At 38.4% G+C, this 72,089-nt stretch overlaps 1 protein-coding gene across 3 annotated transcripts; it reads left to right on the top strand.

Annotated features, from left to right (window-relative positions):
- Positions 1–43,438: 43,438 nt before the first annotated feature.
- LOC104230696 (probable E3 ubiquitin-protein ligase RHC1A) lies at positions 43,439–45,614 on the top strand. 3 transcript variants are annotated; one of them, XM_070156118.1, is made up of 3 exons: positions 43,439–43,715; positions 43,921–44,009; positions 44,509–45,614. In XM_070156118.1, exon 3 carries the CDS (start codon positions 44,528–44,530, stop codon positions 45,422–45,424), a length of 897 nt encoding a protein of 298 aa, XP_070012219.1. In that variant the 5' UTR covers positions 43,439–43,715; positions 43,921–44,009; positions 44,509–44,527; the 3' UTR covers positions 45,425–45,614. The 3 variants fall into 3 exon arrangements, with proteins under 3 accessions (XP_070012219.1, XP_009781863.1, XP_009781861.1); XM_009783561.2 differs by lacking the exon at positions 43,921–44,009 and having other exon boundaries at positions 43,440–43,715; XM_009783559.2 differs by lacking the exon at positions 43,921–44,009 and having other exon boundaries at positions 43,441–43,715; positions 44,464–45,614.
- Positions 45,615–72,089: the final 26,475 nt, after the last annotated feature.

Raw genomic sequence — 72,089 nt, 5'->3', positions numbered from 1 at the left:
GAGATAAGCGATCGATTCATGGCCAGTTTGGGACATCATCTGATAAATGAGTGTACCACCTCTTCTTTGAATCTGATTATGGAGACTGATCATATTCAGGCTTATGGACAGAACATAAAAGACCCCAAGAGGCTACAACATGTTGCACAAGAAAATGATTAGGGCCAGTCTAAGAGGGCCTGGTCCACCTGAGATACAATAGAGTTTTGAGGCGAGTTTAGGTCCCCATTCTCTGGCAGCCACCTAACTCGATGGCTAACATGCTATAGCAATCATAGGGCCAACATCGATAATGGACCACCTATTCTAGTCAGGGCCGTAACTTTTGAGGGTATGGTTCGCAGAATGGAGCAGATACTAGTAGGATGAGAACCCCAATGCCACATTGTGGTCGATGTGGTAGAGACCATTTTGGGAAATACCTCCAAGGTTCATACTGGTATTATTCTTGTGAGCAGTCCGGGTCACAACATGCGCATTTTTCCAGTGAGAAATATGGGTGGCATGACATTGTTAATGGGATCAGTAATAGGTTATTCATTGACGACATGCCCTCATGCACAGGATGTGCAACTGCCAATGGGAAGCGGTAGAGGTAGATTTGGAATGTCTAGCCCTAATGGGCAACATCAGAATCGTATCTATGCATTGTTAGTCGCCTGAATTTAGAGTCTTAACCAAACATGGTCGCATGTATACTATCCGTGTTCTCGCTTAATATGTATGCTCTAATAGATCCAGGTTCAACTTTGTCTTACATTTCCCCATTCGATGCTAGTAAATGTGATAAGAAACCAGAATTTTTATGTAACAAATTGAAGTGTCCATGCCCGTGGGAAACTTTATGGTGGTTAGGTGGGTGTATCGAGGTTTGGATGTGATGATTCATGATTTCTATACTTTGGCTTAACTGAATGATTTAGACATGATAGAATTTGATATTATTATAGGTATGGATTGGATAGCCAATTGTTGTGCTACGGTGGATTGATGTAAGAAAGTTGTTTGCTACAACCTTTTGGGAGAGCGTGTTATCGAATAGAAGGACGGCATTGCAACGCCAACACGGAAGTTATTTCTTACATTAAGGCCCGAAAGATGGTCAGGAAATGATGTTTCTATCATTTGGTGTGGGTGCAAGATGCGGCAGCGGATCCTCCCACCCTTCAGCAGGTACCGGTCATTAGCGAATTTCTCGATGTGTTACCTGATGAGCTACCAAGTGTCCCACCAAAGAGGAATATTGAGTTTGCTTTCGATGTGCCACCAGACACACAACTGATATATATTCCCTCGTACATGATGGCTCCTACTGAGCTGAAGGACCTCCTTGATAAGGGATACATTCAACTCATTGCTTCCCCATGGAGAGCCTCAGTATTATTTGTTCAAAAGAATGATGGTTCGTTGAGAATGTGTATCCATTACCGACAAATAAATACGGTAGCCATCAAGCACAAGCACCTGCTTCCAAGGATCTATGATTTGTTCGATCAATTGCAAGGTGCTAAGTATTTCTCGAAGATCGATCTCTGGTCTGGGTATCATCAGTTGAGGATCAAGGATGGAGATGTTCTGATGACAGCATTTCATACTAGATATGGCCATTACAAGTTTCTTATTATGTCCTTTGTGTTGATACTCAATTTTTCCCTCATATTTTTAAAATATATATATACACGTTCAAAATAGTACGTTTGCATCATTATTTAGTTTACAAACCTATACAAGCATTTTCTAAAATTTTCCAAAATTTTTAAGCCTCCAAATTGATTTCTTTTAGATTTTTTTATATAAATATCTAAAATTATCCTTCAAAATATTTTGTGATGACTTAACTATCTAAAATAATTATTTTTGAACCTATAATATATGTTTCAAATATTTTATATCATTACATATGATTACATTAATAGTTTTTAAACTATTTGCAAAATTTTGTAGTAATAACCAATATTCACTAACAAAAGATCTTTATTTATATTATTTGTGTCAAAATAGCATTTTATATTTTTATGATACTAAGTTATTATTTGTAATCATTTTGGTGCATCAATAGTATTTATTTTTTTATTAAGCATTTTTATAAATTATCTTTGATAAATTTTGTGTATTTAAAAAGTAGCCCAGCTTTAAGCTAATTTTCGGACAAAATTGGCCCAAAACCCTTGGCCCAATCCCCTGGCCAAAGACCAAACGACCCCTTAATTATAACCCGGTCAGGACCCGTTCTGCGACTCGCCCCGCTTCTCCTCTAATACCGGCCGTTGATCTCAAATGATCAACGGCCTATAGCAATCCACCCCTCTTAATTAACCAAACTCGCCCCAAACCCTATCATTTTCTTTAATCCGGCGCCCCTAAATCCTCTCTACTCTATCTTCTTCTCCGAGAAACCCTAGCCGCTGTATCTCTAAACCTCTCCAAATCCGGCTCTAAAATGGAATCAATCATTGATTCACTTACCTACTTTGTGATATTCTGTTATTATGCACATGTTTATGGCATCACTTAGTTCTTGCCCTATTTTTGGCAAGAACTACTTCAAGACGGGTCGATTTACTTTGATTCTGTGAAGATCTAGACAATCTTTCGTCTTTATACATGTTATATTGAACGATCCTTGTATTTTTGGTCTGATTCAAGTTGTCAATCTCAACTAGGGTTTGAGATTTTCCTTTATTTCTTACTGGTTCTTGATTGATACTTTTCCTTTTCCATATTTGACTATTCTTTTTCGTATTTCTGTTTAATCTTCCATATTTCCTACCTTATTTTAGCCCTAAATCCTACTCTAAATGATTTTTGGTATGATATTTTCCTTATTCTCTGTTTAATCTTCTGTATCCCTTTATTTTTAGTATTATTTATTATTCCCTGTTGATTTACTGAACTCCTTTGTTGATGCCCTAAAATCGATTCTAATATATTGTTTCCTTTCTCGTGTATTGATGATTTTCCTTGCTTGGGTGTTTAATTTTTACTACTATATAAACCCCTCCACATTCCCATTTAAGACAGACTTGAATCGTTAAAAAAATTCACAATAACTGAAGTTACTGATCCCTTTTCTTTAATTCTCTTGTTCTATACTCTAGTTCTTGGCCGGCTGAAAGTCAAGGCAGCCGAAATTTTAGGTTCTTGCTCTTCGTTGATATTCAGAATATTATGGACTTTTGTTCTTTCTTGTTTTTCGCCTAACTGGTGAGTTACTGGACTTCGTAATTTTATTCCTATGTACTTGAGATTTGCATATGTCTACGCTCCTAAAGTTTGCTTAATGTGTTCTTCCGGGTTGTCTTATGTGCAATTCCGTTTGCTTTACTTCAATTTTTAGGTCTCTTTAGCTTTTAGCTTCGTATTATTGATAGTTTGAAGCATGCCTAAACCTGATTCAATTAAACTAGATAGTTTTCGAGCCTGAGTAGCCAATATGTTACGAATAACTGTGAGCACGTGATTTTTGACATATATGAATTACTCCCATAAAATACAAGAAAATAACTTTTCCAATTTTTGCGATTTTATAGGATTCTTTGTAGAATTTTATTAATTTTTTGCATTTCTGTGCACGTTTACTTTTGGTAAAATCATGAAAATGCCAAAAATACCATACATTGCATTTAGGTGTCATTTTCATATTTTTAGGAATAATTAGATAATTATTTGTTGCAGTAAAAAATGAAAATCACAAAAAATGATTTACTTTTGCATTTTTAACCTTTTAATTTTAAATTAGTAATTTTCTTCTTTTTAGGAGTAATTAATTTTTGCAAATATTATAATAGATAATTAGTTCAATTTTGTAAATTAATTTAGTTTAAGAGTCCAATCTAGGTTTTTATTAATTGAAAAGAAAAAGAAAACATTTGAAAAAAGAAAAAAGAAGAGAAGGAAAATCAAAAAGGCTGTTAGGACCAATTCATTAAAGCCCAAGCGAATTTCCCCCTTAACCCGTCAATTCTAGGCCCAAACCCGATCCCTACCCGGTCCAAACCCTTCAGTCTCTGAGACAATTAAAACGATGTAGTACTAAGGCAATACTACGTCGTTTTGAGTTCAAGTGTCTAAAAAGAGATCATGGCCCTTCATCTTCTTTCATCTAACAGCCATGAAGGCTTCATCACATTTACATAAAATTGTCCAAACGCCCTAAAATTAACCTAGAACCCCTGTTTCATCTTCTTTCCTGCATATCATCTCTCACCACCGCCCGTCACCCATCGAATTTCGCCATCGACGACGGTGGATCTCCAAAATCCACCAAAAAATTTACCATACAACCTCCTTTGCCCCCCCCCCCCAAATTCCAAATCCACCATTGATTTCTTCCCAAAATTACCTAATCCCTTCGAATTTCAAATCTGAGAGGGCAGAAAATCCAATATGTTTTCCCTTCTCTGATTCTTCCCTCACTTGGCATCTCCTTGATAATAACACGCATGAATCAACTGGCTATTTGGCTAATTTCAATTCATTTCATGGAAACCAACTCCTAGTCAAGCAACCAACACTCCAAGCTTCTGCTTCATTTTCCTCTTGGAAGGTGTTGAGGATTGTGATGTCGAACACTAGCCGTTAAAGAAATTCCGGCTAGTGCTCATGTTACAATTCTCACCATTCGCCTAAACTTTTTACTGGTCATCGATTTCTTTGAGTCATCGATTACTTTGGTAGACCCTGGTATATTTATATCCTTCCTATTTTATTTTTTTTATTTTTTCTTTTTATTGTTGTTCTTCATCTTAGTTTGGTTTAAGTCATATTAATTGATAATTGATTAAATCGGAAATAATAGCTTAGTAATACGATTAATTATTCATGATAATGCATTAAAATCTGTTGATTTTTCTTTTCCTTTTATTTCTTTTCCTATTTTTGTTTGTTTTTTGGAAGTTTCGTTGTCTGTATTAGTTCAGAACTTTGTGGATTTAGGCTTCTTGTGAAATTGTGTTGGTTTTAGATTAGAAATTGGGCCTAGTAGTACAGAAGCCAGAAGAAAATGGGGAAGGGTTCAAGCATGTTGGGGTCTAGCCCAATTAGTGGTACTTTCTAAAAAAGGTTAATAACATGAGTTGGAAGGTAATTAGGGGATTTGTATAGAGAGAATCTTTTAAAAACTGCCTAGGAAAGTTCAAGCAATGTGAGATTGGGGTGGATTAACAAACAAGTTGTAATTTCAGGGTTTAAAATTAAAAAAAGAAAAAGAAAATTGGGGAATGGGTAATGTTAAAATCGATTCTGTTGCCCTAGGGTCTTTCTATAAAAGGTTTGTTTCCTTCATTGTCAATGCAGAGATTAGAATACAAAAAAATTTGAAACGACTGAGAGATATACTCTGAAAACACTCAAGTTTTCGACATTCTTTTGGGTGGAAAATTGCTTGAAATTGCCCATTTGATTTTCATTGTTGGAAAAGTTTAAAAGCTTCAAAGAATCTCTACTTTGTCTGGGGGTTTTAAAGGGTTTGAAAGGTGCTGAATTTGCTGGTTGATAATTGATGTTACTTTTGTTTAAGAGTTGTTGTTATTGCTCTTTCCTTGCTGAAAGTTCTGTGTTTATTTCTTGATGTTCCAGGTATGCCTTGGATCTCGAAGTGACATGTTGAAATCTGCAATGAGAATGTTGATGACACAGTATTTTTTTGTTGAATTCTATTCTAGATTATTCAATTATGTAGTTATTTAGCTCTTTTATATGTTTATGTGTTCATTTATGTTATTGCTATTGAAGCTCATTTGTAAGTTGGACAAGTACTTTATTGGTTTATGAATTGGTGGAAGCCTTGTGGGACATTTTTAGTTTTGCTTAAGTCCGTTGAACTCAGTATGGTGTTTGGGAACTTTGCTTGAATTGTTAAGTTATATGTATGGGTTTGAATGGTAATCCCTAGTTGGATTTCAATATCATCTAAATTTAGAATAATACATGGTTGATTCATAGTTACCATGTAAATAACAATTTACATATGTAAGCTTAATGATTTTTTTTTTTTTAAAAAAAAGAAGAACCATGTTCTTTCTGTCTTCATTAAAGGTAGATTACATGACTTAGGTAACCATGTATTTGATGCCCAAAAGAAAAATGGTGGTGTTTTAGTAGGCTTATGAATTGAAGAGTTATTTTTGGAGTTGCTGGGCTTGACGCAGGCCCAAGACAGTCAGTCCGTGGCCTTATGGTGTCGCTCTTTTGTGGGCTCGATTCAGGGTCCAATAGTCAGTATTTTCTTGTTTCTTGAATGATGTTTGGTTCAATAAGAAAAGGATTTCGACAGAAAGTTCAATTTGAAAATGTTAATTCAATTTCTGATTTCATTAAGCCTGTAGTTGATCTGTGTAACACGACTTTGCATGGCTTTTCTTGAAATTCTGGGAGTTGGGCTCAATGCTAGCCTAGTCGAGGAAATGACTCAGTCGTTTGGGCTGTCCTTTTACCTGCTCATTCTCTTGGGCTAAGTGTCAGCCCAAGTTCCCAATGCTTGCCTTTAATTGCCTTGTTAACTATGTAACAATTTGTCTCATGCAAGTATTAATGCTCTTTAGGTTTAATTAAGTGCCTAATAGATTGAGGTGTGCCATTTTTAACTATATCACCCATGGCCCTCATGGGACTAAATCAAGAAATCACTTTAAGAGAAAATTTGAGGCGTACCATAAGCAAATTAAATCATCTATGGCCCTCATTAGTGTTATAATTTAGATAATAAAAATGAATCTCGTAGTTTGCTTTAGGCGCGTAATTGAATTATTACAACTACGGGTACGGTTTCCGTGATGTGGTTGTGATAAAATATACAAATCTTTTCTTTTAAAATAATTTGAGGTGTGTCATACACAAATAAAATCCATAACGTATTCACATAAATACAAAATTAGTATAGAAATGGCCTGGACTTTCGTAGTTTGCTTTAGGCGCATTGCTTAAATAGTTGTCATAGCTACGGGTACGATTCCCCTGACGTGGTCCTGACATTTAATTTCTAAAAATATGGGGGTACATTTATGTGACTCGGCCATAATTTAATCTTTAATAAAATAAACATGTTGTAGATCTTGGTACGGTTCCCATGACACGATTTGCGATGTGTAATCAAAGTAATTAGTTGTATAACAATTGGATTATTAAAAGAAGTTTAAAAGGAATAAAATGCACATAGGTTTAAAAATATTTTAAAATTGAATAAATAGTCCAATAATAATAGTTGAGCTATCGTGCTAGAACTACGAAACCCGGGATTATCTAACACCTTCTCTCGCGTTAACAGAATTCCTTACCTGGATTTCTGTGTTCGCGGACTGTAAAACAGAGTCAATCTTTCCTCGATTCGGGATTCAAAACCAGTGACTTGGGACACCATAAATTATTCCAAGTGGCGACTCTGAATTTCAAATAATAATCTCGTTTCGATTGTCACTTAAATTTAAAAAAACTCCCTTATACCCCTTCCTGGGTAGAAAAAGGAGGTGTGATAATAACTACTGTTTGGGATCTTTACACTTGTTAGCATCTTTTGGTATTTAATTTTGCCTTAGGCTATCAATCTAATCATTTGAACATGCTTTACCTACATAATTTTGTGCTCTCTATTTTGTTAGCTAGTTAATTGTATTCAAAGCATGAATGTTTACACTAATTGTACGGCACAAGTCTATTTTCCTATCCTATTCTGCATTTATGTGGTGATAGCTTGCCTATATAGCATGCTTTGATCCTGTTCTCTATAAATATGCCCTTTAGCATGTTTTGACTCCTCCATTCACTAGTAGTTGTAATCTACTTTTTATTATGTCTAAATGTTGTTCTACTACCAAATTAGTATCACTATTTCATAACATTAGGAAATAACTGGACTTTTTTCTTTTATTATGAATAAGTGTATTTCATCAATCCTGCAAACTTGTTCTCCCTTTTAACTCAGCTAATGAATGACTACTTATGTACTAAGTGTTGAACTTGTTATCTGAATTTTTGCTAAGTTTATTCTTAAAGCCTAAAGCCTGTTCGATTATCTGCTCTATGGCTACTGGGTTTTGGCTATTTTGTGTTGGATTGACTATGACTTCTGGGATGTGGTGAAACCTGTATTATACGAAATTGAAGGCCTGGCTGGGTTGGGTATAATTTGGGCTTGTCTTAGGCCCACTATAGTTATTATGTAACTTTGTAATTTATTTCATTCATTGGTCCTGTAATAATGTTGTAATAATAATTGGGGTGTTAGTAAAAATTGGGTAAATGGGTCTATTCTAATGTTTGCATGAAACGCGTAGAGATCCTGCCTATATGTGTTTAATTTGTTCAACATGTTCTACTCCTACGTGTTGTTAGATAACCTGCCTATAGGACATGAGTGTGTAATTCGTTCAACATATTCTGCTCCTATGTGTTTTATTAGATATCATGCCTATAGGAAATAAAATGACCAATCTTTTAATTGCAGCATATTCATTAGATATTATGATCATAGGATTATATTAGCTTATGTTATACTGATCTTCATCTAGAAATCATGCCTATAGGATTTTAATTGGTTAATTTGTTGTTGTTATAATACTGCTCACCTAGAAGACATGGCTATAAAGACTAAGTATAAAAAAGTCAATTTCAATTACTAATCGTTAGAAATCCAGCCTATAGGATATTATCACTCGCTTTAAAGTGTTAATATTAAGCTTTCAAACATTGTTTCATTGTTTAGCTCTGCCACTATTAGAAACCATGCCTATAAGATCAAACTGAGTAATTCTAAGTATTTCCAACGGTCATCTGCCAACTACTGCATAAATCACCTACATATCATGTCTATAGGTTTAATCACGTATAATTTGTAATTTCAGTAATCAGCATGCAATACCAGATTCCCCTAAACTATATAGTTATTTATAATTCATGTCTATAAGATGGCCCCTTGCATCTATAACTGCCTGCAAGAGGTCACATAGAAACCATGTCTATATGGATTAATGGTTTTAATTTAGCTCAATTCTGAAACTGTCTACTGCTTAATATGAGAATTTATTCGCGTGCATTTATTTCTAAGTGTGGAGGCTAACTTGAGCACTTAATTGCCTTTACATGAAGTCCAACTTGTTTTGTATGTCGCCTAGTTTTATCATTTTTGAGTAGCCTAAGTTAAGTCTAAAACTATCCAAAATAGAGGTCTAAACGCCTCCTGGACCATAGGCATGGGACGGGTAGTGCACGGATACGACATGATTTAGAATCAATTGGTGCGCTCTAGGAAACAAACTTAAAGATAGCAATCGGGTAGCAGGAGATGATAGTCTATGCCCGCTGAATAATACGAGTAACATCCCATCTTGAGGGAGTTACGAATTATTATTTATGTTGTACGGAGTGATCCTTTAGGCTAAAAACATAGGACCTCTCATCTTGTCATTAAATCGATTATTGGTGTTTATTCAAGCACTTTTGATAATAACTTCCCAAACTGCTTGTCTTTCTCTCTATTTATTTGACTAATTGAGATAATTTGAGTTCGGCTATGACCCATAGTTATGGACCTCGAAGAGTGCCTAACACCTTCTCTTCGAGGTAATTTGAGCCCTTACCCGATCTTTGGTGACTCAAATTGGTTAAACAAGAGTTATTTGCAGATAGGTGACCTAATGCACCTCAAACCCGTAAGGTGGTGACTCTCTCTTTCAACACCTTCCTTAAAAGAGTTGTCACATGTCGAAACCCGATTTTGCGATAAAAAGGGGGCGACAACATGGCGACTCTGCTGAGGATATTTTTAGGCTCTTACCATAGCGGATTTGATTTGTATGAATTAGTCTTCTCTAACAAACGTGTCTTTTATTGTTTTGTTGTTACATGAATATCTCTCTCCTGTTTCCCTTTTATTACTGCATGTACACCATTTCCCCGTTTTACCTTTATTTGAATTCGCATTAATATGCAAATCTCTGCTCAATTTGGTCATAACAAGCGTTTTCCTTTCATGTCTGTTTTCTCCAAGATATCTTTTTAAAGAATTGCTACATCTTGTCTCTCCCCACCCACACTCCCGCGTTTACTTTATTACAATTTTCACATTGTGCGCACTAACTTCTTCCTTGTTTTCCTTTCTTTTTATGTCTTTACGTTTCATTTAATACTGCATTTACTATTTTCATCATGGAAAATATTCAACAACGTATTATTTTATCTTTGCATAAAGCATACTCCACATCATATTCCAGTCGTGCGTAATTAATACCATAGCGGTGCTTGATGAGTGTCCAAAATCTTCCTCAATCACCCTTTAAGTTTGAAAAGGCTTATTTGCTGTAAAGCTAGTCGATCAGTGGTGCAGTCAATGTTGTATGTGTAATAACTCACTAAGGCAAGCCTTGTCCAAAGTCCGTCGTGATTTCCATAATCCCAATGGACACTATCACGATCTATGCTTTATTTGGAGAAAACATGCCAATATGTTGATCATTAACGTGTAAATAGCTAAATCTGTAGGGGGAAAGGGCTAACTTTATTTGTATTATAGAAATGAAGCACGAAGTCCCCAGGTTCGGCATGGTTCAAAATATCCCACCTTTGCTGCTAGATTGGTGGAAAAATATCTCACCAATTGACAATAATCATGTGAAAACAGTCCTCAGAAATTTACCCTCCTTGTTAGACATTCAGCTAATGAATGCATTAATTGATACCTCCACCATGTTTTGGAATGAGAAGAGATCTATCTTCCATATTGGAGACATACAAATGACTCCCCGTTTAGAAAAAATTGGAGGCTTCGCTGGGCTCCTATGGGATAGCCCGGGTTTGTAGGTACCAAACAATCGCACCTCTTGAGGCTTCTTGAAAATGATGGGTTTTAGGAAAAATGTTGAGTTAGTTTATCTGAAAAGAGTCGTACATACCATTTGGTTTCCTTTATGAGCGTTATGGGCAATGCAAGTCATATCGCCTTTATCATGATGAGTTTGCCTTCACTTCTTTGGGTTTGACTCACCGTCGAGTTTTCGTATTCTTCTTTCTGGGGATGCTGGTATTTCAAATATAGAGAAAGGATCCACACTAGCCTAGCTATGGACACTAATACCTTAATGGAGGGGATTAAGGGGCAAACTTATACTATGTCCCTATGATTTTAGCTGAGATATACTGGGATTTAGACTGGTGCAAAAAGGGGTATAGGCATTTCGAGGGTTGCAATATGTTGCTGCAAGAATGGTTGTTGGAACACCTATAGGGAGGAGAATACCGTCAAGAAATTCTACAGCGACCATGGAATGACCACATAGCCTATCACCATCTGAAGAGAATGACATCTATCCCAAACAGGTTTGCGCAAAAAGAAAACACTGTGAGTTGGGTACTTTTCTTCAATAATCTGACTGATGAAAAGGTACATTAGATATTCGAATGGTTCCCTAGCAGTGAATTGATCATTAGGTTGAGAGATACTCCTCATCTAGTTCTAATCGGATTGAGGAGGATCTATCATTATGCTCCTATTAGGGTTATGAGGAAAGCTGGTAGAAAATAGGTTATACCACGAGTTTCTAAAATGGTTCAGGACAAGGAGGAATTCTAGGGGAATGCCATTCCATTCAAGTTCGAGGCACAACACATGTAGCATCCAAAGATCGTTGTGGAGAAAGATACCATCGAGCCAGAACAGTATCATGTCGGGCATGCGTACTTCTATCCATCATGGTTGGTAGGTGATATAGTGGGGGATGTCAAGCCAGGGATTATTTTAAAGAATAGGATTATAGATGACAGTGCTGAAGCACAAGTCAAATATAGGATGTTGCGCAAAAGGGTTTTCGAGTCTGAAGCCAGGCATTTGGAATAACATAAAGTGCATATTAAAGCAATCAACAAGTGGAAAGAAATTGCTACTAAATCAGCATATTGGTTTGAATATTTGGAGCATGGATTGATGGAGCTTGAGGGGAAGATGAGATGAAGGATCTCGGACTGTCAGCATGCTGAGGGAAACGAATGAGGGCATCTAGCAAGGGCGTATCTGAGGTTGGACATGCGCGACTTGGGGAATTTGATCAATGGAGTAAAGAAGGCCAAACATGGAAAAGGTCCCTCTACGACCAAATAGATTAGGAATGATGTTTTTACTTGTTTTCTATACTCGTTTTAGACTTTGGTTGTAATAAGGCAAATGCCATTAGTGACTCTTTATAATTATTGTCGTTTTAGTAAATATTTGGTCTATTTACTATATTAATGAAATGATGCAGTTATTGGCATCGATTTTCTCCAAATCTATATGTCGCTTAGGCCTACCTCAGGCACAATGAGGTCCCAAAACTAGGACGCAAATTTATATCTCCGCAATATGGGTTTTAAATACCGCAAACATCCTTATAACACCCCTTACTGGCTTGTTTACCTTTTTGTTTTCTTCTTTTCTTTGTTTGTTTATTCTCATCCCCTAAGGTTGGTTCATGCATACTGGCATCATCAGCATGTTATACCAGATCTAAAGGAACTCCTCCTCCAAGTGATCCTAGAAGTAAGGGAAAAGCCAGAATGGATGATATGAGCAGTATTAGGAAAGACAATGCTACACATTCATAGAATGTCTATACTTCGGATAATCGAAGTACTCTGGCACAGAATGACTTTGTTTTACAATTAGAACAGAAGATATTGGAGTTACAAAAGGAACTTGAGCAGGTCCGGAACTTGGCAAATCTTTCTCTTACCCTAAACATCCCCGACGTCAACCAACAAAATGCCCAAAACCCAGCACCTCCCCAGAACACACAAAACCAACCAAATCCTCCCACACCTCATCATAATGCCACACCTCTTCAAAATCCTAATCCTCCTCCAGTACCGACCCCTCCACAACATCATCACCATTCAACCTGTTATCCACAAACCCCACCGACCACACTCCTCAAAATGCACCATAACCTACCTCTAATCCCAAAAACTCAACCAACGACCATCATTACACCCAAATTCCTGGAGTCCATCAAAGTAACACCATATAGGTGGAAACCTTACCCCACACTCTACAACAGACCCTGTACACAATGGAGTACGCCGAGAAGGACCTGCTCGTCAAGAACATGGTAGAGGAACTCAAGAAACTTACTAGTCAAGTCCAAGGTGTTGAAAGTAGTAAAGGCATCGAAGGTTTGAATTATGAGGATTTGTGTATTAAGCCGGACATACAGATATTAGAGGTTTACAAACCTCCTAAGTTCGAAATATTTGACGGGACTGGTTATCCCAAGGTACATTTGAGAACATATTGTGAAAAGCTTGTAGGGGTTGGTAAAGATGAAAGAATATGCATGAAGTTGTTCATGAGGAGCCTCACTAAAGACGCCCTTTCATGGTAAATTAGTCAAAACCCAAAGAAATGGGTTAACTGGGTAAGCATGGAATCAGATTTTATGGATCGGTTGAGGTTCAATATGAAAAATACACCAGACGTCATCTGCATTCAAAATCTTAAGAAGAAGCAAATAGAAACTTTCTGCGAGTATGCTACTCAGTGGAGGTCTGAAGCTGCGAAAGTAAGGCCAGCATTGGAAGAAGAACAGATGAATAAGTTCTTTGTCCGAGCCCAGGATCTGTAGTACTACGAGAGACTAATGGTTATTGAAAACCATAAATTTTCTAACATCGCCAAATTGGGAGAAAGATTAGAATAGGCAATTAAGAGCAAAATGATAACAAATTTTGAGGCACTCCAGGCTACAAACAAAGCTTTGCAGTCAGGCGGTATTTCTAAAAAGAAGGATTTCTAAAAAGAAGGAAGTAGATGCAGTGATGGTGGCCCAAGGTGCAAAATCTCCTCTCACATACCAAACACTCCCACCCACATATCAGCTTTCACCTCCCAGATACCAATAACCTGCTGCCACTTACCATACTTATAACACCCAACCATCATACTACTACTCCCCACCAGCCCACCAAAATTACCAAAAACTGAAACCAAATTTCGACCGTAGACTGCCCAAACAATGCACCCTAATTGTTGTACCTATCAAACAATTGTATGAAAGACTGAAGGTTGCCAACTATGCCACTTATATTCCCGTTGTTGCCATGGAAAACTCCTCGCAATGGGTCAATCCAAACAATACATGTGCCTACCACTCGGGCATGAAGGGCCATACCATCGATGAATGTCGCACTTTGAAGTATAAGATCCAGACGTTGGTTGACAACAAGGTAAGACAAGCAAAAGAGGCTAGACCTAATGTCTGCAACAATCCTCTCCTGTATCACATGGGTGAGGGGGTAAATGTGATAGAATCCGATGAAGAATAAGATCAGGAAGGGTCAATTGCACTCATTCGTGAATGGGATGAACCTAAAATACCTCCAGTCACTATCATGCCTATTGTGGTACAAATACAGTCACTGATTGAAGTTGAGGTAGCCACATCGACTCTGTTCGAGGTTAAAGTAATAATGCCCTCAACCACGCTAACTTCGTTTGAGGCGGAAATAACCACACCCTTCACTGTAACAGTAGCACCTACACCGTCCTTTATATAAAATGCTATACCTTGGGACTATGTTGCAGAGAAGAGAAGGAAATGAAAAGGGAAAATGGAGGAAACACGTGGAGCACAAGGCATGACCAGTACTAGTAGGGTTTACATTCCCGAGCATTCGAGAGGAATGAGCAAAGAAGACGCTCCCAAGCCACCTATCATTGAAACTAGCCCAAATGATCTTTGGAGAAAGGTGCAAGCAAGAGAGTATTTTGTGGTTGATCATATGAACAAAACCCCTGCTCAGATATCAATTCTATCACTACTGCAGAACTTCGAAGCGCATATGAATGCATTCATGAAAGTGTTGAATGAAGCTTATGTACCCAACAACATTACCAGTGAAGAGATGGCCAATATTGTAGGACAAGTATTGGAAAACGACAAGATCACTTTCCACAAAGATGAATTGCAGTAGGAAGGATTGAGTCACAACAGGGCATTATATATCAAAGTGCAATTTGAGGACAAATTCATCGCCATGGTCGTAAAAGATGGGGGTTCAAGTCTCAACATATGTCTGCTGACCACTCTGAAGATGTTGGGTAAAGGTTGCATGAGATAAGAGCAGTAACTATGAACGTGAAAGCATTCGATGGATCCCAAAGGTCCACGATTGGGGAGATCAATCTCTGCTTGCAGATGGGCCCTACTTGGTTTGACGTTAAATTTCAAGTATTGAACATATTCGCCAAAAAACATTTGCTATTGGGACGACCTTGGATACATGTTGCTGGGGTCGTATCCTCTACTCTACATTAGGCTGTGAAGTTTGAATGGAATAATCAGGAAGTAATCATCCACGGTGATAGGAGTAATCCCATTTATACCAATCAGACTGTTCTAGTCATCAAGAATAGAAGGAAGTTAGGAGGAGAAACATACCATCGTATCGAGCGCGTCAATGTAATTGAGAAGGACAAGTGGTGGAGTAAAAAGAATGAAATCATATTGTTATGGATAGGGTATGAACCCGGTACGGGTATCGGCAAGAATCCCCAAGGGATTCCCAAGCCTGTACATTTAAAGTGCCATGGTACGACTTTTAGACTTGGATATTAATACACCTGGTAGGAGTACAATGATTGGTCACTGCTATGTCGTTGTTCTTACACCCTCTTGAGCATCCAATACTGCATTTGCATAAGAAATTTCAATAGACTGACAAGATATGGGGATCTGAAGAAGATGAAGCTCTAGTTTGCCTAAGGAATCTATTTTGCGATGATGAAGAAATGGATTGCAGTGCAATAGTTTACGAGGAGGAGGATGAAGACCTTACTATTCTGACTGTGGGAAAAGGAGACATTCTCAAGAACTAGACTACTACATTGTCCCGAGCCCGTCGAGTTCCTGGGTAGCCTGGCAATTAGCATAATTTATTTTTTAAAGTAATTTTAAGCATTTAAGACCTTCTCAGTATTTTGTTTTGAATGTATTTTGTTTTGAAATAATTGCTCAAGTCATAGAGTCGTACTTGTTTTGATGTTTTCAAGATTTATTTAATTCATTGCTATTTTAGTATCTATTATTATCCTTTACAATTTCTCTCTACAACATTGTTATTACTTATCCTGATAAATCGACAACTGTGACATGTAATGAAACAACGCAACAGAAGGATAGCGATTCAGAGGAAATTGCAAGGACCCAGAATACTTCGCTATGTAATTCAAGTTTTTGTGGTATCAAGGTAGGCTAATATGTTGTGTTTTCAGAGTTTTGGGTTGAACAATGCGTTGGAGAGTTGAAATTTTTTGTCATGGCTAGACAGGGCTTTAGCCAGGCTAAAGACAGGTTGGACCTGGCTTTAAGCTGGTAAGGCCTGGATAAAGCCAGGATAGACCAGGCTTTAAGCTGGTGAGGCCTGGATAAAGCCAGGATAGACCAGGCTTTAAGCTGGTGAGGCCTGGATAAAGCTAGGCTAAGTTTTAAGCTAGCGAGGCCTAGATAAAGCTAGTCTAGACCAAGCTTTAAGGTGGCGATGTCAGGCCTGTAGCCCGGTCCCGAATCTTGGACTATCCATTCTTCTATCTTTATAACCTGACCCAACTTCATTAAATACTCGGAATGGGTCATTTTTGAGCAAAAATCTGATGTTATAGAGTCAGAGAGGGAGCCATAGAGTGAGAAAGTGATCTCTATTAAATCATTCTTCAATTTTTACACAAATCTTTGAAGGTTAACAAGGAAAAATACACTGGATTTTTATCCTTGAGGTAAGATTCAACACCTAACCCTTAATTTCGAATTTTAGTTAAATATGGGAAACTATCAAGAAAGTTTGTGGGTATTGGAGTTATTATCTTGCATGCATGTATGATAAAAGGGTATAGGGAGATTGTGATCTAAAAATGTTAAAGATTGGGGTGTGATATGATATAATTTTACACAAAAAGAGTCTTGAAACACAATGCACACATAATGTTTGGTAGAACGCTTTAGTGAGATAGAATTACACATCATTCTCCTAATTTTGGGTCCTATTTTGTGATATTGCTAAAACAGATGGAAGTTGCTAATTCCAGAAATCCCCCTTTAAAGTATTAAGGAAAGCTCTATTGAGGTATGTATGGCTAAACCTCTTTCTCCTTAGAATCGAACCCTTGGTGTTCGTGTAATTGGTGTAAGTTCCTAAATTGATCATACTAGAATCATTGACAAAATGTGTTGTATTGAAAGATTTATGTTCAACGATTGTCCTAAATGTTTATCATGTCGTCATGCAATTCGAGAATATGTTTAAAATATGGAATATATGTATTGAGAAAGGTCAAGAATACATGTCAAGAATCGAATAAAGATTGTTGTGCCAATTTGTATGTAAAGCCTCTATGTGATTAAAATTTTCCATGCTTTCCCCCTTATATATGCAATGCCTCATATGATAGGCCTTATTGATGTGAATGATAATGTTATTTGAACATATAAGAAGGGAACTTGAATTGTAAGATGCGGCCAAGTGCCAAGAACGACTTAATAAACGAAGCAACTCGTACCAATGTATTAAAATATGGGAAAGAAGTGTGAAGTGAAATGATTGATTGAAAGGTTGATGTCTCAAGGGAGATGGCCTAGCCAATTGGGCCATAATCGGACGTCTTGTCGTACACATGGTGGTAACTGTGCTGGAAATGATTAATTGAAATTGTGGATTTGATTGATATCTCAAAAGAGATGACCTAGCCGATCGGGTCGGGATCGAACTCCGTGTAGGAACATGGTGGTATTGTGGATTGTGGCATATGGCACTGAGATTATCAACTTAATAAGATGGAAATTTAACTAGAGACTTTGTGATTCTTTCTTGATGTTTTTTGTATTTGTTTGAAGCTCTTATTGTACATCATGACTGTTTCCTCTATATTTTATTGTTTATTCTACTAAGATGGTGTTTTAGCTTTACATAATAGTACTATTCCACAGTACTAACACCCGTTTTTCCGGGGGCACTACATCTTTTAATGGATGTAGGTGGCTCCATAGCCAACAGTGTTGATTGCAGCTAGAGGTGCTTGTTTGCATCTTCCCAGCAACCTTGGTGAGCCCTACTTCTTCTCGGGGTCATGTAATACATCTTTTGCATAGGTGATTGCCACATTTTTGAGATATAGCTGGGGCCTTGTTGCCGGTAATTTTTTAGTACTTTCTTTTGTTCCTACTTAGAGGCTCCATAGATATTATGTGGGTTGTATATGGGTGTTGGGAAGGTCAAAGGTTGATGTTGTGTTTGGATTATTGTTCCACTAAATAGTAAGGTGTAAGTATTTTGAAAACTAAACAATGATTTGATAATGGAATGGCTTAGTAATGTACTTGTATGATCTCTTATTTTCTAATTAATGGAATCACGTCTTCTCTTGAGCGTAAATAAGTTGGGTAGGAAGTGTCTATCAGGCTTGCTCACCCAGGTTCACTCGGTTGAGCGCTAGTCGCACCTCCCGAACATAAGGCATGACAAACTTAGTATCAGAACCTAAGGTTTTAAAGTGTCCTAGGATGTCTCAGAGCCGTATCTAGTAGAGTCCTTCTTATCGGTGTGTAGTCGGCCACATCTATAAGTTGGAGGCTACTTCAACATTTAGGAATAATACCCTTCTTTGTTGATCTGTATCATGCGATAGAGCTGAATGTGAAGTTGTTCTCTTCTAGCATGTGCATTGTTCTAACTTTTCGTAAATGTCACCTAAGAAGAAAGCAAGAATTGGCTAAGGAGCCAATGCCACCCCAGGAGTGGTTGTTGATTCTAGACTTGATTATGCGGGAGAGGATACTTCCCCGACTATTCCACTACCTGATTCTTCTACACCAGAACAAATTGTCCCAACCCCTACATTTACTAAGGGTACAACTATCCCTCCCACTGATATTCATGTTCCATCTTCAGCCCCATCTTCCGATTTTGGTACTTCTGATAGGGATCTTAGGGGAGCTATCCAGATGCTAACATAGTTAGTGGCTTCTCAGGCCCAAAGGTCGAATGTTGCACCCACATCTTCTAGTCATCAAAGGGATTCTACGGGTTCTAGGGTGAACAAGTTTCTCCTGTTAGATCTGCCAGTGATCACAGGTATTGATCACGAGGCAAACCCTCAGGATTTCAATGATGAGATACATAAGACTCTCCGAGTTATGCATGCTACTGAGACGAAGGGAGTGGAGTTGGCCGCCTATCGCCTGAAAGGGGTGGAATATTCATGGTTTGAGATGTGGGAGGATTCTCGTGATGAGGAGAGTCCTCCGGCAAGGTGGAGCGAGTTTGCGAATGCTTTCATGGACCATTTCTTACTTGTCGAGACTAAGGAAGCCCATGCTGCAGAATTTCAGAACCCCAAACAAGGTGGTAGGAGTGTGTGGGAGTATCATATGGAGTTCGTGTGTCTGTCAAAGTATGCCATTTATATGATTCCCACCATAGAGGCCAGAGTGCATCGATTTATGCAAGGCCTTAGCCCTTTGGTTATTAATGAGGCTGCCACAACTGCTTTAATCTCTGATATGAACTATGGAAATATGGTGGCATTTACTCAAGCTATAGAGACCCACAAGTTGAAGAACATGATAGAGAGAGAGGGTAGTAGCAGGGCCCGATCCACAGTGTCACGACCCAAACCGATGGACTGCAACGGGCGCCCGATACCTTACACAATGGAGTACCACATAACGTATCATTCATATCATTTTATCATAGGTAATGAACCAGAGTAAAGCATGAGGGAATACAAAGTTATACATATGAAGTACGGGCCTATAAGGCTAGCATGATTCTTTATATGCTCGAATCATAGGCCTATAAGGCCATACAAGTATCCGTATACATGACATCTGTCTACAAACCTCTAAGAATACAATCATAAAGGTCGGGACATGGTCCCGCCATACAAATCAATATATGTACTAATCATACTGACCAAAGAAGCGACTCCGGAGCAAATGGAGCGCACCAACACCTTCCGCTGAGCTGATATCCTACTTGGAGGACTCTCGACCTGTCTATCAGGACCTGCGGGCATGAAATGCAGCATCCCCGGGCAAAAGGGACGGCAATACAAATGATGTACCGAGTATATAGGAATGAAAATTAGTAAATTGTAGACATGAGAGAAACATGGAGTAAAACACACAATATGTATATCTGAATAACTATGTGAATCATTTAATAATGTCGTGCATATGCGTATAAATGTCTTACCATGCGTGGGTATATGCGTTCATAACACCATCAAGCCTCTGAGGGCATCCCATCATATCATCTCGGCCATTTTGGGCAAATCATCAACGTATACCAGCTGATTAGGTGGTGATGCGTATATAATGCAGTAACCTTTTCCCATATCCCATAAACATGTACATACAATATGCGCGTATATAACGTCGTCTGAGTCATGGGTAAATGCACATGTAAATGAATGTAATGCATGAGAAGTACATTAATAAAACTTCTCAAAACATCAGAAGAACAACATACCTCTGATTAATATCATGAAGTAAACTTTTTTCAACTTACGTATTTTTTCCGAGACTCATGAACCGAAAATATAATAATAAGATACATGGGAATTCAAGAGCATAGGCACCTTTAATACTTCTATAATAGAGTTATTTATGAAAGTTGTGTGTTTGCTTGTTTTGTTTGTATTATTTTGATCATGCCAAAAAGAAAGAAGGGATAGCCTTACATACCTGAGTCCATTCTCTTAACAATCCATCTAACGTACATCAATTGCAACAAAAACGTAATGGCGGATCGAAGTAGGGGAGAATCCGTATAATATTCTTGAGAAAGATTGCACCGTATTCCCTTGGAATCGTAAAATTTCGCTGTTTATCAAAATGGAGATGGTAATTCATGTCTTTAAGACATAATGGTCTCTTTTTCCTCAAAGTAGAACGTGTCACTAACTCAAATTCTTTAGAGAAAGGGGCATATCACTTTGCAGTAGGTGTCCAATATATGAGGAACATTTCAAAGATGAAAATCATCTATTTCTCCATTACACAATCACATAGTATTAGTTATTATCCTTGTTCTTCAGTCATGGGAATCCATTGGATAACTTCACCAACCACTTCTGAGTTTTTGCTTGTTGGCACAGAAAATTTCTAAACAAGAAAGAGAAACATTTGGAACTCGACACATACTGCTATTTGGAATTTTTGAAGAGTTCACCATGAACTGTTTGGTTCATAGAACTTTAAGCAATCTATTATAAGTGATGTAAATGTAGACACACAACCTTGAAATGTTTGAAGCACTTTCTTAGTGCTTTTGTTCCTCAATTATACCTTATCCTTATTTAAATTGGAAAATGACCAACATTGTATTTTTCAAGAATAAACCAATACAAGAACAAAATGCCATAAAACTTTGATGAACATTCTTTTTCTTGAAACACGTTACTTTCAAGTGCCTTGCATGGATTCACGTGAGAAGACTTTATCAATTTCTCAAATCTTGCCACACTTCTATTAAACTTTTGAGTCATACTTGGGGATTCGGGGGTTGCTGCCACGTGGGAAGGGTTGTTTTTATCCAAATATTTCTTAATCAAATAGTTAATTTTTCATTAATCAATAATTAATCAATTACCCACATAATTAAAATTATCTTAAATTATATAAAATGGTACTCACTTTTAATATTTTTTATATGTCTTAATATCATGGACATATGGTACCTTGTATGGTATTAGTCCATAAATATCAGGTATTTAGCTCGGGCCGTATTTTATCCCAAAATGCTAAACCTCAAGGAAACTCATTTTTCGATTTGTGTACCCTCTCACATTCACAAATTTACTTATCCCTTGTTTGAAATAACGTGATACTTATAAATCCAAAATAAATCTTATTCCTGAACTTATGTCGATTTATTTGTGGCGTACTTCCATATATGAAAACATGGGGTGTAATTTCATTCCCCCCTTTGGAACATTCGACCTCGAATGTTGACTGATACACTTATCATTCTCATAACCCATAGGTGTTGCGAATACTGTAGTACTTGTCTTGCCATCTAGGCGACTGTTCTGTGAATGAATCCCAAAGGCCAGGGCATTCCCCCTTTAAGCCTCTTTCTCACACCACGACTTGTAGTCGGAATCCTTCTAATCCCATAATTGTTGCTACCTTCTATCATGCATCCTTTATGATTCTAACTTTGTATGTGCTCTTAACTCTTCTCTTCTCTTTCCTCCAGCTTTTAGCCAATCTCTAGGCTTCACTTTGTGAACATATACAAAATTATGTCAATATGTCCCTCTGGGCATCATTAGCTTTATTACATATAAGTAGGTCTTGTTATACCATAACTCTTACTTCGATTCATTGTTACTAAGGTCTGCTACAGAGCTCCAGGTTACGTTCATTACTTATCTTATATGTATAAATCTAAATCCTTTAATGCCTCCCCATTACTTATTTATCTTAAGAATGACGGCCTAATCTCACCTCATACTTTGTGATTTTTGTCCATCCACTATTTATTCACCTTAATGTTGATCTATCATCTACCACTGATGACTTGATCTCTTACGTAACACCACCGCTAGGGCTCACATCTCATCAGGGACATCTGGAGTAATTAGACTGATCCACCTAGGGGTGATACTACACTGCCATAATCGTATTTTATAACATTCTAATATGACTCACCATACGTGGATATTTTAATTCCGTAAAATTCATGAAATCCTCTTCAAATCATTACTCAATCGAAGGCCCAAACGTCATCCTTTATCTATCACAATTACACCCTAATTCTACCACCAGGGTAGCATTCCATCTCTTCTAAATGCTATTAGTCTTAGACTCCTTTGAGTTCATTCATGCTATAGTGAGCTTTGTATAACTTAGAGAAACTGTCTGCTCTTCTTATTTTCATGGGTTCAATCTTGAGGACTTATCCATTTTTGTTACTTTCTCACTCGCCCTTTCTTATCCTTACTCCTTTCTTCTAGAACCTTGTCGCTTCACCATACATTAGCTTGCGACCTACACAAATCTATTTATTTTACTCGCAACCTTTCAACTTGCTTGCTTCATAGATTTCCTTATGTCATTCTGGAACATCAAGAGAGACATCACATCATCTCTAACTCTTCTTTACTCTCATAATAAATCTTCTTGATACCTAGACCATAGGCTGGAAGATATGCTACTGACGACGCCGCTATCATTCTAGATATTGAATCCCTACGCTTCTAGACTTCTATTCGAAGTATGGACTATTCTCAACCTTCTTCTTTTGAGTATCCCGTATGTGGTTCACCTTTACATTATTTTCCTTAAAGCCTCACGTCGCATCTTCTATCTCTTTCATGAACTCTCCTCCACATAGGTATAATTTACATCCATGTCTTGAACTTCTATTATAATACATACACTTCTTTACACAATCTCATGAGAGCTTCATACTAACTTCTTATGAGGCTGGGACACTTCTAACTAGCTTTATCGTACAGCCGTTATAGAATATGGCTACTGCACTATCTCTCTTGTAGCTCTGATAGTAAGAGTGATTCTACAATATTTTCAATCATGATGTCTATAACTTTCTGGGTCCAATAAGCAGACTCCTAATTTACTTAGTTGATGTAACTCTTTAGTTTCTTCTTCCTTCTGATTTGCCTTTATGTACGCTTAAGCTAACTTCCGATCTGTGGCTTATGGACTTTAGTTATTACTTCAGCCTTTCATGGACGCTATGGAAAACCATGATACAATCTTCTAATGATTCCATCCTTTGTCAATGACCTGGACCCAATTCCTTCTTTTAACTTATACGGAAGTCTTCTATGGTTGATCATTCATTTTAGCTTTCTTCAAACGTAAGCAATTGTTTTTCCTAGTCTTTTGCCCCCTTGTTGCTTGCATACTTAGCTTATCAGAGCCCTCACGCATGTTGAAATTTTTATGCAACTCATATGGTCTCGAATATTACTTTTGGTTTTACTCCCCGCTCAATAGCCATGGTAGGTGTTACTTTCTTTTGTAGTGTATACAATTTTGTAGTGGGACTTTAGGGTGTTGTGCTTTGGTTGAAGCCTTCTTCCTTATTTCCTCGGCTAATCTTTCATTGTAGTACTTAGGGAAGACCTTCTGACTCTTGTAAATTTGCGAGTTTATTACATTGCATACTCGATGGAATTCTTGATGTTCGTACTCACCTATAATTGTCTGTAGTTATTACCTCTACGCCCTTGTGCTTGTAGTGTTGCTTCTAAACTGATATTTTGTCTGTCTTCCCAGTGATACTCTCTTTTATTTCCATAACATTCATACAATACCTTTAACGACCTCAACTCCAATTTGAATATTTGTCAAGGGTCACGATGTCATATTTGCGAGACTAAATCCCCCATGTTGGGGTTCACGTTGTTTATCTTGCACGATCTGTTGATTTGTCTGTATCCTCTTATCTAGCCATAACTAGTCTCTTCCTCATTCAACTATTAACTACTCATTGGCCCATTCTCATACAATATTCCTCGTAATCTTCCTTGGATTATTTCCTTTATCTTAACTTTCCTCTCGCACTAGCTCCTTATTAATCAATGATATCTCGGGTAGGAACCCTTACTTCCTCTCCTTGACATTGTGTTTGCATAATGCTCTTGTATCGTAGCATATCTATAGGCTTTGAATAAGTGCAATCTCATCCCTTTTTCATTTTATCTCATTCTTCTTTTACCATTCCATAATTACTAGAACCACTTAATTCCGACTTAATGACACATCACTCCATATTCCCCTTTTAGGGAAGTATTAAAATTTAGTGCTATGTCGATCTTCCAATAGATGCTTTACCTCTTTATCATTAGCGTCTTCTCACACTATCGATGACCCTTACTTGCCTTGTGGTAATCCTTCTATACCAAGGATAAGGAAATTCCTTACTCGCGCGGGTGGCACTTAGTGTAACTGGAACACCTAGTCCTTTAAGCTTAATTTTGCTCACATTTCTTGCTTTATTGAAGCGTCTTCCTGAATGACCATTCTCTGAATTTCTCATGAATCTTCTTTTGTTGTCCATTCTATTATTTCTGGAACGAAATCTAAAACTCTCATGATACCAACTATTATCCAATCACTCAGTCACTAATTCACATTTAGTTTATCTTTTTCACCAGCCTATACTGACTTCTATTATTCTGGGGTCTAACTTTCCCCTCCGGTAGTTATGTCGAAGTCACGAACTTACTTGTTGAAGTGAGGATATGACTTTACGGCATATACTCTTTTTGTTGTCTTAAGGCCTATCACCTCTCGTCTTTTCCTTCATCTGACTATGGACCCGGTAATACCGTCATCTTTTTTATCTACCGTTGTCATCCATGTATCGCATCTTACTCATAATTTTCCTTATCTTTCTTCTCATTACTCTGCTAATATTTCTACATATCCCTTTCTTGTGAAAACTTCAGCAAGATATTCTTTTGCTTTTTCCTCCCCTTGCTTCATCTATTGGCTCTTCGGATTGCTCAATGTCCTTGCTCTACTAGGGACGAGAGTCACACTAAGGTAATGTTTATCCCTTCCAGGCTTTCAGTGCCTATCTTTTGGAAAAAAAATTCGATCATGCTTGTATTCATATTTAATTGTAATATTCTAGAGTGTACCATTTGGGTGTCTCACAAAAAGATCTATTAGCATATTTGTAATACCCTTTGGAAATGTCAACTAACAAAAACAATCCATTCACCACTTTGGGTTACTCTAACCCCAGCCGGATCTTAATGTTCCGTCCTTTTCTTAAACTACACCTGTTAACCCCATAGGGCATAACTAAGATTGGTACGACCAATTGTACATACCTCTATTATTGTTGAATATAACTCAAAAAGCTTATATTCCTCTACGTGAATTATAAACACTGTTAACCTTCATCAATTGGGCGTCTCGTACTCTTCTTCATCTTGCTTCTTTTTCTTGTTGAAACTTGTATTTATCTTCTGGATCTCTAATTGTCTTTCACCATTAAGGTGGATAGGTATTCTTGCCTCAAGACTCCTTATCAAAAGGCTTACACCTTTCAGTACGCACATGATCTGCTGAAGACCTCATATTTACTTATCATAAGCATGATGAAAAGTCGAGTTCCTCTGACTCAACTCTTCCATAGCCATGTCTTTTACCAACCATTTTTTTAGATGTAGGTATCATCTTATTACAAATAAAATAGAAGTTAGGAATTTAAATTCTTACAATTGAGCTCTACCACATGATTTAGAGTAAGAAGAAAGAGTGACAACCCTAAATGTCCTGCAGCCTCCTGCTTATAAGTGTGGTGCACGACACACCCATAAACAAGACTCTACTCGACACGGCTTGTAGATTCCGTAGGATAAAATTGCTCTGATACCACTTTTGTCACAACCCAAACTGATGGGCCGTGGTGGGCACCCGATACCTTACTCAACCGAGTACCACATAACGTATCTTTCATAGCATTCTATCATAGGTAAATGAACCAGAGTAAAGCATGAGGAAATACAAACATATACATATGAAGTATGGGTCTATAAAGCCGACATGATTCTTTATATACTCGAAACATAGGCCAACAAGGCCATACAAGTATCCATATACATAACATCTGTCTACAAGCCTCTAAGAATACATAATATCATAAAGGTCGGGACATGGTCCCGCCATACCAATCAATACATGTACTAATCATACTGACCAAAGAAGCAACTTCGGAGCAAATGGAGCGCACCAACACCTTCCCGCTGATAGCCTACATGGAGGACTCTCGACCTGTCTATCAGGACCTGCGGGCATAAAATGCAGCATCCCTAGGAAAAAGGGATGTCAGTACAAATAATGTGTCGAGTATGTAAGGAATGAAAATCAGTAACTTGTAGACATAAGAGAAACATGGAGTAAAAGACTCAACATGTATATCTGAATAACTATGTGAATCATTTAATAGTGTTGTGTATATGCATATAAATGTCATACCATGCGTGGGTATATGCGTTCATAACATCATCAAGCCTCTGAGGGCATCCCATCACATCATCTCGGCCCCTGTGGGCAAATCATCAACATATATCAGTTGATCAGGTGGTGATGCATATATAATGCCGTAACCTTTTCTCATATCCCATATACATATATATACATATATGCGTGTATATAACGTCGTCTGAGTCATGGGTAAATGCACACGTAAATGAATGCAAAGCATGAGAAGTACGTTAATATAACTTCTTGGAACGTCATAAGATCATTATACCTCTGATTAATATCATGAAATAAACTTTTTTCAACTTACGTATTTTTTTCTGAGAACCATGAATATAAAATATAATAATAATGCACATGGGAATTCAAGAGCGTAGGCACCTCTAATACTTCTATGAATAGAGTTATTAATGAAAGTTGTGTGTTTGCTCGTTTTGTTTGTATTATTTGGATCATGCCAAAAAGAAAGAAGGGATAGCCTTAACATATCTGAGCCGATTCTCTTGACAATCCCTCTAACATACGTCAATTGCAACAAAAATGTGATGGTGGATCGAAGTAGGAGAGAATTCGTATGATATTCTTGAGAAAGACTGCACCGTACTCCCTTAGAATCACAAAATCCCGCTATTTATCAAAATAGAGATTGTAATTCATGTCTATAAGATATAATGGTCTCTTTTTCCTCAAAGTAGAACATGTCACTAACTCAAATTCTTCAGAGAAAGGGGCATATAACTTTGTAGTAGGTGTCCAATATATGAGGAACATTTCAAATCTGCAAATCATCTATTTCTCCATTACACAATCATATAGTATTAGTTATTGTCCTTGTTCTTCAGTCTTGGGAATCCATTGGATAACTCCACTAACCACTTCTGAGTTTTTGCTTGTTGGCACAGAAAATTTCTAAACAAGAAAGAGAAACATTTGGAACTCGACGCATACTGCTATTTGGAATTTTTGAAGAGTTCACCATGAACTGTTTGGTTCATAGAACTTTAAGCAATCTATTATAAGTGATGTAAATGTAGACACACAACCTGGAAATGTTTGAAGCACTTTCTCAGTGCGTTTGTTCCTCAATTATACCTTATCCTTATTAAAATTGAATGACCAACACCGTATTTTTCAAGAATAAACCAATACAAGAACCAAATGCCATAAAACTTTGATGAACATTCTTTTTCTTGAAACACGTTACTTTTAAGTGCCTTGCATGGATTCACGTGAGAAGACTTTGTCAATTTCTCAAATCTTGCCAAACTTCTATTAAACTTAAGAGTCATACTTGGAGATTTGGGGGTTGCTGCCACGTGGGGAGGGTTGGTCTTATCCAAATATTTCTTAATTAAATGGTTAATTTTTCATTAACCAATTACCCACATAATTAAGAATTATCTCAAATTACATAAAATGATACTTACTTTTAATAAACTTTATATACTTTACTATCATGGTCATATGGTACTTTGTATAGTATTAGTCCATAAATATCAGGTATTTTAGCTCGGGCCGTACTTTATTCTAAAATGCTAAACCTCGACAAAACTCATTTTTTTCGATTTGTGCATCCTTTCACATTCACAAATTTACTTATCCCTTGTTTGAAATAATGTGGTACTTATAAATCCAAAATAAATCTCATTCCCGAACATACATCGATTTACTCTTGGCGTACTTCCACGTACGAAAACATGGGGTATAATACGCGGGCCATCCTGGTGAGTCATTTTGTGGGGGAAGATCAGTTTTTAAGGAAGGATCCTCGTGTCCATCTCAATCCTATGCTCAGTCCACAACTAGTACACTGCTAGCGGGGTACAGTCAGCAGCAGGCTAGTCATTTTAGGCCCGATCAGGGCAGTATGGGACCCCACCGGCAGGGCCGATCAGGAGGGAGATTCCAGTAGCAGCGGAGGCACCCATGCCCCAAGTGTGGGAGGATGCATTTAGGTATTTGCTACATGGACCTTCCAATATGTTATGGGTGCGAGATGAGAGGCCATATTCAGAGGGGGTGTCGCGTATCTCGCCAGGGTGTGGGTAGGGGCACAGCACAGCCAGCCAGCCTAATAGCTACTACTTCTTCAACACCCTCTCCAGCTCGAGGTATTCCAGCACCCACAGGGCGTGGTGCAGCTAGGGGTGGTGCATAGGGTTCGGGAGGACCCAGCTGATTCTATGCTATGAGTGGACGCTAGAGTGCAGAGGCTTCTCCAGATGTTGTCGCAGGTATTCTGACTGTTCAATCCCATGATTTGTATGCTCTTATTAATCCTAGGTCCACCTTGTCCTATGTTACCCCTTATATTGCTATGGAATTTGGGATAGAGCCGAAATAGCTTCGTGAGCCATTCTCGATATCTACTCTGGTTGGTGAGTCTATTATGGTCGCGCGAGTTTATAGAAATTGTGTTGTTACAGTATGTGGTCGGGATACCATGGCTAATCTCATTGAATTAGGGATGGTTGATTTTGATGTAATAATGGGAATGGATTGGCTTTATTCATTTTTGCCAAACTTGATTATCAGACTAGAACTATGAGGCTTGAGTTTCCTAGTGAACCCGTGGTTGAATGGAAGGGAGATAATGTAGTGCTGAAAGGTCGGTTTATTTCTCACCTTAAGGCCACTAAGATGATCAAGAAGGGATGTATCTATCATTTAGTCCAGATTATGGACACCAATTCCGAGGCACTTAGCCTTGAGTCTATGCCAGTTATGAATGAATTTTCGTATATCTTTCCAGATTAGCTCCTTGGGATCCCATTAGAAAGGGAGATTGATTTTGGTATCGATGTGATGCTAGACACGCAGCCTATATCAATTCCACCTTATAAAATGGCGACGGCAGAATTGAAGGAACTGAAGGAACAGTTGAAGGATTTAATAGAGAAGGGTTTCATCCGGTCGGGTGTGTCACCATGGGGTGCACCGATTTTGTTTGTAAGAAAGAAAGATGGGTCATTATGGATGTTTATTGACTACCGGCAACTCAACAAAGTCACTATCAAAAATAAATACCCTTTACCAAGGATAGATAATTTATTTGATCAATTGCAAGGTGCTAAGTGCTTCTCAAAAATTGACCTAAGGGAGCAAGAAATTCCAAAAACAACTTTTAGGACACGGTATGGTCACTTTGAATTTCTGGTGATGTCTTTCGGGCTAACAAATACCCCAACAGCTTTCATGGATCTTATGAATCGAGTCTTCAAGCCTTTTCTAGACTCCTTTGTGATAGTGTTCATTGACGATATTCTTTTGTATTCCCGAAGTCGAGAGGACCATGCTGACCATCTCAGGGCAGTTCTTCAAACTCTTCAACAGCACCAGTTGTATGCAAAGTTTTCAAAATGTGAATTTTGGCTTGAATCTATCACGTTCTTGGGTCACGTCATCTCCATCGAAGGAATTATAGTTGATCCTCAAAAGATTGCAACAGTAAAGAATTGTCCTAGAACTACCACTCCAACAAAAATTTGCAGTTTCTTGGGTTTGGCCAGGTACTACAGAAGATTTGTGGAGGGATTTTCTACTCTTGCCTCTCCATTGCCTAAATCGATGCAGAAAGCGGTTAAGTTTCAATGGTCTGATGCTTGTGAAAGGAGCTTCTAGGAATTGAAATCAAGACTGACTATAGCGCTGGTATTGACCCTGCCATAGAGTACAGAGGGGTTTGTGGTATATTGTGATGCTTCAAAGATCAGGCTTGGGTGTGTGTTAATACAACACGGCAAGGTTATAGCTTACGCTTCTAGGCAACTCGAGAATCATGAAAAGATTTATCCAACCCATGACGTAGAGCTTGCGGTGGTGGTATTTGCACTAAAGATTTGGCGACATTATTTGTATGGGGTCCATGTGGATGTATTTAAGGACCACAAGAGCCTTCAATATATTTCAAACAAAGGGAATTGAACCTGAGGCAGAGAAGATGGCTTGAGTTACTCAAGGATTATGATATCGATATTCTCTATCACCCGGGAACAGCCAATGTCGTGGCAGATGCTCTTAGTCGAAAATCTATGGGAAGTTTGGCTCACTTGGAGGCGTATCAAAGGCCGTTGGCCAGGGAGGTTCACCAGTTTGGGAGTTTGGGAGTTCTTCTAGCGGACTCCAGTGAAGGCAGAGTGAATGTGCAAAATAGAGCTGAATCATCGCTTGTGGCGGAGGTCAAGGAGAAACAATACAACGATCCATTGTTGATAAAATTGAAGGAGGGGATTCTTAAACATAAAACTATGGTTATTTCTCTTGGCATGGGGGATGGTACACTAAGGTACCAAGGGCATCTACGTGTTCCAGATGTAGATAGTCTCCGAGAGAGAATAATGATCGAGGCTCACACTTCTAAATATTTCGTGCAACCAGGCTCTACAAATATGTATCATGATCTTAAGGAAGTGTATTGGTGGAATGACATGAAAAGGAGTGTAGCGGACTTTGTGGCAAAATGTCCAAATTGTCAGCAAGTGAAGGGCGAACACCAAAGGCCCGATGGGTTGGCACAAAACATAGAAATTCCAATGTGGAAGTGGGAAATGATTAAATATGGACTTTGTGGTAAGACTACCCCACACTTCGCTTAAGTTCGACTCAATTTTGGTAATCATGGATCGACTCATGAAATCAGTGCACTTCTTGCCAGGCAAATCTACCTACACAGCAGAATAGTATGCTCAGTTATATATCAAGGAAATAGTGAGGTTACATGGAACCCCAATTTCCATCATCTATGGCCGAGGGGAACAATTCATGGCTCATTTTTGGAAGAACTTTTAGCAAGGTTTGGGTACTCGAGTGAATGTTAGTACAGCCTTTCATCCACAGACCGACAGGCAGGCAGAACGGACTATTTAGACAATTGAGCATATGTTGCGCGCTTGTGTTTTCGACTTCAAGGGTAGCTGGGATGATCATTTATTGCTCGTAGAATTTTCCTACAACAATAGTTATCATGCTGGTATTAAGATGGCATCGTTCGAGGCTTTATATGGCAGGAGATGTAGATCTCCCATTGGGTCGCTCGAGATTGGGGAAGCCGAATTGATAAGACCAGACCTCGTGCATCAGGCTATGGAGAAGGTTAAGATCATAAGGAACGATTGAAAACTGCTTAGAGTCATCAAAAGTCCTGTTTGGATGTTCGTCGTAGCGATTTGGAGTTCAAAGAAGATGATTGGGTATTCTTGAAGGTCTCCCCTATGAAGGCCATAATGCGGTTTGGAAAGAAAGGGAAAATGAGTCTGAGGTATGTCGGGTCGTACAGAATCATTCAGAGGATCGTTCAAGTGGCGTACAAGCTCGAGCCACCACCTGAGATGTCATTAGTGCACCCGATATTCCATGTGTCTATGTTGAAGAAGGTAGTTGGAGATCTGTCGGCTATTGTGCCAGTTGAGACTATAGAGGTTAATGAAGAATTGTTATATGAAGAAATTGCAGTTTCTATTCTTGATAGGCAAGTCCGAAAGCTAAGAAATAAAGAAATTGCCTCGGTAAAAGTGTTATGGTGAAACCAGCAAGTTGGGGAGGACACTTGGGAGGCCGAGGGAGAAATGAAGAAGAAGTACCCTTATTTGTTTGAATAGCTATGTAATATTTCTTTGAAACTGTCGCCTATGAATTTTGTATCACTCGTGTAGTTAATGTTAGAGGTGTTCCTTTTGGTTATATGATGGTTGTGAGGCTACTGTCGGTGTTGTCATGAGTTATGTTATGTCACTATGTTATGTATATGTTTTTAGGATTGGTTCTTAGATTCTCTGACAGGTGGATAGACCCAATTGCATAGGAAACTCTACCGAAATTTTTGGAAAAATTGAGACTTAGTAAAAATGTGGGTGACTTAGCTGTGCGAAAGAAGAGATAGGTTATGTTATGTGTTAAGAGGAAGAACTTACTTCTCATTCGAGGGTGAATGGTCCTAAGTGGGGGAGAATGTAAGGACCTAGAAAACGTTGCTATGTAATTCAAGATTTTGTGGTGTCAAGCTAGGTTAATATGTTGTGTTTTCGGAGTTTTGGCTTGAACAATGCGTTGGGGAGTTGAAATTTTTAGTCATGGCTAGACCGAGCTTTAGCTATGCTAAAGCCAGGCTGGACCTGGCTTTAAGCTGGTGAGGCATGGATAAAGCCAGGCTAGACCAGGCTTTAAGCTGGTGAGGCCTGGATAAAGCCAGGCTAGAATAGGCTTTAAGCTGGTGAGGCCTCGATATAGCCAGGCTAGAACAGGGTTTAAGCTGGCGAGGCCTGGATAAAGCCATGATAGACCAGGCTTTAAGCTGGCGATGTCAGGCCTGTATCCCGGTCCAGAATCTTGGACTATCCATTCTTCTATCTTTATAACTTGACCCAACTTCATTAAATACTCGCAATAGGTCATTTTTTAGCAACAATCTGATGTTATAGAGTGAGAGAGGGAGCCCTAGAGTGAGAAAGTGATCTCCATTAAATCATTCTTCAATTCTTACACAAATATTTGAATATTAACAAGGAAAAACACACTAGATTTTCATCCTTGAGGTAAGATTCTACACCCTAACCCTTAATTTCGAATTTTAGTTAAATATGGGTAAGTATCAAGAAAGTTTATGGGTATTGGAGTTATTATCTTGCATGCATGTATGATAAAAGGGTATAGGGAGATTGTGAGCTAAAAATGTTAAATATTTTATGATATAATTTTACACAAAAAGAGTGTTGAAACACAATGCACACATAATGTTTGGTAGAATGCTTTAGTGAGCTAGAATTAAACATCATTCTCCTAATTTTGGGTCCCATTTTGTGATATTGCTAAAATAGATTGAAGTTGCTAATTCCGGAAACCCCCTTTTAAAGTTTAAGGAAAGCTCTATTGAGGTATGTATGGCTAAACCTCTTTCTTCTTAGAATCGAACCCCTGATGTTCATGTAATTGGTGTAAGTTCCTAAATTGATCATACTAGAATCATTGCTATAATGTGTTGTGTTGAAAGATTTATGTTCAACAATTGTCCTAAATGTTTATCATGTCTTCATGCAATTCGAGAATGTGTTTAAAATATGGAATATATGTGTTGAGAAAGGTCAAGAATACATGTCAAGAATCGAATAAAAATTGTCGTGCCAATTTGTATGTAAAGCCTCCGTGTGATTAAGATTTTCCATGCTTTCCCCCTTATGTATGCAATGCCTCATATGATAGGCCTAGGAGAAGATATCGTCGAAATCCATGACGGTTGGAGAATGTTCTTCGACGGGGCTGCAAATTTCAAAGGAGTGGGCATTGGAGCTATTTTGGTGTCAGAGATAGGTCAACATTATCCGTTATTCGCGAAACTCAGGTTTCTGTGGATCAACAAAATGGCAGAATATGAGGCTTGCATATGGGGGCTTAATTTGGCCATTGACATGAATATCCGGGAAATGCATATAACTGTGATTCAGACTTTCTGGTACATCAGGTTCTAGGAGAGTGGTCTACAAAGAATACCAAAATACTACCGTATCTGTATCATGTGCAAGAGCTGATGAAGAAATTCACAAAGATAGAGTTCAAACATGTTCCGAGAATCCAGAATGAGTTCGCCGACGCATTGGCCACTTTGTACTCCATAATATAGCATCCGGACAAGAATTTCATCGACCCTATTCCAGTAAGAATCCATAATCAGCCAGCCTATTACGCTCATGTTGAATAGGAAACAGATGGAAATTTGTGGTTCCATGATATCAAGGAATACTTGGAAAAAGGAGAATATGTGGAGCATGTAAATCATACTCAAAAATGCATACTTTGAAGATTATCCAACAATTTCTTCCAAAGTGGAGGAATTCTGTACAGAAGGACTCCAAACCTAAGATTATTACGGTGCATTGACGCCAAGGAAGCTTCCAAACTGCTCAAGGAGATACATGCCAGAACTTGCGGACCACACATGAACGATTTCGATTTAGCCAAGAAAATATTGAGAGCAGGATATTTTTAGATGACTATGTAAACAGACTGCATCAGGTATGTCCAAAAGTGTCACCAGTGCCAAATACATGCAGATATGATACGGGTACCCCCAAATGAACTCAATGCAACAAGTGCACCTTCGCCTTTTGCCGCTTGGGGAATGGATGTCATCGGTCCGATCGAGCCCGCCGCTTCAAACGAGCATAGGTTCATTTTAGTGGTCATAGACTATTTCACAAAATGGGTCGAGGCTACATCTTACAAGGCTGTAACCAAGAAAGTCATCTCAGATTTTGACATGGATTGTATTGTTTGCCGATTTGGGATACCAAAATCCATCATCACTGACAATGCCGCCAAACTCAATAGTGACTTAATCAAAGCTATGTGTGAAACCTTCAAAATCAAGCATAAGAATTCCATAGCATACAGGCTTCAAATGAATGGAGCTACGGAGGCCGCAAACAAGAATATCAAGAAAATATTGAGAAATATGGCAGACAACCACAAGCAATGGCATGAGAAATTACTATTTGCCTTATTGGGGTATTGTACTACAATCTGTACATCAACCGAGGCAACTCCCTACTTGCTGGTCTACGGTATTGAAGCTGTGATTCCCGCCAAAGTTGAAATACATTCTTTAAGAATCATACAACAAGCTAAACTTAGTGATGCCGAATGGATAAGAAGCCGCTACGAGCAATTATCTCTCATTGACAAGAAAAGAATGAATGCAGTATACCATGGTCAACTTTACCAGAACAAATTGTCCAGAGCTTTCAACAAAAGGGTCAAACCTAGACAGTTCACATCGGGGCAGCTGGTACTGAAGTGGATCTTCCCAAAAAAAGATGAAGCCAAAAGGAAATTTTCACCTAATTGGCAAGGGCCCTACATGGTTCATAGAGTACTAACAGGAGGAGCACTTGTCACGCCCCAAACCTGGAGAGGCGTGACTGGCACCCGGTGCCAAACTAGCCCGAGCGAACCATTCTACAACTCATTCTTTTTGTGACCATCATGGGCCAAAATGGCAATAACTCATAGTGTATAACTATAAGTGGGCAACACTGCATCACTGAACCATTTCTTAAAACATGAATACATATGGGCCGTCAAGACCTCTGACATACTGTATAAAAATAAACCTCTGTCTACAAAGCCTCTAAGATTATTTGACATCAAATAGGAAAGGTTACCGGCCTACCCATAAGTTTGTAGCAAAACTCTGACACGATGACTCATTGAGAGAGTCGGATGCACTCCGAATGAGGTGGTCTTATCGATCCTTCGCTCAATGCCATTCTCATCTACTATGAGGGTTTGTCAAGCTGATTATCTATACATGCAGGGATTAATGTAGCGTCCTCAACAAAAGGTATAACAATAAGTCAACATTAATTAAGGACATGGAAGAAACATGGAGTAAATAATTCAACCTATAAGTATGGATAGATCTATAAATCATGAAATATTTATAATTCCATGCATATGCGTGTAAATTTCATGTAATGCATATGTCTGTACATACATAACATCATCAAGCTTCTGAGGGCATCCCATCATATCATCTCGGCTACTGTGGGCAAAATCATCAACGTATACCAGCTGATCAGGTGGTGGTGCGTATATAACGTTGTAACCTTTTTCCATATTTTATATACATATATGCGCGTATATAATGCTATCTGGTCATGGGTCAGTGTAAATGAATGCAATGCATGATAATACGTCAATAAAATCTTTTGGAGTGTCATAAGACCACTATGCCTTTGATTAATATCATGAAATAAACTTTACTAACTTACGTATTTTTGAGACTCATGAACAGATTATAGAATAATGACACATAGGAGAATAAGAATATACACATCTCTAGTATTTCTACAAATAGAGTAATTTGTGGAAGTTGTGCATTTGCTCGTTTCGCTTGTGTCGTATAGATCATGCCAAAAAGAAAGAAGGGACAGCCTTAACATACCTGAGTCGATTCTCTTGACAAGGATTATCCCGTACTCCTAAAAATTTGCAACACTCGCGCTATATTAAATCCTCGTTGCATGAGTTCTCTTGGAAACTGATAAGTACTGAAGTTAATGAATAATTCTACTGACTTTAATAAGCTCTATTAAACACGACCGCATTGGCAAACAAGAAACCAAAAATTGGAAAATGGCACGGTCTTTGTTCGTATAAGTGATGTATGCACGTGCCTTTGGATAACTAGGGATTTGATGATCTTTTATTGCTTACTTCCTAAGTTGCTTACAGTAAAACAAAAAAAAATAAACTAGCAGAAGTGCATAACAAGATTCTCCAAAATACTTGCATACCTGTCCACCAAAAGGTGACTATTTTAAATTTTTCTTTTTGTAAGAAACTTAAGATGTGCCCAAATACAAATGTATCCAAAACGTTTCAGATAATGTACACATATATTAAGAATGTATGAGTCACACTCTTTCTAAGTCAAAAGTTGTCACCTTTCTTTGGGTAGGCATAATACCGATCGAATCGAAAAAACCGGCCGAACCGTGAATTTCGATTTTTCGATTTCGATTTAATCGGTTTTTCGGTTGGTGCACGATTTTAAAATTATTAATTTTCGATTTTCCGGTGCGGTTTACAGTTTTAGTATTGCGGTTTTCGGTTAAACAGAAAAATCGAACTTTTGGGTATTAGTTCAAAACTTAATTAATAGTCTTATCACTTATGTTTTTAGGCTGAAGCCGCTGAACGCTGAAGCCCAAAGCCTAAATACCTTTGAATCTCACCCCACCCAAGTGACTCACTTACGTTATTTCCCATAAAAAATTAGACTTAGGGTTTTGCGAGTCTTGCGAGTTGCGACTGTTGGCTTCTTCCTCAGCTTTGTTCCACACTGCGAGTCTGCGACTGCGACTGCTGCCTTCTTCCTCAGCTCCACTATGACGCCTTCTTCCTCAGGTTAGTGCGACTTCTTGTAGCTAGGTTACAGTTTCTAATTGGAACTAACTTCGTAAAAAAAACTAGCTGGCTATTGCCAGAAAAATTTCCTTGTAGTCACACACACACACACACACACACACACACACACACACACACACACACACACATATATATATATATATATATATATATATATATATATATATATATATATATATATATTAATCATAGTGTTGGGACAACTTAGTTCAAGTTTAATGTCCTATCTGTTGCTTGGCTTTAAAGATGAAATATGACATAAATCCATGCATTTTATCCAATTTTGTAATATGTCTAAGGTTGTTCTATTTGTATAATTTGACTGAATTACTCTGTTGTTCTATTTGTTATAAACTTATAGCAGTTCTGACCTTAATTCTGTTTTCATTCGATTTTCTATAGATGGCAGAAGTTGAAAGTAGAGTAAGTGAGGTGGGTTCATCTGAAAGCGAACCTACTTCTTTGCCTACAATTTCAGTTGAAACTAGTCAAGACCCAAAAAAATAAAAATTTGTACAATCTAGATCAATTGCTTGGGATCATTTTGAAAAGTTTAAAGACGTTTATGGAGGTGATAGAGCAAAGTGTAAACATTGTGGTCGTGATTATAAGGCTAATTCACGATTGAATGGAACAACATCATTGAATACTCATTTAAAGAAGTGTCCAAAAATACCACGAAAAGTTGATAATACTCAAACACAATTGTGTTTACAAAAGGATGGGCAAATTAATGGTGGGGTGCTTTGGAAATTTGATCAAGAACTAGTTAGGAGGGCTTTAGTTGAGATGGTAATTATGGAGGAATTACCTTTTAGCTTTGTTGAAAAGAAAGGCTTTAAGAAGTTTATGAGCATAGCCCAACCTCTATTTAATGTTCCTTCTCGTAGGACAATTACAAGGGATTGTTTTCAAGTTTACAATGAAGAGAGGCTTAAACTAATGAAAAATTTCAGAGATGTAAAACCAAAAATTTGCCTTACCACAGACACATTGACTTCGTTACAAAGAATTAACTATATGTGTTTGACGGATCATTTTATTGATAGAGATTGGGTGTTGCATAAAAGAATACTAAATTTTTGCCTTATCTCTAGTCATAAGGGTGACGAAATGGCAAAAGTTATTGCTAATTGTTTGCTTGAATGGAAATTGGATAAGGTATTCACTATTACTGTTGATAATGCTTCTTCAAATGATTTCACGGTCAAAGAATAGTCTAAACAATTAGATATGTGGAAAACTAATTCGATGGGTGGTAAGCATCTTCATGTGAGATGCATGGCTCACATACTTAATCTAATTGTGCAAGATGGTTTGAAGGAAATTGATGTTTCTGTAAAACGTGTTAGACAAGCTATGAGGTATATGAGATCATCTCCACAAAGGACCTTAAAGTTTAGGGAATGTTGTGCACATCAAGAGGTAGAATGTAGCAAAATATTGTGTTTGGATGTTCCTATTAGGTGGAATTCCACCTACTTGATGTTGGAAACGGCGCAAAACTTTGAGAAGGCCTTTGACAAACTTCATCTTTTTGATGATGGATTTTCAACTCATCTTTGTACACATGTTTGTGAGGATGGGAATCTTGTAGATCCATTTGTATGTGATGATTGGGTGAATGTGAGAAATGTGATAAAGTTTCTTGAAAGATTTCACGAGCTCACCGAAAAAGTTTCAGGCTCATGTTATGTCACTTCTAATTGTCATTTTAAGGATATATGTGAGCTTGATAGTCATTTGAAAACTTGTTTAGCTAGTGATAATACTAATTTGAGAAAGATGGCAGAGAAGATGAAAGAGAAGTTTAAAAAATATTGGGGTGAACCTCAAAAGATGAATAAAATGATTTTCATTGCTTTTGTATTAGACCCTCATAAAAAATTTGATTATGTGGGTTTTGCACTTGAGGAAATGTTTGGGAAGGAACCAGGGAAGAAATTAATTGCCGAAGTGGATGCTAATTTGAATTCTTTGTTTGGGGAGTATCAAAAAAAATATTCCAAAGGATGTTGTCTTCAATCATTTCCATCTAAATCTACTTCATCTGATGACACATCCGATTTATCTAGTGTGAATGTGAGAACAAAGCAATTGTTGAAAAGGCAAAAGGAAGACTCTGAAAGTGTAGGTGCTAAATATGAGTTGGAAAGAAATATTGGTGAAGGACAAGAGCCATTTTCTGATGATTCTGATGACTTTAAAATCTTAGATTGGCGAAAAATTAATGCGCCTCGATTTCCTGTTCTATCTGAGCTAGCTCGTGATGTATTAGTTATTCCAATTTCAAGTGTTGTATCGGAATGTGCATTTAGCACCAGTGGCCGCATCCTTGATTCATTTAGGAGTTCATTGACTCCTCGGTTGATGCAAAGTCTTGTTTGTGTTCAAGATTGGTTTAGATGTGACGATACTCCTATTAATGTTGAAGAAGATTTGGAGTTTCTTGAGCAAATTGAACTTGGTAAGATTTTCCATTTTATGAGTGTTTTAGTAAAAATTAGTTTACTTTGTAAGTTTATATGACACACGTTATCAAATTATATTTAGATATGGAAACGAACAGAAGAGAAACTTGCATTATTAAAAGAGATACTAGCATTGTTGATGCATAGTTTGAACAAGTGGTAAGTTTAAGAATTTGCTTATGGTATTCTTTTGTTATTTATAATTAAAAATATTTTATTAACTTGTGATCTTTTTTTTTGTAGGTTCAACTATGCCTCGTGGTCCTAAAGCTAGATCACCTATTTGGGAACATTGTGAGCTAGTTGAAGCAAATGAACAAGTCCGCAAAGCAAAGTGTCTTCATTGTGGTCGAGTTTGTAATTGTCATCCAAAGTATGTTGTCACCATGTGCTTAGTGAAGCATATTAAGAAATGTCTCAATCCTCATCCAGTGATTCCGTATGTTAGACTTTAAGTATCATTTTCTAGACTTATTTTATGGCTTATGGGTTGTGACTAGTTTGCCACTGTTTTGTTGTTTGGTGATGGTATTTTTAGACTTATTTTGGACTTTGGTAGTTGCTAGATTTGCCATATGTTAAACTGTTTTTGGACAAGTTTGCCACTGCTGAGCAGTTTATTATCTGTTTTTGCCACTACCCTAGCACAATGCAATATGCATTGCTCCTTTCGTTTTCTCATTCTGGTATGCCAAAGGGAACTGTAGTTTTCTCATTCTGGTATGCCAAAGGGAACAGGAACCTTCATGTCTATATCTTTCTGTTGTATGCCAAATATTTTGGTATTTGAAAATTTTCTGGTGTTCCATACTACATTGTGCCTAAACGCTATAATTGGTGAGGGGAATGAATTGCCACAATACACATTATTTATAGGAGTCTTTAGACATTGTATTGTACATAATTATATAAGGACAGACTTTGTTGTTCCTACGAGTCTACAACCGTTTGAAACCGAAAATATAAACCGGAAATAACCGAACCGAACTTTGAAAAAACCGTACCGAACCGTAAATACTTTGGTTTGATTTGGTTATTAATATTACAAAACCGAAAATCGATTAACCGAATTGTATTTTTATAATAACCGATCGAACCATCGGATGCCCACCCCTACCTTTCTTTACTTAAACTTATCCAAATTTTATTCACCAATTTCTTTAATTACGTAGTTAATCTTCCACCAAAAATTCACAATTAACCAAATATTCACGTAATTAAGAATTATCTTAAACTATGTAAAATACTACTCATTTTTAATACACATTGTATAACTTACTATCATGGTCATGTGGTACCATATAAAATAAATACTTACACTATTATTTTATTAAAATATCCATGCAAATATATATATATATATATATTCTCAACTTCTAATTTTTTTAATCTCATATAAAGAGTAAAAAAATTTCGTATGCTTAATTGTTAAAATGTTAAAAAGATAACCTTCTTTTCTTATGAAAAAATAATTCATATCTTTGCAATAAAGAAAAGCTCATAAACTTTTCTCATATTATGTGTATAATTTAAAACATATACGAAAGTAGTAATATTAATAATTATCTAAAATCATATGTTTCAAACCATTTTTTTTGTTACAAAATGTTCCACTCAAAATACCATATCATATATATATAATGGTATCAAGGTTGTTAAACTTACGGGGTGTAACAACACTCATACTCACAGGAATGGACGGAGAAATTTGGTCAAAGCCTATCGATTCAGACACAGCCAAGAGATATTATGTTTAGATTGTTTAAATTTCTTCATCTGATTTAACTGAACTACGATTGGCCAAATTTCCGTTTAAGGGGGGATACGTAGGCAGCCCTATGGGTTAGGTCACATCTTAATAAAATCTTTATTTTGCCATGGTCAGAAACTGGGGCAGAATTTTGAGGAGGACCCTCAAAATTCTGAAGCAAGTCCAACCGATTTCGATGAACAGTCAAAGAACCGCTTATTAAACTAGGGCAGAATTTTGAGGAGGACCCTCTAAATTCTAATGTAGAGAAGTCACAATGTCTCTAAAGTGCCAAAGTCATTGGTCTATCTAATTTACAAAATATAACATACTAGTATGTTTTTAAGTAACTACATTCATCAAATGTACGCATATTTTTCGAAAACTTTTTTTTTACAAACAGCCAGATGCTGCACAGGATAACTTGAACAGGATTCCAATATAGGGAAAAAGTAGAGCCAGGCAAAAGCAAAGCGAGAAGGCGAAAGCACAGACCAACTTTCCCCGCAAAACTTACGATTTTTCTTTGGATGTAGACACAATGAACATAACAGGAGTATTCGCAAATACACACATATCAAAATCACTATTTTCATAACGACAAAATTGTCAAACGCAAACATGTCTCCGGATAAGAAATACTCTGCTATCACTCATTGTCTTTTCTTTGCATGAGACTAAGTCATATCTCCTATTTTGCATGAGGTTAAGCATTGCCTCCCTAACTGAACTACGCTTGGCGTTATACAAAAGATGCTATATTTTTCCGCTTATTTTAAATTCAAATATAGCGTCTTTTTCAAAAACACTATACTTAACTAACTACACGGCCGTTAAAGTATAGCGTCTTTTAAAAAAATGCTATATATATTTTGGTAACTATTTTTTTCCCCATAGATTTCGGTCACTTAGAGTGTTTTTTGGGGGGAGGGGGAAGGGAGGGCCGTTAAAGTATAGCGTCTTTTAAAAAAATGCTATATATATTTTGGTAACTATTTTTTTCCCCATAGATTTCGGTCACTTAGAGTGTTTTTTGGGGGGAGGGGGAAGGGAGGGCCGTTAAAGTATAGGGAGGGATATGGGGAACGATGAATGTGAATGGAAAAAAGGAATATTTTTTTTTATTTTTTCATTTATTGCGGGTCCCACAGGTGCCATTTGGCAAAAAACCGCTACCTTCACTCAAGTATTATATGCCATATCTCACTCAAAATAAAATTTCTCCAACGCTCCTCACAACTCTATAGTATAGTTGAGTGTAATGATAATAAATTATTTTTGAAGGGGAGCGTTGGTGAAACTGCTAAAGTTGCTTTCATGTGGTCCGGAGGTCACGAGTTCAAGCCATTGAAATAGTATTTTGTAAAAATTGCAGGATAAGGCTGTCTACCGTACACTCTTGTTATTCGGACCTTCTCCGGTCCCGCTTAGGGTAACAATAATAAAATAAATAACTCATCACTATTACACTCACTCTCAAAAACTGCATCTTTTCTGCTAACGCACTCCTTCACCGAGAATAACCTGCATTGTGTGTTTTCCTGAATCTGGATCCGTTCTTACCTTGTAAACTTTGCATTTTTATCAAAGGTAATTTGTTCGTTCTTTGCCTTTATTTTACAGTGTTTTATCTTCTACTTTGTTTCCAGTAGATTTGTTGTATCTGAGTTTTTTAGAAATTCTATTTTCATGGTTCATTTAGTTGGATTTTGTGCAAATTGGTACACTGCTTTTGCAATGGAGTTTATGGATTTCTTCATTAGATGGTTAAATGGATTTCTTTATTGGGTATCAGATGGTTCTTTAAATTGGAGAATTTGGAATTGGATCTTCGGCATCTTTTGAACAGAATTTAGCTATTCCCTTTTATCCTTGTACTGTGAGGTAACAATAGATAGAATTATCATTTATCTTCTTTTATCTGTCTGATCCTCCTTTTAAACGCTAAATATTTCCTTCTATCACCGAGCGTGCTAATTTTTCTTGAACTACCTATCCATAGAGACTAGGTAAAGCTCTTTTTCTCTGTGGTTATGATTCACGTATTTCTTGATTTTATTCTGTTCTTGGCTCAACATGGAGTAGTTGTTTTTAATTATAATTAGTGCATTTTTCTCTCTTCCGTCAAGTTTCTTACATTTAATTTTGGATTTATGATGATCTTTCATTTGATACTTATATTGGTTGTCCTAAATGGAATGTCTTCTTTCAAGACTTTTCTGGTTCCAATTGAATAACATTCTGACCAATAACATTTGGCCTGATGATACCTATAAGTTATTCAAGTGGCTCAGTTTCTTTGAGGAGCTTAATGAGCTACAACTTTTATGTTATTTAGTTTTGGGTCAGGATAGTTGTCAAGAAGAGGCATTTTGTTGCGCAGAAGTGTGAGCAGAGTAAGCATGTCAAGTAACAGTTGCACCCACTGGTGTCATAGTTGTGGGCAACCCGTGAATCTCGTTAATGCTGTTTGCCCCAGTTGCCTTGGTAGTTTTGTTCAAGAGCTCGATGACATAATGAGTAGTAGTGCAGATTATCAGAACCAGAGGCCGAGATTTATGGAATCTGTCTCAAACTTTTTAAGACGACAAATCTCTGCTAGAAGTAATATTTCTGAGAGAGGGAGATCTGATGGGAGTGCTGAACAAAGAAATTTGTGGAATCCCTTGCTGATTTTCAGTGGTGATACGCCTGTTCAGATGCCTGGGGATGGTGGAGTTGTGGAGTTTCTTAATGAGGCTCTTGGCTTCCGACGAGAAAATGGTGGTGATTATTTTGTTGGTCCTGGAGTGGAAGAATTCTTTGAAGAAATTGTCAATAGCAATCAGAGTGGTGCTCCTCCTGCCTCAAGATCTTCAATTGATGCCCTGCCTACAGTCAAGATATTGAAAAAGGATATTAGATCGGATTCCCACTGCCCTGTTTGCAAAGAGAAATTTGTACTAGGGACGCAGGCAATAAAATTGCCTTGCAAGCATTTATATCACTCATATTGTATAGTTCCATGGCTAGAACAGCGGAGTTCATGTCCTGTTTGTAGACAGGAGCTGATACCTCAAAGATCTGGCAATGACCATTCTTCTCGAAGCTCCAGAAGTCAAAGTAGAAGCAGCAGTTGGCGATTAAGTGGTAGGGAGGACAGTTCTCAGAATCAAGAAAGGCGGAGGCCATGGTCGTTCCTCTGGCGTTTTGGCTCATCTCATTCTAGTTCCCCTAGTACTCCAGCTGCTGAAACCAGCTCACAGACCAGCCATCAATGCAATCATTACTCGGGCTACTCTAACTGGCCATTTGAATAACAAGGTTTATCTAAAAGTAACCTGTTTTATTTTCACATTCTTTGTGATCATAATGTTCTGCCTCTGGTTGAACTTACTATTTCTCATTTTAGAAAAAAAAACGCCTTATGTATTTACATGCTTGTAATGTACATTTGAAGTTTTTCATGTGTTTCTGATGACTCCCTCTTGGAAAAAGCTACTTTCATCATTCCTGGCTTTGCTTTTCTTCTGCATTCCATTTACATAGTATACCTTTTTCATATGCGGTAGTGGACTATATGTTTGTTTTGAGAGAAGGAGTGGCAAACGGGCAGGTCGGATATGGTTCGGGTCGAAAACTTGTAATGAAAAAACGGATAAATTATTCGACCCAACCTATATTGAGGAATGAGGCAGCTATGTTCCTTTACATAGAATGTCTTGAGTTCAGTGCTGAAGGCTTTTCTAAAGAAATTCTATTTTCAAGAATTTAAATTCATTTTAGCTATCAAAATTTGCATGCTGCTGTGATCATTTCTCCATTAACAACCTTTCAGCAACCATTTTACTACTTCCATCCTTACATATAATAAATTTTGATTATGTGTTCACTCAAATATTGTCACACAATACAGAGTGGATGGAGTATCATTTTTTCTATCCATTGGTTATTTTGTTCAGTTATCTCATACTCTACTAGAGTACGTTGAAATTAGGGTATCAATGAGTTTATAAAAAAAATGGAAGGGCGTTAATGACTATTTTTTTCGTTGTTGCAACTTCTGTATTAATTTGTGTGCTGCGATAAAGCTTCATGGTGATGGTCTTTCTCATTGAGAGCATTCAAAGTATGTTTAGAAAAATCCAAGTGATGTGCCTCTTGCTGTCCCTGGTTCAAGCCTATCCTGAAAATTTATGTTATATGCTTTTGCGACGAACCCAATTGTCTAATTCCTGTAAAACAAAACTACAGTTAAGGATATCCCTTCTTTCTTTTGGCATGATCTATACGACACGAATGAAACGAGCAAATGCACAACTTTCATAAATGACTCTATTCATAGAAATACTAGAAATGCTTATGTTCTTGATTCCCCGTGTATCATATTAATCTATCATTTGTTTATGGGTATCTTTATGTAATTTCTATAACCGATCAACTTAGTGTTAAACAATTAATTATGGGGGGATGGAACTCAGTTGAAAGAAATGCAGTAACTTTGACAAGAAATCAACCATTTCGGCGTTCGCACTTTTGTTTTAAGTATCGCCGAATTTCAAGAATCCAGGAGTTACTGCAAATGAAGTGGAAATTGGTCCTATTTACTATTACGTCATCAAGATTTATAGGAAATAGAACCATCCCTCCACCCAAGAGAAACCCTCACCCAGTAGTAGCATAAAAGGTGCAAGAACCTTCAGTTGCTTCAACCCTATCTCAAAACTACGCAGGTTGGTAAAGATTATTTCATGACATTAACCAAAGGTATAATGGTCTTATGATGTATCGAGAGATTTTATTAACGTATTTCATATGCATTTCATGCATTTATACATATGCATTTAACCACGACTCAGACGATGTTATATACGCGTATATATGTATATATATGTATATGGGATATGAGAAAAGATTACGGCGTTATATACGCATCACCACCTGATCAGCTGGTATACGTTGATGATTTGCCCATAGTGGCCGAGATGATATGATGGGATGCCATCAGAGGCGTAATAATAGTATGGCGTTATATACGCGTATATATATGTATATATATGTATATGGGATATGGGAAAGGTTATGGCGTTATGTACGCACCACCACCTGATCAACTGGTATACATTGATGATTTGCCCACATTAGCCGATATGATATGATGGAATGCCTTCAGAGTCTTGATGATGTTATGTACGTACGGACTTATGCATTACTTGACATTTATATGCATATGCATGACATTATAAATATTTCATGATTTAGAGAGCTATCCAGACTTACAGGTTGAGTCCTTTACTCCATGTTTCTTCCATGTTCTTTATATACTGATCTATATGTCTTACATACTCAGTACATTATTCGTACTGACGTCCTTTTATTGGGGATGCTGGATTCATGCCAGCGGGTATAGAAAAATCAATTTGACGAGCCCTCAAAGTAGTTAAGATTAGCATTCAGCGAAGGATCGGTAAGACTCCACCTCATTCGGAGTGCAGTCGAGTCTATAAGTCATCGTGTTAGAGTTTGCTACAAACTTATGGGTAGGCCGGTACCTTGTCCTATTTGATATCAAATAATCTTAGAGGCTTTGTAGACAGATGTTCATTTGGTACAGTATGTCAGAGGCCTTGACGACCCATATGTATTCATATTTTAAGAACAATAGTTAATTGATTAGTGTTGCTCACTTGTAGTTATACATTACGACTTGTGTCCGTGTTGGCCCATTATAGTTACAAAGAAAAAAATGTTCCCGAACGGTTCGCTCGGGCCAGTGCGGCACCGGGTGCCAACCACGTCTCCCAAGGTTTGGGACATGACAAATACAATATTGAGTGGGCATGTAGAGGGGACAGTGAAAGAGCTTCACATAGTTTTTGCATATGGGATGAAATAGGAGATCTGATTTATGCTCAGACAGATGCAGTGGAGGATGCAACAAACAATATAACTGAGGCACATGCTATTCTAGAGGCTCTAAGGTACATAACTCAAATGAAATTTCCTCCATGCATAACTGAAACCGATTCTTTACTTACGAAGAATGTGTTGGATGAAGTTTGGGAACCATCTTGGAGCATAGCCAATCAGGTTGATGAAATCAAACCATTATTGTCTAGGGGTGTATTTCAGGTAGTCCATGTATTGAGGAAAGGTAACAAGTTAGCTGATCATCTAGCTAAATTGACATTGGACTCACAACATATGCAACATATGAATTAATTTTGGGAACTGGACATACAAAGGAGGAAGATATTGAATAATGACAAACTTCAAATACCCTATTTCAGGGTAAGAATTGCCAAGTCAAATGCTAATTGATGAAGGAGATGGATGATATGAAGAGTAAGGGGAGATCATACTAGCTAAGAGGAGGAGGAGAATGTATTATGGAGGAATGATGCAAGCTATAGGGGAAGGATATCACATGACATTTCCAACTCAAATCCTTAGGGAGGAGAGAAGGAAGGATTTTTTTCTCTAACATGTTTCTAGATTTTGCAGGTACTTTGGAAGAGGTTTGGCTATATGTTTTGGCCAAAACTATTAGGGTGGTATTAGTATCTTTGATACCCATTCCCTATAGGTATAACCACTATTCTCTAAAAAATGCAAAGAGAAGACTGCTCATAAGCCTATGTTACTTTATCCACATCCATGTACAGTATGGAGTAAACGGGAAGAGTTACACTATGGAATGAAAATCTCTTTGCATCTAATACTTTCGGAGGATAGCACAAGGTATGAATCATATAGTTCATCAAGCCACAAGGGCCAGTAACATGCGGAAGAATACACTAATGCCCAGATTAGGTATGGTTGCCTATGGGACTTTACAACTTTGGGTTGGCCATTTCAGCAAGTATTGGAGGAGCTTCCATGCACATTGTTCATCTATTACACATAATGAACCTACATATAATAGGTTTGGTACCAGATTGTCAAGGTATGATCACGTAAATCGTGATTTAGCTCATTTTCATAATTTTTAGACCTACACTTCGGAAGGAGGCGATAGTTTAGGAGATTTTCACCCAAGCTTGAGAGTAAGTAATTCTTACTTGTTTTTGATTATATATCTTGATTCCTCATGAATTTCTACTCATAAAATATGGATTTTGAGAGTAAACTTTGAACTTTTTATCTACAACTTAATAGTGTGTTTTTGAGTTTTGAACGTTGATTTGGACTTAAATTTGAAAACTAATTACATACTTAGACTCATGGGATTATGGGTTAACTTGATTTGACCTTAGAATTGGATTTTTTCCATATGGGTCCAGGTTGATTTGTTTATTAATGTCACGATCCAAAAATCCCATCGGAGCCTTGAAGATGCCTAACACTGCTTGCTAGTTAAGCCATAAATAAATAAGTAGAAACAAACTTAAATAACAGTATTAAATAGTCTCAACATCGGAATAATCATAAATAACTGAAGTCAATAGGCATAATATAACTAAAACTATCTCGTGATTTGGTCTCGACGAGAACATAAGCACTACAAAATTAAAAACAGAGTCTGATCCCAAAATGCAGAATTACCTGAAAGATAGAACACTAATAACATAAACTAAGAGAAAAGGGACTTCAAGGCACGCGAACGGAACATCAGCTACCTCGAAAACTCCCAAAGATGATACATGTGTCATTCCCTAGCAATCACCTCTCTAAGCAGCACCTGGATCTACACATAAAGTATATAGTGTAGTATGAGTACTACTGACCCCATGTACTCAATAAGTAACAAGCATAACCTCGGCTGAAAGCAGTGGCGAGCTTGGCAAGTTCAATTTCAATTTCAACAGGCAATAATCAAAGATAATGAAAAATAACAACAACAAAAAAATTAGCTCAACTAATATTAAATTCAACATTCTCACACTATGAAAAGAAATAAGTTTTCAAGAATAATAGTTTAGGCATAAATTCTTCAACAAAAAAACACCTAAACATGGTTTTATCAATTTAATTGTGTTTTCAAGTTCAACCCATCAAATAAAGACACCAAGTACCAATAAGCATGAGGGAAGAACACAATCTAGTACATGCATGACAAGTATACATACCAAAATTAACAATATTACAGTTAAATCATCAAGTATATCAAATCTCAGCACATGTATAGTGCCTGACACAAATGCCCATCAATCAACATACATAACAATGCTCAACATTGTGTGGGCGCCTCACACAAGTCTCTCACCAAGCACGTATATGACCCATGTTCCTGCACCCACAAGTAATTACCTGACTTCTGAGTGGCCGGTCCTTGCCAAAGTGCTTATCTGATCTAAGTCAACGATCAATATCACTTATCGCAATATGGGGCACGGGACATACATCATCTCATAATCAATACCAATCATCCCAATGTGGGGCCTAACATATACGTCACCTCACTATCAGTATCAAATCGTTTGGCCTAAGATCAGTCATCAACCGCTCAAGTCTCAAATGTTCACATCTACAGTACTTAGCTCAAACCGTGTAGCACATATAAGAGCATCAACAACAAGTGAGATAACATATAGAGAATGCATATAGATAGAGATATACTACACAGATGTAATATCATGACTGAGAATATGACTACAGTTAAGGCAAACAACTCAATATATCAAGAATATCCCTATCATGTCGCAAACAAGTTAGCACATAGCCTAGACGTGATTTCTAACATGAATAATAGCTCACATAGTCATATAAGTAGAGAAATTGCAAAAATAGAGGAGCATGATAGCAAGTTTACTATGCAAAACTATAGTTAAAACCCCAAATTTCTTTTTCAAATCTCATAATCTACATGTAATAATCCATTCTTTGAGAGCGACTGGTACAAGGTTTCTCTTGCAGCTGACTTAACCGAGTCTCTAGGATAGCATTCCTTGCTTTCAATTGCCTTATGTCAGTTGTAGCATTGTTTTGAGCATTTATTAACTGAGATATGGTAAAAGTGCTTACAACCCCTCCAAATTTCTCTATACACTCACATTCTTCAAGAGTGACTTTTGAAAAAGTTTGCTTCTTGGAGCCCACTTTAAATTGTCCGAGAGGAACCTTGAAGTGCTCAAAGACCTTGCTAAGACTTTAAAGTCTGCCACCTTATTCATGTGCTCTATCAATTTAAAAAATAAGTACAAATCACTTATCATTTTGCTTTGTGTGCAAAATCCTCTTCAAAAATTGCCCCTCCAAGTCTAGGGCCCAAAATTTGAAATAATGAGTTTAAATCTCGGAATTTACACAACTTATAAGTCTGCTTAGTGATACCCTTTATGAATGCAGTCATTGCCTCGCGTTCGTGAAGCAAAAAAAATCATACTTCCAGAAATAACTGTTCACGAACGCGGACCACAGCCAGCGAACACGATGCACAAAATTCCATTTGCCTACGCGAACGCGGTGGCCTTCCTGGGAATGCGAAGGGCAAAAACTTGACCAAACCCAGCCTGCCCCACTCTACATGATTGCGATGCGACGTCACGAACGTAAAGGCCAAGATGCCTCACCCATCGTGAACGCGACCCCTGTGTGGCAAACATGAAGAAGAAAAAACATCTTTCCAATTAAGCCTCCACGATTGCGAGACCTACATTATGATCGTAACGAAGACCAGATAACAACATTGTTTAGCTATCCAACAAAGCTCCTTTTGGTCCGAAACTCACCCGAACCACCTAAAACCCCTATCAATTATACCAAAAAGTCCGTAAATGCTACCCGGACCTATCCAATGTGTCAAAACACATGCATGACCGACACATCTACGAATCGATGATCAAAGCATCAATTGAACTTCTCTTAAGTTAATAAGCCTCTAACTTCCAACTAAACGTCTGACTCCTATCAAACCAACTCAGAATGAAACCAAAATTTGCACATAAATACCAAATACCATAACAAACATATTCCAAGTCCCGAAACAATAATCCAACACGATATCATCGTAAGTCAAATCCGGTCAAACCTATGAACTTTTCAAACCTTCAAATTTCAAACTTTCGACAATTAAAGCCAAATTAACCTAGGAGCCTCCAAACCCAAAGTCGGACATACGCATAAGTCCAAAATCACCATATGAATCTATAGACAATCAAATCACCATTTTGATTGTCTATAGATACCATTTTGATGTCATTTACATAAAAGTCAAGCCTTGATTAACTCTTATAACTTAAACTTCCATCCAAGGAACCAAGTGTTCCAATTTACTCCAAAACCAAACCAACCATTCACGTACGTCTAAAAATAATAAAAAAGCATAGGGGAAGCATCAATTAGGTGTAAACAGCTCAAATACACAAAATGATCGGCTGCATTGTTACATTCTCCTCCTCTCAAACAATTTTTTTGTCCTCAAACGAGTTTAAAATCATACATGGGATATAAAAAAGGTGAGGATATCTGCTCCGCACATCATGCTCGGTCTCTTAAGTCACCTCCTTGACCGGTTGACCTGTCACTGATGCAATATTCTTTGACCTTAGCTTTCCAACCTGCTATCCAAAATAGCTACTGGCTCCTCATCATAAGTTCAATACTTGTCTAACTGTACCAAGCTGAAATCCAACACATGTGATGGACCCTCATAGTACTTTTGAAGCATGGAAACATGAAACACCGGATGAAGTTCTGATAAGTTGGGTGGAAAAGCAAGTCTGTAGGCCACCTCACCAACTTTCTCCAATACCTCGAAAGGACCAATATATCGAGGGCTCGACTTGCCCTTCTTCCCAAATCTCATCACGCCTTCCATCCATGAAATTTTGAGAAGAACAGTTTCACCCACCATGAATGACACATCAAAGCCTTCCTATCGGCATAATTCCTTTGTTTCACCTAAATAAATTAATTTCGCCTTCTCCAAAGCATCAAGAACCAAATCTGCGCCCAATAGCCTCGCAAGGCTCAATCCAACCCAGCAGAGAACGATATCGCCTCCCATATAATGCCTCATATAGAGCCATCTAGATGCTCGATTGATAGATATTATTGCAGGCAAACTTCGCTAATGGTAGAAACTGATCCCACTAGCCTCTAAAATCTATGACATAGGATCTCAACATATCCTCCAAAATCTTAATGATCGGCTCAGACTAATGCGGTGCTCAACTTAACATGCTTGCATAAGTCAAGTTGAACAACTCTCCCAAAATGCAAAGTGAATTAAGTATCGCGAATCGAGATGATAAAACAGGTACACCATGGAAGAGAACAATCTCTCGGATGTAGATCTTAGCTAATTGCTTTTAAATGTGGGAAGCCATGACTGGAATGAAATGCGCAGACTTGGCCAGTCTCTCCACAATGTTACAAACATCGCCAAATCTCCTCAATGTCTATGGAAAACCTACCACAAAGTCCATAGTGATACGCTCCCACTTCCACTATGGTATGTCAATCTTCTAAAGCAAACCACCAGGTCTCCGATGCTCATACATGACCTGCAAACAATTCAAACACCGAGCAATATATCCAATAATGTCTTTTGTCATCTTCTACCACCAATAATGTTGCTTCAAATCATGGTACATATTTGATGCACACAGATAAATAGAATACCGCAAACTATGAGCCTCATCCAGAATCAACTCTCTCAATCGATCCATATTAGGAACAAAAATCCAGCCCCAAAGCTGCAATACACCATAATCATCAATAGTCACTTGCTTAGTGACACCTCGTTGTACTGTGTCCTTAAGGCCAAGATAATAAGGATCATCATATTGACGAGTCGTAATGCACTCAAACAAGGATAATTGAGATACAATACAAGCAAGGACTATGCTAGGCTCCGATATATCCAACTTACGAATCTGTTAGCCAAAGCCGGAACATATATAATCCTTCAATAGCTCCAATCATCTCTGTTGCCTCAAATTAATTTTTTTTTGTTTAAACAGATGCTGGAGACTCCGATGATCCGTATACACCTCAAAAGACACGCTATATAAGTAATGCCTCCAAATCTTTAGCATGCTAACTCCAAATCATGAACTGGAGAGTTCTTCGCATGGGTATTCTATTGACTCGACACATAGGAAATTAACCTATTGTCCTGCATCAACATACACCCAATGCCAACCCTGAAACATCACAAAAACCGTATATGATCCCGATCCTGAAGGATAAACCAACACTGGATCTATAGTCAAAATTGTCTTGAGCTTCTGAAAGCTCTCCTCACAAGTAATTCCAATGTGATTTGAGTTCTTACATACTCATAAGTTGAAATTATGCATCTCTCTTTTGGGATAAAGTATTTCAAGAATAAATAGTGTGTTACTCGTTTATGATTTTAACTTGTGCTTCGATTGCTAATCATCTTGTTCCATTTTTGTAGAAAGAACTCCATTGTGTTTGAAGCATTCATTTCTAATGAACTTAGAGTTATGATTTCCATAATATTCTATATGTTAAATTTTATGATAATGACCCATGAAAGTGTGGAATATGAGATACGACCACCGTGCCATGAATGATAAATCATATGTATGGGCAAGAGAGCCAATGAAATAATGACTTTGTAAGTGGTTGAAAGTACAAATGAAGCTATATATGGTGTGGAAGGTTATGAGGTGAATGTTTTTGTATTTATGTTTCCTTTGTGTGCAAAACAAAAATATTTTTGGGAGTATCTTTAGTCACCGAGGAAGGGTAGGTTAAAACAACCTAACCCTGAAACTATACATACCGGTGTAGGTGTGATTGAGGGGTAAATCCCTGGACTGAGGTGTTGAGAATATTCCCCTTAAATGGGATGAGATTGATGTTTTGAGACTATTCCCCTTGATTAAAATGAGATGATTGCTAGAAGAGGGTGATGTCGATCCACACGGCATTGTGGTAAGACGGCCTAGTCGATCGGGTCGAGATCGGACGCCATAGAATGCATATGGTGGTGACCGTGATTATAATTGGATGTCTTTGGTGAGATGGCCTAGCCGATCAGGCCGTGATCAGACTCCCTGCTAAAAACATTGTGGTATATCGGTACTAAAGATCTCCCAACCAAAAATAATATTATTTTCGTAATTTGAAAATTATTTACTTTCAACTTGACATTTAGATATCATTGATTGTTAGTTTCTATTTCTGTGGTTTTCCCCTTCTTATATTGCATTCTATTTCGAAAAAGGACATTTAGCTTCACATATTAGTACTATTCTATATGTATTAACGTCTATTTTGCCGGGGGCACTGCATCTTCAATGGATGCAGGTGATTCATCGACCGACAACTTTGGTCCTCATTAGCAGTTACTCTCTATTCGGTAGGTTTTGGTGAGCCCTACTCTGTTCCGAGCCTGATGTGATTTGATGTTGTACATTGTGTTTTAAGGTATAGCCGGACCTTGTCACCGGCACTTCCATACTACCCTTTTGTGGTACTTAGAGGCTCCGTAGATATGTTGTGGGTGGTATTTGATGTTAGGTAATAAACTAGAAGTATTGGTATTTGGAAAATTACTTTCCTTGTATCTATAAACTTGTAACAGCTTGGAAATCATAAATAAATATCCTTTGAGTAATGGAAAAAGAATGTGAAAGATTTTACTCTTCTCAAAATTATCTATTGTTATTGGTTCTTATAGTTGGGTAGAAGGAATCAAGTAGGCTTGTTTGAACGGGTTATCTAGGTTGATTACCAGTCCTGCTCCCCGAGGTCAGGGCGCCGATAAATCACCTCCAAAATCGCCCAAAACCGAACTCGATAATGCAAAATACGAATATAATACTCTAACCCTTGATTTGGGTTTTAACATTCTGCTGCCTAGTTATTGTGAATCGTAATAGCTGAAACAACCTCACGATCGCAAAGAATAAAATAACCTCTACCCTCAATTATCCTACACGAACGAAAAAAACCAGTCGCGATCGCGTTGCTTACCTGCCATGACCCTATGCGAACGCGGGCTCTTCCATGCGATCGTGTAGACTTGAAGACTGAATCCCCCAGCTGACCTATTCTCTACGCGAATGTGTGGACCTTGTCGCGTCCTCAATGAACTGAGAATCACGAGCTACATGAATGCGAGCCAATGCACGCGAATGCGTTGCACACATTTCCAGCTGCAAAAAAACAACATTCGCGATCGCGTCCCTATCTTCGCAATCGCGAAAGTGAAACCAGGTACTAGAAATCAACAACTAAACAAAGTTAAAAATGAGTCGGAACATGACCCAAATCACACCTAAGGCCCACGGGACCCCATCCAAACATACCAATAAGTCCTAAAGCACGATACGAACTTAGTCGAATCCTCAAATAACATCAAACAACATCAAAATCACGATTCACACCCCAATTCAAGCCTAATGACTATTGAACTTCCAATTTCTAAAACTAATGCCGAAACATAACAAACCAACTTCGATTGACCTCAAATTTCGCAAACATGTCATAAATGACGCAATTGACCTATTCCAACTCCCATAACCAAAATGTGAGCCCTGTATCAATAAAGTCCACTCTTGGTCAAACTTCTCAACCTTCCAATTTTTGCCAGCTCAAGCCAGAACGACCTATGGACATCTAAATCAATATCTGGACATACTCCCAAGTCCAAAATCACCATACAAAGCTATTGGAATCATCAAAACTCTATTCCGGAGTCGTTTACACTTAAATGAATATATTGTCAATTCTTTCTAAATAAGCTTCCAGCTTTGGGACTAAGTATCCCAATTCATTTCGAAACATCCCCATAACCAAACCAACCACCCCGGCAAGTTACATAACAATTAATGAACATAGAATAAGCAATAAATGGGGGGACAAGATTACAATACTCAAAATGGGTGGCCGGGTCTTTACAATTTTAAAGAGTGAGGTGGGGCGGATAACGAGTCAGAGATGGGTTACAGGGTATTGGGTCGCGTGTATTGGGTTCAATGTATTGGGACAAACGCTTTTGGGCATGTTTTAGCTTGAAAATTAGCTAACTAGGACATAATTCAAAACACGTTAAAAATAATTAAAATAAACTATAAAAATGGCTAACAAAGTGACAAATAATACTATTTTCAAAATTAACACTTTTAAAATTGTAGATTGTTATTGTGAAAATGTGAAAGTGTCAGTTTGAGCTGAATAGGATGATTAATACAATTATTTTAAATATAGGCTATTATCTCAAATAATATGTAAAATGGCATAAAAATGCAAACGCAATAAAAATAAATATAAATAACTAGTTTGGACAACTAATCACTCAAAAATAATTTTAAGGGGATAATATATAAATATTTATTAATTAAAAATTCTAGGATCAACTTAAAAGCTTATAACGTGAATAAAATTATTTGTATAAAACTTCCATGATAATAATTTGATAAAAATGTTATGAAGATATTAGATTGATATTTAAAACATGTCATGGAATACTAGTGCGAGGAAATATCCTATATGTATTATTAAAAAATATTTTATAAAATATCAACCCTCAAAGACTAATATAGAAGTCATGAGGGAAAAATTGAGTATCAATAGTTATGCCTTGACTGGACTATGTGAATTTATTGTCCATGTTTAGTTATTTCTATGACTGTGAGGATTCATAATTTTGCTTTGAAGAATGTTTAAGATTATGACTTGATAAATTTTGTATAAATGATTAGTTTGCTATGTTGAGCTTTCATATTGACTCGTAATCATACATTTGTCTTATTTTATTCACGATTGAGGGTTACATGGCTTAATTCATTCATGTTAAAGGTTTTAAAAAGACTTAAGAAATGTGAAAATTGCTTATTGAGCCGTTGTGATGAATTGAATTGTATGTTAGTTATAGCCATCTTTTAGCCATATGAGCTTTATCCGCATTTTTATTGTTATGTCCGGTGTTACAAAAGTTTTGCACCAAGGACATTGCGAGAAAATATTAATTATAGATTATTGATGATATTATGAATGGAACAGGTTACATGCTGCAACGAATGGTCGATGATCATTAAATGTAAAATGATCAACGCATGGATATGGATCCATTCCTCCGACATTAGATGGATACCCATGTTACTTTGGTCCCGTCGAGCGTAGGCACTGGGATATAGTACTTGGTCGGACGCATGGACTATGCTAGGCACATGGATTTGTGATCTGGGGTACTGAGAATGAGATCCTAAGCATGCATATATACATATCGTAGACTCATGCAACTAATTTATAAAAATTATTTTTGACATGTATTATGTCTTTATGCGAGGATTGAGGTATTTGACACCTGATTTGATCTCCTATATCTATGAGGCATGCTTAAATATTTTCTCCTATCTAATTCATGATTTATCTGATTATTTGACTGTTAGTAGGTGTCAATGTCGGCCCTCCGCTACTACTTATTCAAGGCTAGACTTGATACTTACTGAGTATCATAATTTTGTACTCATACAAACTTATACATATTTCGTGCAAGTTCTGAAACCAGTATTTGCGGTACCCATTGAACTGCGTAGGGGTATTGCTAGAGACTTCGTGAGCTGCTTTACTAGATTCGATCCACAGCACAAGGAATCCCCCTTCCCTATTTATATATTTTTATCTGTGTACTTGTTTTCTGGATGGATGTATTTATTCAGTTGATTCTAGTTTCTCTTATTAGATGCTTGCAATGCAGTGACACCGGATTTTGGGCGTTTGTTAGACAATTATAGTCGTATTTAGACCTTGTGTTTGATTTTGTGCTTATGATATTGAATTGACAATTATTCTGTATTGTTATTTGTATCATGAAATGGTTAATGGTTTAATAATGGGACTCCATGGTTGTTGTTATGTGTTGGCTTTCCTACAAAGCGGTTGAGGCGCCATCATGACCTCTGGTGGGATTTTGGGTCGTGACAAGTTGATATTAAAACTCTAGATTTTAATGGTCTAATTAATCATGAGCAGGCCTAGTAGAGTCTTGTGGATCGATACAGAGATATCAGTATCTATATGCGAGAGGCTATATAGCTTTAGGATCTTTCCCTTTCTTGTACCTTATCGTGCAATATTATTTTGACTTGTCTATATCTTTGATTCCTTTCTATTCATTCATATGCGATATTAAGTAATCGATATTAGTTGGGCACTAGCAAGTGGTGATGATGTTGCATATGTGGCATGGGATGATTTTCCCCTGTGTTACGAGGGAGTACTACTATCGTCGCTTTGAGGAGACATTTCTATCTATAACAGCCATAGTGTTGGTATTGCCCAAAAGTTCAGGGCCATATACAGTGTGCTGTGATGTTTTATGTGCCGGTCTTAGTGTAGTGTTGGTCTAGAATAGTAGGGTGATTGCTTATGTGTTGCGGCAGTTTGAAGCTTCCTAAGAAGGATTGCCCGATTTGTGATTTGGAGTTGGCGGTTATCACGCATGTATTTTTGACTTGGAGGCATTATTCGTATGGTGTGTCACGAGAGGTTTACACTATCTTCGAAGTCTTCAGCAATTGTTCGAGTAGGAGGATTTGAATTCGAGGTAGCAGAGAGCATGTTTGGTTTTGTATTTACTCCAATGAAGAAGAAGCATTTGGATATGGATGCTTAGGCCTTGGCATACTGATTTGCGAGATTGGATATTTCTAAGCCTAGTAAGATTCTAGCTTGTGGGCTTGCGTGGTCATCCTAGTTGGAGTGCATAAGAGCTCATCAGAGTGATGATCCTCATTTGCTTGTCCTTAGGGACACGATGTTGAGATGTGGTGCTATGGAGGTGGTCCTTAGTGATGACGGTGTATTATAACTTAAGGATCGTACTTGTGTTCCTAATATAGATAGTTTGAGGGAATTCATCCTTGAGGAGGCTCATATGACATAGTATTCTATTCATTCGAGTGTTGTGGATATGTACCATGATTTAAAGGAACATTATGGCTGGCAAAGGATGAAGAAGCACATTGTTTGACATGTCTAAGGGTGTTTGAATTGTTAGCAGATTCGGTAGTATTAGAGACCAAGTGGTTTACTCCGAGAGATGATGTCACGACACAAAATCCTAACCTATGTAAGCCACCATTTACGAAAAATGCTAACACTTTTAACAAAAATGGGTTTAAAGCAGTTTAAATAGAAAATTTCTCATAAGCAGAATAGAAAGATCCTAAATACAGTGCGGAATAATTACTCCTAAATTGGGGTTTCAAAGAGTACATGAGCATGTAAGTGTCACAAGTCTGGAGTTTACTGTCTAACATAGTTTGAAACTAGAAACAATGAAAAGAAAAGATAGAGAAGGAGAAAACAAGGGCTCCGTACGCTGGGCAGCTACCTCGAAGTCTCCAAATATCAGCTGCACAAGGTATCAACACCCACCATGTCCGGAAACAACTAGATCTGTACATGAAGTGCAAGGTGTAGTGTGAGTACAACCAACTCAGCAAGTAACAATACCAAATAAAGAAATAAAAAATAGTGACGAGCTACACAGTTATAGTTCAAATTTCAGTAATCCTCAACATATGAAAAATTAGGCATGCTTCAATTTCGACAATTTAGACCAAATCAGCTATCTCTTATCAATTTCGAAATAAACAAAATATGACATCTTTTAGAAAACTTCCAAATAGGGATATATGACAACTAAATGCAACAATAATGACATCAAGAGCATCCTCTCAAAACAATAGTCACTCAATTTTTCTCAATATCTCAGCACTCGGCACTCGACTCTCAGCACTCTACACTCGTACTAATTAGGTACCTACGCTCACTAGGGATGTATAGACTTCGGAGGGGCTCTTTCAGCCCAAGTTCTTCATCTTTGCAGTGCGCCACCCGATCCCATCAATATATAAACAGCCATAAGGCTCGTTGTGGCGCGCAACCCGATCCGCACATATACATCCCTAAGGCTCATTGCGGCGTGAAACCCGATCCACATATATACAACCCTGAGGATTGTTGAGGCGTGCAACCTAATCCATATAAATACATATCGCTCAAAGCTCGACACTCAGTCCCTAACTCAGACACCAACCTCTCCAGTCTCTCGGGCTCGCAAAAGTAATGAAAATCAGCCCAAACAACAATAATATGATAGAGATATGATATACAAGAAAAATCTGAGACTGAGTTCAAAAAGCAAATAAAGGGTAATTCAACATGTACACGGCCGTATGTGGCTCCAACAGTATCAACAGATCGCCTAAACATGATTTCTAGCATGAATTTTAGCTAAATTCCTATAACACATGGAGAATAGCTAGCAACAAGTTATTCAACTTCACAGTTTCTATGGAATGGATGAGGTCCCAATTCCTACGGTGCACACCCGCACGCCCGTGACCTAGTATGTGCGTCACCTCTAAACCAATTATATAACATAAAATTCGGGGTTTCATACCCTCCAAACAAGATTTAGAACTGTTACTTACCTAAGTCCAAGAAACACCCCTACTCCAATATGCCCTTGCCTCGCAAATCGGCATTCGAATGTCTCAAATCTTGCCACAAACAATACAATACAATTAAAACGGGATAAGGAATCATTACTACAAGAAATTACGAAGCTATTACTCAAAATCCAAAATTGGTTCAAACCGGCTTCCTGGGCCCATGTGTCGGAATCGAACAAAACTTATAAAAACCGTAAGCCCATCCGACCACCAGTCCAACCATACAATTTTTATCAAAGTCCAACACCAATTAATCACCTAAATAACCAAATTACACTCTCCAATTCCCTAGCCTTAAACCCCCAAATTACACCTCAAAAACACACCTACTAGGTGAGACAATCAATGTGGAAGCATAATTAATGAATAAATTTAACCACAAGTGACATACCTCAAGAATCCCTTAGAAATCTCTCTAAAAAGTCGTCCGATTCCGAGTACAAAATGTTAAAATGAAGTAAAAAACTTGAACCTTACCATTTATATGCTCTGTCCAGTTATACCGCACCTGCGGTCCCAAAATCCTCTTCTATGGTCCCGCTTTTGCGGTGGAAAGTTTGCTTCTATGGAAAAGCTGCCTCCGCTTCTGCGACACCTGACTCGCATCTATGACCTCGCGAGTGTGGGAGAACCTTCGCACTTGCGACCCCTGCTCCTACCTTCCTTGCCTGCTTCTGCGGCTTCCTTCTTATTTCTGCAGGCTCGAACCTGCGGTTCTCACTCTACAGGTGCGATTACACCAGTAGTGAAAAATCTTTAGCAAACTCATCAACTTCAAAACATGATCCATCAATCACCTGAAACTCACCCGAGGCCATCGGGACCTCAACAAAATATACCATCTAGTTCCAGAACATCATACGAACTTAGTCGAATCCTCAAATCACCTCAAATAACATCAAAAACACGAATCGCACCCCAATTCAAGACTAATAAATTTCCAAATTTATAAATTCCACAAACGACACCGAAACCTATTAAATCACGTTCGATTGACCTCAAATTTTTCACACAAGTTACAAATGAAACCACGGGCCTACTCCAACATCCGGAATCAGAATCTGACCCCGATATCAAAAGGTCCATCCTGGTCAAACTTTCCAAAATTCCAACATTCGTAATTTCAAACCTAATGCTACTACGGACTTCCAAATCATAATCCAAACACGGTCCTATGTCCATAATCACCTAACGGAACCGTCAAAACTCAAATTCGGGGTCCTTTACACATAAGTCAACATCCAATCAATTTTTCCAACTTAAGCTTTCCATTATAAGACTAAGTGTCTCAATTCTCTCCGAAATCCTTCCGGACCCGAACCAATCGACCCGGTAATTCATAAAATAGTAGTAATGCACAAAATAATCAGTAAATAGAGTAACGAGGCTATAACTCTCAAAACGACCAGTCGAAGTGTTATAGATGATTATACTAGAGTAGAAGTAAGAGCGTATTATTGTAGATTTTGTGGTAGAGTTGCCAAAAACCTTGAGGAAGTTTGATGTTATTTGGGTCATTGTGAAGAAATGACTAAGTCCGAGCATCTCACTCCGATGATGCCTTTCTACATTTCTAGAGTTCGATTGTGATGAGAGGGGATTGATTGAGCTACAAAGGGTATGTGACTGCTTGATAATCATTTTGGTGTTCTGTACGATCTCATGTTTTGGATGTGTTGATGGATCTTTGGTTGTTCATTGGTGGGATGAAACCGATTCTTACAACCTATGTACAAGTGCGGACCCAGGAGTATTAATTGATTTCATAAGTGGTTGTACCCATGGAAAGGTCATAGCAAGATGTCGATACTAGGTTACATAAGTAGGCTATCTATTTTATGAAGGTTGGAGGTTGCATGATTTCTTATGAGATTTTTATGAAGAGTTTTACCTTCTATCCAATGAGATTTACGTTCTAATATGTGATTTTAGATCATTTACAAAAGATGACACAACTATCATGAGGTTGAGTGTGTATTTAGGCTGATAATTTAGGATTTGTTATGGTTAGTGCAACATGAGCTTAAGATTAATTCAGCTAAGTTACTATGTAAGATCATGTTAGTTGAGAGGAAGCAGTCATTATGGGTCCATGTGTTATATGATTGAGGATTAAAGCCAAGTGGGGGAGTCTATCATCGATCGGATTGCATGATATGATGACCCAAAAGGTCATCACTTGTTTTAAAACAAAACTTTCGTGTTCTGAGGCCTTGAAAAGCTCATTTAGAGTTACCTCGATTTGCACGCGTAGTCCGGATGCGTAGCCGGAAAGCTTAAACATGATAATCTATGAAAAATGATAAGTTTTGATTATAAAATGAGCTAATTTGACTTCGGTCAACGTTTTGGGTAAACAGACCTAAACCCGTAATTTGACGGTCCCGGAGGGTCCGTAGGAAAATATGGGACTTGGGCATATGCCCGAACTCGAATTCCGAGGTCCCAAGCCCGAGAAATGAATTTTTAAAGGAAATTATTTTCTGGAATTAGTTTAAAGAAATTTGAAATGAAATTTGATTAGAGCATGATGATATCTGGCCCGTATTTTAGTTCCGGCGCTCGGTACAGGTCTTATATATGATTTAAGACATTTCTGTGGAATTTGGTGAAAAACGGATGTCATGTGACGTGATTCGGACTTAAACTGCAAAATTTATGTTTAAAAGAGTTTTGAGAAAATTTCATTGATCTCGACATTTAATTTGATGTTCATGAGGTTATTTGATGATTTGATTACATGAGTAAGTCCATACGATGTTTCTGAGTTAGTATGACATTTGGTTTGGAGCGCCGAGGGCTCGGGTGAGTTTTGGGATGTTTTTACACTTAGGAAAAAATTGCAGATTCGTAGAAGTTGCAGGTCTTTGAAGCTAGGTCTCCCGGTCCACGGTGGGGACTTCGCGACCGCGATGGGATTTGTGCGGTCTGCAGTGAGCAAGGCCAAGCCTTCGTGGACGCGCTCAATTTCTTGCGGTCGACGGTGGAGACCTGTGCGGCTGCGGTCCATTTCGTGCGGTCCGCACAGGGAATTGGACCGTAGTACCTCAGGAAGGCATGTGCGGCCGCAGTCCATTTTTTGCGGTCCACACAGGGGGTCTGAGAGGGGTATGAATAGACGGGATTTCAAGTTATTTTCATTTTTTCAAAACCCCAAAAACATAAGAGGCGATTTTTCAAACAACCTTTCTTCCCCAAATCAATTATAAGTCATTTTTAACTAGATTTCATCAATCATTAACATCTTTTAACATGATTTCAACTTCAAATCAATTATTTTCATGGTGGAATTAGGAATTTTGGGTAAAACCTAAGAATATTGAAATTTGGGGATTTAGACCTCAAATTGAGGTCAGATTCCAAAACTAATTATATATCCGAGCTCGGGGTAAATGGGTAATCGGGTTTTGGTCCAAATTTCGGGTTTCGACCAAGCGGGCCCGGGGTCGATTTTTGACTTTTTGGGGAAATCTTTATAAAACCTATTTTCATGCATTAGAATTGATTCATTTAGCATTTATCATTAAGCAAATTGTGGCTAGATACAAGCGAGTTGGTCGTGGAAACAAGAGGTAAAGTGGTAGTTGTGGCTTGAATTGTGTTCGTTACATCGAGGTAAGTGTTTGGTCTAACCTTAGCTTAAAGGATTAGGAGTTGTGTCCTATTTGCTATTTGCTTCTTGTCGAGTATGATGTATAGGCATGGTGATGAGTATCTATACGTTGGTGTCAAGCATGACCGTGGGTCTTATATTGTGGTTTTCATGATTTCGTTGTATTATTCATGCCTTGGTGAAGATTCTTAATTGTTGTATAAAGCTTGTGGAAAGAATTGTGACCTATGAACATTAAAGAGCGTTGGCTCAAGTTGTCCCCAGTTCACCCTTCGTGAACTATCGTGACGACACATATTCTCTACGACTAGGTAAGCCTAACAAATGCGGAAAATGAACTAACTTGCGGAATAAATAATCAAAAGCTGAAAACAACTGAAGGAAACAATATTTAAATGCCGCTCGGCATATACACATTACTTCTCAAAATCTGATACACTATCCCAAAGCTCGGAAACTCACGGATCCACAAGCTGAGAAAAACACTACATAGCTCTAATCTCCGGAATGTCTAACAAGAACAAAAGTACAGAAGGGCTAAATACTTAATGCAGAAATAAAAGGAGACTCCTCGGTCTGCGAACGCGGCAGATATACCTCAAAGTCCTGTAGAATCGCCTCGCCTCAAGAATGGTAAGCCTGAGTGGAGGTACCTAGATATGCACATGAAAAACATGCACAGAAAGGGCATGAGTACACCACAACGGTACTCAGTAAGTGCCAAGCCTAACCTCGGTCGGGTAGTAACGAGGAAGGTCAGGGCCCTACTGAGATTAAGTAAATAATAAGATGACAGGATAAGATAAACAGTATAATTGAGAATCTACAGTAAGAGTCTATATAGGATAATAAGAGCACAATAACGGAAACAGAAATAAAGGCAAACCACAAGGAAATACCACTCACAACAAGGATAATAACCGGGGATCTCTTGGTATCCCGAGGATCTCTTGGTATCCTCAATATATGTCAGGGATCTCTGGTATCCCGAGGATCTCTTGGTATCATCAATATACATGCCAGGTATCTCTTGGTATCCGGCACCTCAATCCAGATCATAAATATGTGCGAGGGATCTCCTTGGATGTTGTCCCGTAGTCCCAAATTAAAACACACAGCAGCAAAACAAGAATATTAAATTAAATGTTAATTTCGTACTAAGTAAATAGTTAATTCTAGCCTAACATGCTTCACGTAATGCAATTAAGGCAGTTTAAGCAAATAGGCAATTAAGTCAACTAAGCATGCTTTTCTAAACTAACAACATGCTAAGTTTGCTAGTAGAATAAAACAGGAAAGAAAGGAACTCAGTTTAAATACTTAAGTAAAACTGGATTTTCAACAATTTGCTGAAGTACGCACGCGACACCACACGTATAAGACATTTTAATTATCAAATATATCATATCCTAAGGGGAAGGTCTCCCACACAAAGTTAGACAAGCCACTTACCTCGAACCAGCTCAAAATCCACCCGACACGACGTCTTTGCCACGAGTACTCGACTCCAAATGGCCCAAATATATTCAATTCAATTGCATAACGTAAATAACACTTCAAGTAACTGATTCTACAATTAAATTCTAAGCTAATACGCGAAATTATGTAAAATGAACAAAGCGCCCCTCAGGCCCACGTCTCGGAGTCGGGTCAAATTTACATTTTCAGAAACCTTGTACTCTCACGAGATTATACATAACAAAAACACTAAAATCGGAGTCCAAATGACCCCTCAAATCCTCACTTAAAGGCCTCTTAAACTCAAGCCGTAATTACCCATTTTTCCCAAATTTCTCACCACTAATTAGGTCTTTAATCACACAAAAACGAGTTATGAAGTCAAGGATGTTACCTCCAAGTGATTTCCCTTTGTTTTCATCAAAAATATCTCTCAAAAGCTTCAAACCCGGATGAAAATGGCGAATGAATAGCTCAAATTCGCAAAGGTAATTATTTATATGTTATGCCCAGCGATTACTGCATTTGCGGCCCTTGGACCACAGCTGCGGTCCCGCTTCTGTGGAGACTTCGTCGCATCTATGACTTTCACTTAAATGCCAGCTCCCGCATCTATGACTCCCTTTCCGCAGATGCGGTACCGCTTCTGCGGTTCCTGAAGAGTTCCCAATTTTGGCTTCTGCGGTCTCAATGCTGCAACTGCGGAACCCAAACCGCAGGTGCGGTTATGACATAAGGCCAGCTGTTGTAGCAAACTTCCAAACTCAAAATCCTTCTGTCAACCATCCGAATTCATCCCGAGGCCTCTAGGACCTCAATCAAAGGCATCAACATATCCTATAACCTTATTCAAACTTGTACTAATCTTCAAAACACTTCAAATAACATCAAATCAACCAAAATACATAGGATTCAAGCCTAAGTTTCTAAAATCTTCTGAATTCAACTTTTGAGCAAAAACCCAACCAAACCACGTCCGAATGACCTGAAATTTTGCCCACGCATCCCAAATGACACAACGGAACTACTGTAACTCTCGGAATTCCATTCCGACCCTCGGATCAAAATCTCACTTTGGCATCGGAAACTTCAAAATTCAACTTTCGACATTTCAAGCCTAAATAAGCTACGGACCTCTAAATCACCATCCGAACACGCCCCTAAGCCCGAAATCACCCAACGGAGCTAACGGAACCATCAGATTTCCATTATTAGGCCATGTTCACATTGTTCTGACTACGGTCAACTTTCCAATACTTAAGTCTCATTTAGGGACTAAGTGTCCCAAAACTCTCCGAAACTCAAAACCGAACATCCCGGCAAATCACATTAGCAGAAATAAACTTGGGGGAAGAAGTTAATAGGGAATCGGGACGTTAATTCTTAAGACGACCGGCCAGGTCATCAAATCCTCCAACACTTAAACACTCATTCGTCCTTGACCGAGCATAGAGACATACCTAAAGTAGTGAAAAGATGAGGGTAACGGCTGCGCATATCCTGCTCGGCCTCCCAGGTCGCCTCCTCGACCGGCTGACCCCGCCACCGAAAATTTACCGATGCAATGTTCTTTGACCTCAACTTTCTAACCTACCTATCCAATATTGCCACTGGCTCCTCAACATAAGATAGATCCTTGTCCAACTGGACTGAAATGAAATCCAACACATGTGATGGGTCATCGTGGTACCTCTAGAGCATCGAAACATGAAAAACCGGATGATTTCCTGCCAAGCTAGGAGGTAAGGCAAGCTCATAAGCAACCTCCTAACACGCCTCAATATCTCAAAAGGGCCAATAAACCTCGGACTCAACTTCCCTTTCCTCCCAAATCTCATAATTCCCTTCATAGGTGAAACCCGAAGCAGAACCCGCTCTCTGACCATATAGGAAACATTACGAACATTCCAGTCCGCGTAACTCTTCTATATGGAATGGGCTGTACGGAGTCTATCCTGAATCACCTTCACCTTCTCCAAAGCATCCTGGACCAAATTTGTGCCCTATAGTCTAGCCTCACTCGGCTCAAACCAACACCGGAGATCTACACCGCCTACTATATAAAGCCTCATACGGTGCCATCTGAATGCTGGAATGATAGATGTTGTTGTAAGCAAACTTCGCTAATGGCAAGAACTGATCCCAAGACCCTCCAAACTCAATCACATATGCACGGAGCATATCCTCAAGAATCTGAATAGTGCGCTCGAACTGTCCGTCTGTCTAAGGGTGAAATATTTTACTCAACTCCACCCGAGTACCCAACTCCTGCTGAACGGCCCTCCAGAACCGTGATGTGAACTGAGTACCCCTATCCGAAATGATGGACACTGGAATACCATGCAGACGAACAATCTCCCGTATATAAATCTCTGTCAACCGCTCCGAAGAATAGGTAATACACACCGGAATGAAATGAGCAAACTTGGTCAGCCGATCCTCAATTACCCAAATAGCATCAAACTTCTTCAAAGTTCACGGGAGCCCAACTACAAAGTCCATGGTGATATGCTCCCACTTCCACTCCGGAATCTCTATCTGCTGAAGTAACCCACCCAGTCTCTGGTGCTCATACTTTGCCTGCTGACAGTTGAGGTACCGAGCTACAAATACAACTATATCTTTCTTTATCTGCCTCCACCAATAGTGCTGTCTCAAATCCTGATACATCTTTGCGGTACCCGGGTGGATGGAATACCGCGAACTATGGGCCTTCTCCAGAATCAACTCTCGAAACCCATCAATATTGGGTACACAAATCCGACCCTACATCCTTAATACCCCATCGTCACCAATAGTCACATTTATGGCATCACCGTGCTGAACCTTATCCTTGAGGACAAACAAATAAGGGTCATCATACTGCCGCTCCCTGATACGATCAAATAAGGAAGACCGAGAAACCACGCAAGCTAGAACCCGACTAGGCTCCGTAATATCCAATCTCCCAAACTGGCTAGCTAAGGCCTGAACATCCATCACCGTGGGCCTCTCCTATGCTAGTAAATAAGCCAAACTCCCCAAACTCTCTGCCCGACGACTCAAAACATCAGCCACCACATTGGCCTTGCCCGGGTGATACAAAATGGTGATATCATAATCCTTCAGCAACTCCAACCACCTCCTCTGGTGCAAATTTAGATCCTTTTGGTTGAACAAATACTGCAAGCTCCGATGGTTAGTATAAATCTCACAGGGAACCTCATATAAATAATGGCACAAAATCTTCAGAGCATGAACAATGGCAGCTAACTCAAGGTCGTGAACAGGGTAGGTCTTCTCATGTATCTTCAACTGTCTGGACACGTAGGTAATCACCCTACCGTCCTGCATCAACACCGCTCCGAGACCAATCCCCGAGGCATCACAATAGATCGTATAAGACCCCAAACCTGTAGGCAATATCAAAACTGGGGTTGTAGTCAAAGCTGTCTTGAGCTTCTGAAAGCTCGCCTCACACTCCTCCGTCCACTGAAATTGAGCACCCTTTTGGGTCAACCTGGTCATAGGGGCTGCAATCGATGAAAACCCCTCCACAAAATGACGGCAGTATCCCACCAAGCCAAGGAAACTACAGATCTCTGTAGCTGAGGATGGACTAGACCAACTCTGCATGGCCTCTATATTCTTCGGATCCACATAAATGCCCTCATTCGATACCACGTGGCCTAATAATGCCATCGAATCTAACCAAAACTCACATTTCGAGAACTTAGCATATAACTTCTTCTCTCTTAGAGTCTGAAGCATAGTCCTCAGGTGCTGCTCATGATCTTCCCGACTCCGGGAATACACCAAAATATCATTAATAAAGACAATGATAAACGAGTCAAGATACAGTCGGAACACACTGTGCATCAAATGCATAAAGACTGCGGGGGCATTGGTCAGCCCAAATGACATAACAAGGAACTCGTAATGACCATACCGAGTCCTGAAAGTAGTCTTCGGGATATCTGGCTCCCGAATCTTCAAATGATGGTAACCTAAGCGCAAATCAATCTTAGAAAACACCCGTGCACCCTGAAATTGGTCAAACAGATCATCAATACGAGGCAAAGGATAACGGTTCTTCACTATAACCTTTTTCAACTGGCGATAATCAATATAAAGACGCATAGAACCATCGTTTTTCTTCACAAACAAGACAGGAGCACCCCAAGGTGATACACTAGGCTGAATAAAACCCTTATCAAGCAATTCTTGTAACTGATCCTTCAATTCCTTCAACTCAGGAGGAGCCATACGATATAGAGGGATAGAAATGGGCTAAGTGTCCGGCAACAGATCAATGCTGAAATCAATATCTCTATCGGGCGGCATGCCTGGAAGATTAGCTGGAAACATATCTAGAAAATCCCGTACCACTGGGACTGAATCAACTGAAAGGGTATCAATACTGACATCTCTCACATAAGCTAAATACGCGTCACACCCCTTCTTAACCATACGCTGAGCCTTAAGGAAAGAAATAACTCTACTAGGAGTTTGATCTAAAGTACCCCTCCACTCAACACGCGGTACACCTGGCATAGCCAGCATCACGGTTTTGAATCAAGAATAGAATAATGGGGAGACAACCAGTCCATGCCCAAGATAATGTCAAAATCTACTATGTTGAGTAACAACAAATTGGCTCTGGCCTCAAAACCACGAAGAGTAACCAAACACGACCAATAAACACGGTCCACAACAAGTGAATCTCCCACAAGAGTAGAAACATAAATAGGGGAACTCAAAGAATCCCGAGGTACACCCAAATGCGGAGCAAAATAAGAAGACACATAAGAGTAAGTAGAGCCTGGATCGAATTGAACCGATGCATCTCTATGACAAACTATGTCAATACCTGTGATAACAGAATCAGAGGCAATAGCCTCGGTACGAGCAGGAAGTGCATAGTATCTATCCTGGCCTCTCCCTCAAGGGTGACCTCTACCTCCCCGACCTCCACCTCTAGCTGGCTGAGCAGGTGGGGTAGCAACTGGGGCTGTAATCATAGCCTGAGAACTCTGCGGGGCACGCTATGGTTGAGAAGTCTGTGGAGGTGAACTCCTCCCAAGTCTAGGGCAATCCCTCACTAAGTGGGGTGTGTCACCACACTCAAAACAAGCTCTAGGAGGACGTGGTACCTCTGACTGGCTAGGGCCAGGTCTGCTGGGCTGACCTCTGAAAGCACCCCGCACAGGAGGCGCGCTAGAAATCGGAGGTGCATTATAAGGCTCCTGAGGCTTATGAGGAGTTGGAGCACTACTGGCTACTAGAAGAGCTGAATGAATAGGGCGACTCATATAACCCCTACCATGATGAGCTACAATTGGGGTACGGGCACCAGAATAATGGCCTGACTCTCGAGACCTCTTGACCTCCCTCTCCTCTCTCTCCCTAGCATGCATGCCCTCAATCCTCCTATCAATGCTCACCACTTACTGATAAGAAATATACATCTCTAACTTATGAGTCATGCTAGACCTGATGCTGGGAATAAGCCCCTCAATAAACTGGCGAACCCTCTTGCGAATAGTAGAA

The sequence above is a fragment of the Nicotiana sylvestris genome, chromosome 9, assembly GCF_000393655.2.
Source record: "Nicotiana sylvestris chromosome 9, ASM39365v2, whole genome shotgun sequence".
Lineage (NCBI taxonomy): Eukaryota > Viridiplantae > Streptophyta > Magnoliopsida > Solanales > Solanaceae > Nicotiana > Nicotiana sylvestris.
Note: the sequence above shows the minus strand (reverse complement) of the source record. Positions and strands in the feature narration are given on the sequence as shown.

Coding starts and splice junctions, on each gene's coding strand:
- LOC104230696 (XM_070156118.1), top strand. CDS start 44,528: ATGTCAAGTAACAGTTGCACCCACTGGTGTCATAGTTGTGGGCAACCC.